Source organism: Lycium barbarum, chromosome 3 (genome assembly GCF_019175385.1).
Source record: "Lycium barbarum isolate Lr01 chromosome 3, ASM1917538v2, whole genome shotgun sequence".
NCBI classification, from domain to species: domain Eukaryota; kingdom Viridiplantae; phylum Streptophyta; class Magnoliopsida; order Solanales; family Solanaceae; genus Lycium; species Lycium barbarum.
Window position 1 is genome coordinate 30,854,144 of NC_083339.1, and position 72,089 is coordinate 30,926,232.

At 40.2% G+C, this 72,089-nt stretch overlaps 1 protein-coding gene and 1 long non-coding RNA gene across 2 annotated transcripts; both read right to left on the reverse strand.

Moving 5' to 3' along the window:
- Nucleotides 1-16,804: 16,804 nt before the first annotated feature.
- LOC132630651 (uncharacterized) lies at nucleotides 16,805-32,995 on the reverse strand. The gene is made up of 4 exons (XM_060346208.1): nucleotides 32,702-32,995; nucleotides 17,641-17,683; nucleotides 17,332-17,598; nucleotides 16,805-17,268 (listed from the first exon to the last, which is right to left on the reverse strand). The coding sequence occupies exons 1-4, from the start codon at nucleotides 32,993-32,995 to the stop codon at nucleotides 16,805-16,807; spliced, it is 1,068 nt and encodes a 355-aa protein (XP_060202191.1).
- Nucleotides 32,996-47,127: 14,132 nt separating this feature from the next.
- Nucleotides 47,128-58,268, reverse strand: LOC132633834 (uncharacterized). Its single transcript, XR_009579855.1, has 2 exons — nucleotides 57,949-58,268; nucleotides 47,128-47,414 (listed from the first exon to the last, which is right to left on the reverse strand). It is a non-coding gene; the product is annotated as an uncharacterized LOC132633834 (long non-coding RNA).
- Nucleotides 58,269-72,089: the final 13,821 nt, after the last annotated feature.

Consider the following 72,089-nt stretch of genomic DNA (forward strand, 5'->3'; position numbering starts at 1 on the left):
TTTTTCACTCTCCACAACTCAAGACTTCTCTAGAAGCTTCCACCCATTTCATATACAAGAACTCATGAAAAATTAATGATCAACTTCATCAAATCCATAAAACTAAGTGTGAGAAATACATCAAAGTTCATCCAAGTCAAGAAATTTCAAGAGAGGAGAACTAGGGTTTTAATGCAAGAAGCGTAATACCACTCAAGACTTATTCCTACACTATCTAATGTAAGTTTTATGGTATTTGCATGTTATTTAGAGTATGGAGAAGTGGAGACACTTGAATTGTAGAAAGATATAGGAAATGGGTCATGAAAGTGTGAATAGTGACATTGTTGAGTAGTAGTTGGAATAAATCATGAAAATGGATATGTTGAGATTGTAAATAGGTTATGAATGACATGTAGAACGATAGTGAACTATGGTAGTGATTATGGATGAATTAAAGTGAAATTGTGAAATGTGGATAATATAAATGAATGATGCTTGTCGTTTATGATATTCTGAATGTTGATATGAACGTTTGGGAGTTGATATAGAACATGGGGAAAAGTAGTATAAACAAAGGAAATGCTGCCCAAATTTCTCTAGTGTTAGTAAGTCCGTCCTTATAATTGTTAGCTAATGTCGATACAAATTCTCTTTAAGGTAGAACGTGTGCATTAAAGGAGAACAAGTAAGCGGTAGATTAGTTAAACGTAAAAGGTATGTAAGGCTTATCCCTTCCTTCAAAGGCATGAATCTTTCAAGCTTTCCATGATCCTCCTATATGATGGAGTTTATGAGTTCGTAAATATACCAAACTACATTCGAGCATGATAATGATGATGATGAGTTAAAGTATATAGATTCGAGAGTCACGGTATGATGATCCGACAACGTTAATGATGTCATTATTGTTAACACTCACCTTATACACTATTTCCTTCAAGGTGAGACAGAGTACTCATAAGTGTTCATAATATAATCGGGGGTTCACGACCTTACGTCACCCCGAGATAGCCATGGTTGCCTTCAAAATCTAATAAGCGCTCCTAATGATAAATGTGAAATGATATTACGTCATGATATGTCTATAAGATGATCAATAATGCTAGCTTATAATATGCCTATGTTATGTATGAAAATGCCGAGCTATGATAAGATTATGATATGTTCATGAGATGTGTAATAATGATGGGTTATGATTGACTATATGATGATACGATTCCACCGTGCCAATATAGCCGGGCATGTCACCGCTAAGGCGGGCTACTATGTTTACACCGAGCCTAGAGGGCTGGGCATGATCACCACGAGTGGGAGGCATATGATGATTACCCGGACGCGGGTTAACGATGAGGATTACGATGTGATGAGATTTGTGATGTGATGATATATGTACCATGATTATGTAAAATAGGATATATGTAAGAAATGTATTTTCCTATGACACTCATGCAGGTTATATCTTTCTCTTATGGCTCACGATCTCTCTATTATATTTATTTCATTCTTGTCTTACATACTCAGTACAATGTTCGTACTGACATCCGTTTTCTTTGGATGCTGTGTTCATGCCCACAGGTAGACAGGGAGGTGAGCTCGACCCAGACTCGTAGGAGCGGTTAGCTGATAGAAAGCACTCTTTTGTTCCGGAGGTGCTGGATTATTATTTTGTGTACATTTGTATATGTTGGGCATGACGGGGTCCTGTCCCGTCCATATGTCTAGTACTCTAGTAGAGGCTCGTAGATACGCAGTGTGGGTTACATGGTTTCACGAGGTTGCCGTTATGTAAATATATATATATTATTTTTATAGCCTAAAGGCTTACGTCTATAAAAGTATTTATGTCTTCAAATGAAAGATGATTTCCTTATAATTTGAGTATGAAAGTGATAAAAGAATGTTAATGAGCGTGATAAGTAATAGAACGGGCGGTGCTCGGTGGTTAGCCCCGGGTACCCGTCACGGCCCCTAGCTGGGTCGTGACACCAACTTCTAAGCAGTATAGGTGATCTGAACCGATATGAAATGGGCGGACTTGGTCAATCTATCAACAATAACCCAAATAAAATCAAACTTACCCAAAGTCTTTGGAAGACCGACCACAAAGTTCATCGTTATCCTCTCACACTTTTACTCTGGAATGGGCATCCTTTGAAGTGTACCCCTAGGTCTCTGGTGCTCGTATTTAACCTGCTGACAATTTAAGCACTGTGAAACAAACTCAACAATATCCCTCTTTATTCTAGCCCACCAATAGTGTTGCCTCAAATCTCGATACAGCTTAGTAGCGCCAGGATGAATAGAGTATCTAGAACTGTGAGCCTCCTCTAAAATCATCCTAATCAAGTCATCAAATCGTGGGACACAGACACGCCCCTTGATCCTTAGAATTCCCTAATCATCAATCATGGCCTCCTTGGCCTCGCCACTCAAAACCTTGTCACTAATCTTGCACAAGATGGCGTCCTCGAATTGTTTTGCCTTAATCTACTCTAGAAACGATGATTTAGCCTTAACACAAGCCAACACTCTACCTGAATTGGACACATCAAGCCTCATGAATATGTTAGCCAGTGTCTGAACCACCCTGGCCAACGGACGCTTTGAAATAATCAAATGTGCCAAACTACCCAGACTAGCTGATTTCCTGCTCAAGGCATCTGCTACCGTATTTGCCTTGCCAGGATGATACAAGATAGTAATATCATAATCCTTAAGCAACTCCATCCATCTCCGCCGCCTAGAATTTTGATCCCTCTGAGTAAACACATGTTGAAGACTGCTATGATCAATAAATACCTTGCAACGGGCACCATAGAGACAGTGCCTCCAAAGCTTCAACGCAAAAACCACAACTACCTACTCCAAGTCATGAGTAGGGTAGTTCTTTACATGAACCTTCAACTGCCTGGAAGCATAAGCAATCACCTTCTTTTCCTACATCAAAAAAGCACCCAAACCAGAATGAGAAGCCTCACAATAAACCATAAAGTCCTTGCCCTCAATAGGCAAAGATAGAATTGGAGCTATCGTCAATAAAGTCTTGAGCTTTTGGAAGCTCTCCTCACACTCGTCGGACCACTTTTAAGGTACCTTTTTCTGAGTTAACCGGGTCAAATGTGAAGTAATAGAAGCAAACCCCTTCACGAACGGATGGTAGTAACCGGCCTAGCACAATCTCTCACTGCCTCAATCTTCTTAGGATCAACCATAATCACTACTTTCGAAACCACATGCCCAAAGAAGGACACAGACTCAAGCCAAAACTCACACTTAAAGAACTTTGCATACAACGCCTTGTCTCTCAGCAACCCAAGAATAACTCGCAAGTGTTTTTTCATGATCTTCCTTACTCTTTGAACAAACCAGAATGTCATCAATAAACACTATCAGGAAAGAGTCTAAGTATGGCTTAAAAATGCCATTCATCAAATCCATAAAGGTAGATGGGGCATTAGTAAGCCCGAAGGAAATAACAAAAAGTTCATAATGCCCATATCTAGTCCGGAAAGCGGTCTTAGGAATATTCTCTATCGGAATTTCAATTGGTGATAAGCCGATCTCAAAATGATTTTTGAGAACACAGAAGCTCCCTGAAGCTAATCAAACAAATCATCAATACGAGGTATGGGTTATTTATTTCGGATGGTGACTTTATTCAATTGGTGGTAATCAATGCACATCCGCATAGTCCCATATTTCTTTTTCACGAAAAGCATAGGAGCACCCCACAAGGAGACACTCAAATGATTAAAACCATTACGAAGAAGATTGTCACGACCCAAACCCCGTGGGCCGCGACTGGTACCCTAACTGGGCACCCATACGTACCTACCTGATCGAACTCGAACCATACAGAGTTTTTTTTTTTTTTCAAAACAGAAGTACAGAAGTAGGCCGATACAAATACGGCGTGCGCGTAACATACATATATATACATATACCTGAACACACAGACATTTACAGATAAGCCGATAGGGCTAACATACAGACGGAACCCGTAACCCACACATCTATCTACAGGCCTCTACAGACATACAGAGTCATATGACGGGACAGGGCCCCGCCGTACCCAGAATATACAAACATACGGAGTACACAGAAGACAGAAGATATATACCAAAAGATATGCTTCCAGTCAAAGGAGCTCTTCAAAAAGCAGAGTCGGAAACCTACGCGGGCGGCGTATCACCTGGTGCGTCTGTACCTGCGGGCATGTAGCGCAGCCCCCGAAGAACGGGGGTCAGTACGGAAAATGTACCGAGTATGTAAAGCAGAAACGTAACAGATATAAACATAGTCCGAACTAGAGTCACAGAAATATAACGGGCAAAATCATAAATCAAACTGACGGACAGAGTTATGATCCAGACAGACATACAGAATCGTGTTACACACAAATGAACAGAATTATAGTTCGGACAGACAAACGGAATCATGATACGGACAGACGAGCAGAATCTGGATCCATACGGACATACAGAAGCAGAAGCCATGCGGACATACAGAAATAGTCGTAACACAGACGGACAGACAGTAGTATGACGGACAGAATTATGCATGCAGAGTAGCACAGAATCATACAAAATCATACAAAGGCGTGTTCTTTATAAATACAGATGGCACACGCATATATTCATACAGATCCCGGCCCTGTCTGGGGGCGCGGTAACAGAACCCGGCCCTCTTAGTACGGGACGCGGTGGACAGACAGAATCAAATCAGATCATATGCCATCCTGGCCGCCATCCCCATACACAGATCATACAGACATACAGATCCCGGCCCGTACGCCGAGGGACGCGGTGAACAATGCAGAGAAATATGCACGATAACAGAACCTGGCCCGGGTCGCAGTGAAAGAATGCATTGAGACAGACACGAATCGATAAATGAGAAACCACCTACCTACAGACTCAACATACAGACTCGATCAATCGGAAGGGTGCCAAACGGCGAGCCAAAATCAGAATATCCAGATAGTATGCATAGCACGCGCTCATATCCTAGTTAGGAAGGCACGACAGATTATCAGAATGGGATGCTCGGATGTTCAGAAATAATATTGTATAAATTACACAAAAATATCCATAATATTCACAAACTAATAGTTCAGAAGTTTTTGGAGAAGATCGGACCAAAACAGAAGTATTTTAAAAATCGTACCGGAAGTATCGGGCCTTGTGGGCCCACCTCGGACCAACCCGAGGCTACATACGTAAATTACTGATGATTGACCTTATGAGGTCACCCATACTCATTCGGAAGTGTTCCGACTCCGTTTGGGGAAGTTTTGTACAAAATCTCACTTTAAGGGCAATTTGCAATAAAATAGTTTCAATTGAATTGAAGGAATTGGAGCGGTTTTCCGTCTCGAATTCCGGGGAACGGAGTCGGACCTAGGGCTCGCGGCCGAGCCTACCACATCCAGAACATGCCTAGGAGCGTATAGAAGTGCTTCACATACCTCGATGGCGCCTTATGCTCGCTCGGCGTCAATCCAAATTTCGTCCAAAATCTGGAAATGGTCAAGTTTACCATTTGGTTAGTTTCATTCTTTCAATACTCTATCTTTACACATAATTGCCTACCGAAATTTCGGCAGCATTTCCTCTGTATATACGACATCCCCGAGACTTAGCTCGGCTCAATTCCTCAACACAACAGCCCAGAGAAAACATCCAAACAACAACAAACATCAATAAACACTAATTCATACACTATGGCATTATTAGCCATCTTTCGACACAACGAGTTATTTTTCGTTTTAAACTTGCATTTCCAACCAAACTTATTATTTTCATATCCATTATCCATCAAAATCATTACGACACACCTCGGAGGCATCCATACCATATTCACATAACATTCATAAGTTACTCAAACATTCAACTTCCTATCAAATCACTACCTTTCCAATCTTTCCTAACTTCCAACATACAAGTTCATAAACACATTTTCATATTCCAAGTTCGTTATCGTCAATCACAATTTCAAGAAACAAACAATTCTTCGTTTTGGCTTAACCATTATCCTTCAATCTACTTCACAAAGCCATAACACAATTAACATACAACCAAAATCAAATTCACATCCCATATTACACGTAGTACCATACGGCCAACATACTATATTTTCCAACTCTCACTAATTCATCCCACTTTCCTTTCTAATACAATTTCCACCATACTACAACTAACTTACACAAGAATTCAAACCATTACAATCATGCAATACATATATATGCATTCGGCCACCACCCATATTTTTTTTTTCAACATACAAAATTTCCATGTTTTTCCTTCATTCACACATACTACAACATACCTATATCATTTTTCACACAACAAAAGCATGGAATCCTTACCTTTCTTCAAGTTCTTCACTTGGGGTTGAAGTTGTTTTCTTGCCAAAATCTTTACATCAACTTGTAGATAATCTTGTGCTTAGTAATAATCTCTCAAGAGAGTAACTTTTTAAACCCAAGAATTGGCTCCAAAAAATTTTCTTTCTTTTCCTTTTCTTTCTCCTCTCACCCGAAACCCTCTCCTTTTGTTCCTTCTTTCTTGCTTTGTATTTTCTTTCTTGAAAGTTCTAAGGATAATGATGGATATATAATGCCACATGGAAAATTAATCCATGGGCTTGGATCATGGTATGGCCGGTTGGGCCATCCCATTTGGGCCTAATTATTTTCCTATCATTTTTTAGCCCAAAATTGTTGTCTAAAGATGGTAATTTATGGAGCAAATTTCCAAAATTCCCTTGGCCACCTTTCGTAATTCCACACCATTAAATTCATAACCTACACATGCATACAAAGTAAGGTCCAATTGTGGCCTTATTCATCACAAGTCAACCCACCTTGAATTTTTCGAATAAACAAAAATGTCGGATGTAACATCCTCCCCCCCTTTAGAAACATTCGTCCTCGAATGTTAAATTGACCTTATGGGGTGTCATACTACTTCGGGAGGATCCTCTTTGTGGTTGTCCTTCACCGACTTTCCGACATGGCTTCTTTACCAACATTGTGAGGTAATTTTCCACATCACAGATTCAGATGCCTTCATAATATATCTTCTCGTACCCCACGCAATCGTCGAACCATAAGCTATATTCTTGTAACTGACGAACGCTTTCCCGCCGTCATGGCCCATATCGTTTCTTGTTATACTCCTGAGATTTCTACCACATCAATATAATCCCACTTCATACCAGACACTTCTCACCAACAGATTCAGAACTGGAACCAGACACGTCGAAGCATATCGGACGGATTCGTAATCGAAAGCAGACATGTTAAACTCTGGCGGATGGATTCATAATCAAAAGAAGAGATACGGAAATATGTCAGACAGATCTAAGATCAGAGTCAGATGTATAGAAAGGTATCGGACGGATTTCGAAATCGGAATCAGGCTTACAGAAAGGTATCATACAGAGCCGCACTTAGAATCAGACATGCGGGGATGTATCAGACAGACATGCGATCGAAATTAGACGTACAGAGGCACACCAGACGGATTTACATCCAGAGTCAGACATACAGAGGTGTGTCAGACAGATTCGTAATCGGGGTTAATCGTATAGAGATATTTCAGACAGGCACACATTCAGAATCAATCATACAAATCGTCTTGGGTGCCGTTTATCGACTTTTTCAAAGATTCTTCTTATTTGCCCTTTTTATCTCTCTTCTTCCCTACTACCCATACACTCTTTCTTTTTACAACCATCGCCATCCCAGACTAACTTATGAGGTAATTGGGCTTTCTCTATCCCCTGACCACATTCGGGTCGTTGCTGACTGTTATCCAGATTCGTTCAATTTTCCGTGCGGTATCGCACCTTTTCTTTTTGCCCATTTAATCCGCGTCGGTCTGTGTGGTGTCTGTAAAGGCGCTAATTACTCCATACATTCTCTTTTCCTTTAGATTACCCCAAATTTTCATTTATATCAGTCATACCTACACTTGTGCAAAACTTTGCATTACTTCCCAGGGGGTCACCCATCCCAGAATTGCTCTGGCCTGAGCACGCTTAACTCCGAAACTTTCATGCATTTCGACGCGTTAGGGCAGATATAATTTCGTCGATCGCCCCGCACGACCTTTGTCACGAAATTTTAGAGCAAATCGGGGTCTTCGCAAATTTTCGGAAAATTTTTGTAGCGGGTCCCACCCCCGGCTAAGTCGTACCACTACCATGTCGCCTTTCTGAATCTTAAACATTCACTTTCATACACATATACATATGATTACAGCTAAACCCACGGATTTAAGTCTTCGTCACACGAATTCCGCCTCCAAAAAATCGGTGGAATCTGATAAAATGTCACCGCAAGGTGTTCTTCGGCCACCGACAGAAGGAACTAAAGTCTGACAAGTATCGCGGGACCTTTTTGTACTTAATCTACATGTTAACCTCCATATTCCTGGAAAAATTTGGGCAGAGTTTCCTCTGCATTTCTTACTATCCAAAACCTGTACACCAGAAATACCAATCATGCCTCACAGGGCCAACTCATATACACATACATACATATCATATCATGTCGTATCGCAGCCACACGGGGCTGATAACTTCAAATGAGAATTATAATGTCGTCGACACTTACCACACGCGCCCAACTCAAACAGCATCGGAGGCACCTTCCTGTTTACTTTCATCCAGGATTTCTAGACTCACACTGACGGTGGGGACATCTCCGTCGCCCTTGCCTTGGGGTCACTAGGTCTCTAATTCCTTTAAATTTCCGTCGTCTTCATAGAACAACGTCTTACAAATATCCTACACACATAGGAAGTTCTAAAAACTCATACACTTATAAATAATCAATATCGAGTCTGACCTGGGGAGCTGCCGTGAGAGGTATGCCCACTATCATCCACGCCTGTCTGCTCCCTACCTACCCGGTCTCCATTATCACCCGCATCCGAATCGGAGGGGTATGGACGATCAGACAAATCCTGGCCCACTGGTGACCCAGGCCAAGAACAGGAGAAATCCATAGCACTCTCCGAGGTGGCCGGGCTATCAAGGTTCCCCCTAATAATAAGAGCTGGTGCATACTTAAAAATCTCCTCCTGCGTCATCCCAGAAGAATGCTCCGACGGGCCTGCCTCATGACTATCCTCCTCCTCGGAGGTAAGAAGCTCCGGAGGGGTCATCGCCAAATCCTCCGAGATATCTGTATCGTAGCCATCCTCCACGGGATCCTCTGCTCCAGGGTTCGAGGTCTCTGGAGGAGTCGTAGATGGGTCCTCCGACGGATCCGTATCGTAGCTATCCTCCGGGGAATCCTCCGAAGGATCCGTCTCGATCGAGTAACTGGGGCCCTGCCTACTCGGCCCTGGTGACAACCTGGGGGCCTTCTTGGCACCCCCATCCTCATCGTCGGAAGCCGTCCTCTTCATTCGTCACCAACCTACAACTACCTGCAAGGAGAGGGTCAGAAACATTTTCCCGAATACCGACACTTCTGCTCCTTTGGAGCCCCGCTGTAGATACAGCATTTCGTAAGGGAGAATCATCCTAACCATACAACTTTAACGCACGATCTAAGAATTCAAAGAAGGGTAACATCCTAAATGCCCTGTAGCTTCCTGTTTATAGATGTGGTGCACAACACATCGATAACCAAGACTCTACTAGACACGGCCTGTAGACATACCGAGGACTAACCGCTCTGATACCACTTTTGTCACGACCCAAACCCCGTGGGCCGCGACTGGTACCCTAACTGGGCACCCATACGTACCTACCTGATCGAACTCGAACCATACAGAGTTTTTTTTTTTTTTTTCAAAACAGAAGTACAGAAGTAGGCCGATACAAATACGGCGTGCGCGTAACATACATATATATACATATACCTGAACACACAGACATTTACAGATAAGCCGATAGGGCTAACATACAGACGGAACCCGTAACCCACACATCTATCTACAGGCCTCTACAGACATACAGAGTCAATATGACGGGACAGGGCCCCGCCGTACCCAGAATATACAAACATACGGAGTACACAGAAGACAGAAGATATATACCAAAAGATATGCTCCCAGTCAAAGGAGCTCTTCAAAAAGCAGAGTCGGAAACCTACGCGGGCGGCGTATCACCTGGTGCGTCTGTACCTGCGGGCATGTAGCGCAGCCCCCGAAGAACGGGGGTCAGTACGGAAAATGTACCGAGTATGTAAAGCAGAAACGTAACAGATATAAACATAGTCCGAACTAGAGTCACAGAAATATAACGGGCAAAATCATAAATCAAACTGACGGACAGAGTTATGATCCAGACAGACATACAGAATTGTGTTACACACAAATGAACAGAATTATAGTTCGGACAGACAAACGGAATCATGATACGGACAGACGAGCAGAATCTAGATCCATACGGACATACAGAAGCAGAAGCCATGCGGACATACAGAAATAGTCGTAACACAGACGGACAGACAGTAGTATGACGGACAGAATTATGCATGCAGAGTAGCACAGAATCATACAAAATCATACAAAGGCGTGTGCTTTATAAATACAGATGGCACACGCATATATTCATACAGATCCCGGCCCTGTCTGGGGGCGCGGTAACAGAACCCGGCCCTCTTAGTACGGGACGCGGTGGACAGACAGAATCAAATCAGATCATATGCCATCCTGGCCGCCATCCCCATACACAGATCATACAGACATACAGATCCCGGCCCGTACGCCGAGGGACGCGGTGAACAATGCAGAGAAATATGCACGATAACAGAACCTGGCCCGGGTCGCAGTGAAAGAATGCATTGAGACAGACACGAATCGATAAATGAGAAACCACCTACCTACAGACTCAACATACAGACTCGATCAATCGGAAGGGTGCCAAACGGCGAGCCAAAATCAGAATATCCAGATAGTATGCATAGCACGCGCTCATATCCTAGTTAGGAAGGCACGACAGATTATCAGAATGGGATGCTCGGATGTTCAGAAATAATATTATATAAATTACACAAAAATATCCATAATATTCACAAACTAATAGTTCAGAAGTTTTTGGAGAAGATCGGACCAAAACAGAAGTATTTTAAAAATCGTACCGGAAGTATCGGGCCTTGTGGGCCCACCTCGGACCAACCCGAGGCTACATACGTAAATTACTGATGATTGACCTTATGAGGTCACCCATACTCATTCGGAAGTGTTCCGACTCCGTTTGGGGAAGTTTTGTACAAAATCTCACTTTAAGGGCAATTTGCAATAAAATAGTTTCAATTGAATTGAAGGAATTGGAGCGGTTTTCCGTCTCGAATTCCGGGGAACGGAGTCGGACCTAGGGCTCGCGGCCGAGCCTACCACATCCAGAACATGCCTAGGAGCGTATAGAAGTGCTTCACATACCTCGATGGCGCCTTATGCTCGCTCGGCGTCAATCCAAATTTCGTCCAAAATCTGGAAATGGTCAAGTTTACCATTTGGTTAGTTTCATTCTTTCAATACTCTATCTTTACACATAATTGCCTACCGAAATTTCGGCAGCATTTCCTCTGTATATACGACATCCCCGAGACTTAGCTCGGCTCAATTCCTCAACACAACAGCCCAGAGAAAACATCCAAACAACAACAAACATCAATAAACACTAATTCATACACTATGGCATTATTAGCCATCTTTCGACACAACGAGTTATTTTTCGTTTTAAACTTGCATTTCCAACCAAACTTATTATTTTCATATCCATTATCCATCAAAATCATTACGACACACCTCGGAGGCATCCATACCATATTCACATAACATTCATAAGTTACTCAAACATTCAACTTCCTATCAAATCACTACCTTTCCAATCTTTCCTAACTTCCAACATACAAGTTCATAAACACATTTTCATATTCCAAGTTCGTTATCGTCAATCACAATTTCAAGACATTATGCTAACGCAACATACTTTCCGACAACGACTTAACAAACAATTCTTCGTTTTGGCTTAACCATTATCCTTCAATCTACTTCACAAAGCCATAACACAATTAACATACAACCAAAATCAAATTCACATCCCATATTACACGTAGTACCATACGGCCAACATACTATATTTTCCAACTCTCACTAATTCATCCCACTTTCCTTTCTAATACAATTTCCACCATACTACAACTAACTTACACAAGAATTCAAACCATTACAATCATGCAATACATATATATGCATTCGGCCACCACCCATATTTTTTTTTTCAACATACAAAATTTCCATGTTTTTCCTTCATTCACACATACTACAACATACCTATATCATTTTTAACACAACAAAAGCATGGAATCCTTACCTTTCTTCAAGTTCTTCACTTGGGGTTGAAGTTGTTTTCTTGCCAAAATCTTTACATCAACTTGTAGATAATCTTGTGCTTAGTAATAATCTCTCAAGAGAGGAACTTTTTAAACCCAAGAATTGGCTCCAAAAATTTTTCTTTCTTTTCCTTTTCTTTCTCCTCTCACCCGAAACCCTCTCCTTTTGTTCCTTCTTTCTTGCTTTGTATTTTCTTTCTTGAAAGTTCTAAGGATAATGATGGATATATAATGCCACATGGAAAATTAATCCATGGGCTTGGATCATGGTATGGCCGGTTGGGCCATCCCATTTGGGCCTAATTTTTTTCCTATCATTTTTGAGCCCAAAATTGTTGTCTAAAGATGGTAATTTATGGAGCAAATTTCCAAAATTCCCTTGGCCACCTTTCGTAATTCCACACCATTAAATTCATAACCTACACATGCATACAAAGTAAGGTCCAATTGTGGCCTTATTCATCACAAGTCAACCCACCTTGAATTTTTCGAATAAACAAAAATGTCGGATGTAACAAAGATCCTGAAGCTGCTCTTTCAATTCTCTCCACTCAGCAAGCGCCATCCGATATGGCAGAATAGAAATGTCGTGACCCAATTTCACTAAGTCATGAGGGAACCTACCTTTCCCACCTAGATAGGGGAACCCTTAACCCAACATTTTATGAAACAATAAATACGTAATAAATAAACCGAAGAAGATAGAATAACGGAAGTCTCTCGATAATAATATAAGGAAGCGAAAATAAGAGAAATACACCCCAGTACCTGGTCTAGTCATACAAGAGCATCTAACTAAAATCTACAAGTATGGAAGTAAAAATAGTACATCAATAGTCTCAATATGTCTCAAAATAGCAAAGTAACACATAATAAAAGAAGAGTCTCTAGGTGGCGAAGCGTCCACATGCTTACCCTAACAAAACTCGAAACAGCAACCTCGAACTCTCAGCCACGGGGGGTAGATGTCGATCCCACCGGATATTTAGCATTCATAAAAGAATACAGCAAGTGCAGGTCAGTACAAACAACAAGTACTGGTAGGTATCATAGGCCGACTAAGACTAGCTAACGTATATAAAGACAACAAAGCAGGATAAACACATAAACCAATGAGTACAAGTCAACAATAAGTCATATCCACGATACAAGTCATCACCTATGTTGTAGCATCTAAACCCAACTGTGCTGAGTCTCAGTATAGCAATTTGAATCATTACTTCACAGTAGTGTCACAACAAACAACAGAAACCAAGATACAAAGAAACGCAATAATGTATGTAGAATGAATGCAATGCATATGCAACTTTATACAACATGTCCCAGATGGAATGACTCCACATCTCGGCGGTCATGACTCATAGGGGACCCGCGAAGTTCATGTACCACTCGCTCTAAAATGTGACATCGGATCATGAGCACACTCTCATGATCCCGGCAAAGACCTCGACATCGGACACTCCATCATTCCCGATAAGAAACCTCGGGCAATGAACACTCATATCTCTTTTACGCTCTCCGATAGAAACCTCGGAGGCTACACTCTCTCACATATCATCATCACTACCAGAACCATGCATATGTCAATGTATCATGGAAATGCGTATGATATATGATAAAATGTGATATCAACAATCAATGTAATCTGAAACAGTACCATACATGGCACACAAGTAACATCAATAGTAAGTCTACACAACAAGCCACAATGAATCACCATTCTCATCTCTGTATCGAACGAGTAAGTACCACAATATCAAATCCATGATATATCACTAGCCACAATTACCAATGTCTCAACATGTCAACGAACCAACAAGTAAATTGATCAAGATGAGTCAACAAAACAACGGGGTAGGGGGGTGGGGGGTAGCCCCGAATCATCTAACAAGGCCCAACCTAAGACAATATCTGTCCCAACTTCGTACCTGAAGGCTTACATGCATTCTTCGACAATATCATCTAAACATACGCTTCGCTAATCGAAGTCTCACCATAAGGTAAATCGTAAGCTACCTAGAAGGCCGAACAACAAAGTCTCCAATAATTACACCTTAGTCTTCCCTTTCCTTTGTGCCTCGAGAGAGTTGAAGTCTAACATATCAGAATTATGGAATTACAATCAAGAAGAACATCATTCAAACCCTACTTCTATTCAAGACCTAAATTCCCAACCTATGGAATAAGGTTTATGAACTAGAAAGGTGAAATTAGGAATTTAAAGGTCTCAACATGAAATTAAAGCTCTAGGTGATCAATTCCCATTAATATCAAGCTAGAAGAACCAACAATTTACTCAAATTCAGATTCTAGGCAAAACCCAAATTTCAATTAGCCACTAATTAGGAAGAAATCTTGCAATTATAGGTTCTAGTCATCAATTCTATGCTTAACGAAGCTAACCCAATCAATAAATCAAGATTTAGAAGCCTAGAAAGAAGAACTCATAAAACCATCTTTTAAATCATCAAACTCTTAATGAACTATCAAGACAAGGGAATCCTAAGGTGATTATGGAATCATGGAATAGCAAAGAAGATAGATGAACTTACCACAAGGAGTTTCTCCCAAGAATCACCTTGAAAAGCTCTCAATATCTCCAAAGTCGAAATAATAAAGAATGAGGGACTTAGGGCTTTTAATACTCAATTAATGAAATAATCAGCCCGATACTGTTTCTGCGACAACGTGACCGCTGCGGCGGTCCCGCCTCGACGATCGCTCAGACCGTTGAGGCGAGCAGCCAACATTAAACTATGCCACTGTAGCGGCAAGTCCACCACGGTAGCGGTGCAGCTGATGCGGTACTGGTGCCGCTATAGCGGGCACCAGAACCAGAAATTCCCCAAAATAATCACCATCTCAACCCGAAATCCCGACTATCACCCAGGGCCATCTGCTCACATATCACCTACATAACTTAAAAATAAGCTACGAACGCACTCATGGCCTCAGAATTCCTAACAGAGGTCTCATTGACCGAGTCAATCCTTGATACCTCAAATCTAACTTTCCAACCCAGGTCCCAAAATTCACCCAAGTGCATTGGGAATCGAACCAAATATACGGATAAGTTCTAAAAGACCATACGGACCTCACAGAATTGATGGAATTTTGAAAAAGGCTCGTTTACCCAAAAGTCAACTTTGAGTCAATTCTTTTTCGCTTTAAGTCCAATTTTCCCAAAAAGTCACCCAAATTATATTCAAACACCTTAGGAACCAGGTCAACGGTCTCCTCGGGTTAAATGTGAGCTACACAAGCTCGAGGAAGGGTCAAAAATATCGAAAAGACTATAACGACTAAACGGGTCGTTACAAGAAATAGGGGGGGGGGGGGGGGGGGGTCCCTGGCTGTAAGTCAATGAAAAAATCAATATCACGATCTTGTGGAATGCCTGGAAAGTCTGCGGGAAACACCTCGACACTCACGTACTACAGGAACTAACTTACGAGAAGGATCGTCAACACTGGTATCACGAATATGTGCCAAATAAGCCAAGCACCCCCTATCAACTAGCTTCTTTGCCCGAATAAAGGAAATAATTTTCTTTGGGGAGGGACTAAGGTTACCTTTCCATGTAAGTCTAGGCACCCCGAGCATAGCTAAGATAACTGTCATGCAGATAAATGTCATTGCATGATAGTCCATAATTGCAAGATAAGGTGCTAACCAACTCATACCCAGAATAACATCAAAATCTACCATGTCGAAAATCACTAAATCAACCCAGGTGCCATACCCCATAAATGTGACAGTACAAAATCGAAAAACTCTATCTACAACCACAGAGTATCTAACTGGAGCAGATACATGTATAGGGGCATCAAGAAAATCACAGACCATATCAAGACCCATAGAAAAATAAGTAGACACACAAGAAAATATGGAACCCGGGTGAAACAATACAGAAGCCTTCCGGTGATAAACTGAGATGTTACCTATAATGATGGCATCGGAGCCCTCTGCCTCCGTCCTGCTAGGAAAAGCACAACAGTGAACTCGTTTGCTAGTAGCATGTGAACCACTACGATCAACCTACCCTGCTTGAGCTTCGCCCCGCCGGGCTGGTGTCTACCTCTATCTGATGCTTGAGCTCTGGAAGCCTGAAACTGAGTACCCTATTTAGCTTGCTTAAGTTTGGGACAATTTCTCTTAAGATGCCCCATCTCACGACACTCGAAACATCCGCGGTCTAGTGTTGAACGTTGAGCAGAAACGGACAAAGCCGAATAACCACCATAATCTGAAGCTCTGGCCTGCGAATCCCCTAGCTGATCAGAATAGTGCTGACTGGCTCCTGACTGGCCCCCAACTGAAGCCTGCATAGTTGATTGAACAGGGCGTCCTGAATAGACCTGGGAACTCTATCCCTTAGAGAAGGAGCCATTGAAAGTACCACCCTTTTGGGCCTTCTTCTCCGCGTACTTATTATAACCATCTCGCCTAACACCCTTGACGGTTCTAACATGATCCACCACTTTTTGAAAGGAAGCACCTGATGCTGCAAGCTGAAGAGCTGACAACTGATGAGCAGTGTTCAACCCTTTTCACAAATCTCCTAACTCTCTCCTCCTCAATAGGCATAAGCTGGAGGGCATAGCGAGACAATGAATGGAACCAAGCCTCATAAGCAGCCACAGAAAGATTACCCTGCTCAATATTATTGAACTCATCATGCCTCCAATCTCTCAAGATGCGAGAAACATACTTGTCTAAGAACTCCTGATAAAACTGAGTCAATGTCAATGGAGACGATCCCACTGGCTTGCACTCTACAAAATCCCTCCACCATAACTTGGCATCACCCAAGAGCTGGAAGGCCACAAACTCAACATCATACTTCTCCATTGCCCCCATCTTATGGAGCCTCTCATGATAGTCCATGATGAACTCATAAGAATCCTTAACCTCAGTGCCAAAGAATTCTGGAGGCTTCATCTTAGTGAACCTCCAAAATAAATCATGCTCATCCCCGATCATCACCATACCTCCCACTGGTCTAGGAAATACCCCAAGTCCTAGAGCCTCATCCAAGCGGGGAGCCAAAGCTACAGCATGCTGTAACTCTAGGGCATGAACTTCGCCTGAAGCTAGATCATCCACTCTAGCACCCGGAGCACCTGGAACGGCTGGTAACACACCTGACTCTTTGAACCCGTTCAGCATGTTCAACACTCGAACCATAACGTCTGACAACACTGGTGGAGGTATAATATCTGGCTGAGCTAGTCCTGCTGTAAACTCAGTTGCCTCATCTGGAATGAGCTAAGGCTTAGGGGACTCAGCGCAATTCTGACCAGTCGCAGGAGCCCAGTCTGAAAGATATCTCTGGAGCACAATCTGAACTCAAATAAAAAGTGCAACAAGGTAGTATCAGTACAAACATTATGTACCAGTAGATATCACAGGCCCACTAAGATTAGTATCGTGCATACGTTCATAAAATCAATAAGATAGGCAGATAGGCACAACAACACATAATCAAATAATTTCATCAGCATAAATCAGCCCACACAGGAATAAGATAAATCAACTAGCAATCAATTACCGAGTTGATATAAGTTCAGTAATCAGCCAACAACAGAAGTAACATGGGTCCGATTGTAATGCAATAAAATAATAAAAGTATCTCAACTGTGTACACACATGCTAAATGGTATTGTTTGCCCAAATAGTCATGACCTGTAGAGGACCCACGGTGTCCATGTACCACTCGCTCCGGAACTGACCTCGGATCACGAGTTCATAACTAGGCCACATCCTCACCCCTATCAAATTTGCCTTTATCTATTTATATCTCTGTATCTGATCACAACGTGATTCTCAATGTATTTCCAGTCCAATAGTCAATATGGAACATGATCAGTCAATAACATCAATATCAATTAATACAAGGCACCATGCCATAAGTCATAACAAGACACAGATAAATTCACTCAACATGGCATGAATATGCAACCATCTCAATCAACAAGAAGAGTATATATTGAATCCTTCCTTTTTAAAACACAATAATTCCATCTCAAGTTTCGGCATTTGATGAAATGACAACAAGCCCACATAATCAGAATTCATACCAACCAAATCATACATTATCCTATCAACTTCATTACATATACGATCAACTAACCAAAGTATAACTCAAGTAAACCGTAACCCCTTGAAAAGCCGAACTGGATCAATGCAATTACTCCACAATAGCTTTCCCATTTTGCAACACTTCAGAACATTCAAAGTCTAAAAATTGTAACCCTAAGTGAGTATTGGATTTATCTACTCAAATAACACTTGGGAAAAGAGATCCGAACCATCATAGCATTTCAATTCATGGGTGTTCTAATCAGTTCATCCCATTCAAACAGTTTTTAGGCTAAGGTTCCTATTTATATTATAACCCTAAGTCTCAATAAGCAATTTCCACCATAAGTAATCAATTCTCATCTTAGAAAGTGATACTCTACACTCCTAGATGAATAAACAATAATAAAATCAATAATCCATTCATTATCAAAGGGTTTACTATTTCTAGGGTTCAAATTTTTCATTCACTGTTAGAGGACCTTAAGCTAGTCATGGAACTTGAGGAAGAATAGGGAATGAACTACGTAGAGATTATACTTTACCTTCAATGATGAGTAATTCCCTAGTCTTAGAAAATCTCCACTTACTGCTCTTGGAAACTGTTTTGGTGTTATGTGGGGAATGGGTTCGAAATATGGAATATAAAACACTGTTTCTGCCTCCCGCCGACCACTGCAACAGTCCATATTGTTCGATATATATATATGTATTATTTTGATAGCCTAAAGGCACATGTATATGAAAGTATTTTGTGTTTTCATATGAAATATGATTTTCCTACGCTAAGAGTATAAAGATGATAAAAAGAGCATTAAATGAGTAAAACGAGCGACAGAACGAGCGGTGCTCGGCGGTTAGCCCAGGGTACCCGTCGCGGCCCCTAGTTGGGTCGTGACAGAAGCAAGCTATCAACTTATATGAAAACCCTAGCTTCAATATCCAAAGAATTCTTGGAGTTTATTAACCCTAGCATGACCTCTAGCACATGGGTATCTGGATCCTTGCCTCTTGATATTTAATCTCCCTTGGATTTTGGCTTGGATTAGTTTATGGAGTTGAAGAGAGGGTTTTTAGAGAGATTTTGGATCTGATTTGGTGAAATGAAATGTCCAAATGAAGTGGAACGAAACATGTAAAGCGGAACTTAAAAATCCCGTCGGGCAGATCTGCGCCCATTTTGACGGGCCGTAAAAATTCCTACGGACCGTCAAAATGGTCCGTAGAACTGCCCAGTCAAATATGGTTCACTGTGACCATTTGACGCTGGGCTGGTGCAATTTGACGGACTGCAGAATATTCTGCGGGGCGTCAAAATTCCTGCGGGCCGTCAAATGGTCCGCAGAAATTTTCTGCTCAGACAGTTTGTCGTAAAACATGCATAACTTATTATTTAGACGTCACATTGATGAACGGTTTGTTGCATTGGAAACTAGAATCGATGAACTTCTATTTGGACAAAATAAACACACCAAAACTCCTCATATTATAGGAGATATGCCTCACCCAGTCTGGACCAAAATCCTATCCAAAAATTTTGCAAAGTTTTACCAAAGTTCCCACAAACTCCATTCCTTTATTTGTTTGTTCTTAAATCCTTCCATAGCTCATTTCATGGGCTTAAACCCCCATAACAATAATATGGGAACATGTAACTCATATATCCTAAGGTAACTCCCGTTTCCACGATTAGGAGAACTAATGCCTAACGAATCTCAACGGACGAAACTACGAGGTGTAACATTGTCCCCCTCTTAGGAACATTCGTCCTCGAATGATAGACTCTTGGGGATTCTACAAAACGTTTGCCAGAGTTTCCCCTATAGTATGACACTACCATCCTGCACAGCAACCCAAAATATATCGCCTCATAGGGCTATAACAACACGACAATAACCATGGCCACACATCACCAAGAAAACATCAAGAAAAGCATTACATACTTGAGGTTAATGGCGTCTCTGCCTGAATCTCTTCTGAAGGTGAAAATAAATGCGAGTACCTGGACTTCATGTCCTCTTCGGCTTGCCAAGTCATTTCCACTTTATTATTATTCCTCCATAAAACATTAACTGAAGCTACTTCTTTGGTTCTGAGCTTTCGTACTTGCCTATCTAAAATTGCAATGGGGACTTCTTCATAAGACAATTGTTTAGTAACTTGGACATCATCTATTGGCACAATTCTAGAAGGATCTCCAATACACTTACAATGCATCGATACATGGAAAACTGGATGGACTGAATCCAAATCCACAGGTAGGTCTAATTCATAAGCCACTTGGCCTGCCTTGCGTACAATCTTATAAGGTCCAATGTACCGGGGACTAAGCTTGCCCTTTTTGACAAATCTCTTGACGCCCTTTAATGGCGACACTTTCAAGAATATCCAATCTTTCACTTGCAATTCTAAGTCTCTTCGACGATTATCTGCATAGGATTTCTGACGACTCTCAGCTGTTAATAATCGATCCTGTATAAGCTTGACTTTCTCTATAGCTTGCTGGACCAAGTCTGGCCCTATCAATTTGGTCTCTCTTACTTCGAACCACCCAATTGGAGATTCTCCCATATAAAGCCTCATACGGGGCCATTTGGATGCTAGAATGATAACTATTATTATATGCAAATTCAATAAGTGGTAAGTGATCATCCTAACCACCTTCAAAATCCAATATACATGCTCGTAACATATCCTCAAGAGTCTGAATGGTACGTTCAGCTTGCCCATCCGTCTGTGGGTGAAATGCCATGCTAAGGCTAACCTGAGTCCCCAAACCTTCTTGGAATGATTTCCAAAAGTTGGTTGTAAACTGAGTCCCCCTATTAGAGATAATAGATACTGGAACACCATGAAGTCACACTATCTCTTTAACATAAAGCTTTGCATAATCTTTTGCTACATATGTAGTTTTAACCGGTAAGAAATGAGCTGACTTCGTGAGTCTATCCACAATCACCCATATAGAGTCATAATTATGTCGAGAACGGGCTAAGCCTTTAATGAAATCCATATTAATTACTTCCTATTTCCAAGTTGGAATTTCTATAGCTTGCAACAATCCACCTGGCTTTTGGTGCTCAATTTTCACTTGCTAACAGTTAAGACATTGAGCTACGAATTCCGCTATATCTTTCTTCATACCATTCCACCAATATATAGATTTAAGATCATGATACATTTTCGTTGCTCCTGGGTGAACAGAATAACCGGAACAATGGGCTTCTCTCAATATTTGGTGGCGTAATCCCGCAACATCAGGAACACATAACCTGCCTCGGCATTGGAGAACTCCATCTACAGAAATCTCAAATGATGACTTCTCCTTCTGAGGGAGTGTATTTCTGTAATGAATTAGCATGGGATCTTCGTATTGACGCTCTTTCACTTCCACTACTAGTGACGAGACCGCTGCATTTTGAATGATAGCTCCCATACTACCTGAGTCCACTATTCGAACTCCTAGGCTAACTAACTGCTAGAGTTCACAAGTTAGCTCCCTTTTCCCTGGCAGAACATCACATAAACTTCCGATGGATCTACAGCTAAGAGCATCAGCTACAATATTCGTTTTTCCGGGATGATACCGGATGTCAACATCATAGTCCTTCAACAATTCCAACCACCGCCGTTGCCGTAGATTCAATTCCTTCTGCTTGAAGATGTACTGAAATCTCTTATGATCTGTATAAATATCAACATGGACGCCATACAAATAATGTCTCCACATCTTCAATGTATGAATTACGGCAGCCAATTCAAGATCATGGGTCGGATAATTTTTCTCATGTTTCCGCAACTCTCTTGAAGCATACGCAATCACCTTACCATGTTACATCAACACACAGCCAAACCCAATGCCTGAAGCATCACAATAGATAACATAACCTTCCGATCCCTCTGGAAGTGTCAGGACTGGGGCAGAAGTTAATCTATCGTTTAGCTCTTCGAAACTACGTTCACATGCATCTGTCCATTGGAATTTAGCTGACTTCTGGGTCAGCTTCGTGAGTGGTGCAGAAATGGAAGAAAAACCCTCTACAAATCTCCTGTAATAACCTGCTAAGCCCAGAAAACTACGGACCTTCGTAGCTGTTGTTGGCCTTGGCTAAGTCTTCACCGCTTCAATCTTTTGGGTATCTACCTGAGTACCATCGACTATAATAATATGCCCCAAAAAGGTCACTGAGTTCAACCAAAATTCACACTTAGAAAATTTGGCAAGTAACTCTTGAGTTTGAAGAACTCCAAGAACGGTATGCAAATGATCTGCATGTTCTGCCTTGGGCCTAGAATATGCCAGGATATCGTCAATGAACACAATCACAAATAAATCTAAGAAGGGCCTGAACACATTGTTCATCAAATCCATAAATATTGTCGGTGCATTAGCTAGCCCGAATGACATTACCCGGAACTCAAAATGTTCATATCTGGTTCTAAGGCTGTCTTAGGAATATCCTTCTCCAGAACTCGCACTTGATGATACCCGAATATGAAATCTATCTTTGAGAACCATTTGGTGCCTTGTAATTGGTCAAACAAGGCATCAATCCTTGGGAGAGGATATTTGTTCTTGATCATCACCTTATTCAGTTTCCGATAGTCAATACACATTCGCAAGGAGCCATCCTTCTTTCGCACAAACAACACGGGTGCTCCCCATGGGGATGAACTAGGCCTAATAAAGCCTTTCTCAAGTAAGTCCTTCAATTGCTCCTTCAATTCTTTCAACTCTGCGGGAGCCATTCTGTAAGGTGGAATAGATATGGGCTTTGTATCTGGTAGCACATCTATAGCAAAATCAATATCCCGTTCATGAGGGAGATCTGGAAGATTTCCTGGGAATACATCCGGAAACTCATTCACCACGGGGATAGACTGAAGAGTTGGCGATTCAACTTCTACATCATGAACCCGAACTAGATGATAAATACAACCTTTGGCGATCATTTTTATTGCCCTGAGATAGGAAATAAACCTACCTTTTGGGGACACAGTATTTCCTTTCCATTCTAAAACTGGTTCTCCCGGAAACTGGAAACGAACTATTTTCATTCTACAATCAATATTAGCATAGCAAGAAGCCAACTAATCCATCCCCATGATAACATCAAAGTCCACCATTTTTAACTCATGTAAATCAACCATAGTACGATGGTCACAAATTACAACTACACAATTTCTATATACCCGGCTAGCTATTACCGGTTCACCAACGGGTGTAGATACCTCAAAAGGTTTGATCGACTCCGATTTGACCCCAAATCGACCCGCAATATATGGAGTAACATATGAAAATGTGGAGCCCGAATCTATCAAAGCATATACATCATGAGAAAATACCGATAATATACTTGTGACAACATCGGGGGAAGACTCAAGATCTTGGCGTCCAGCCAAAGCATAAATACGGTACTGAGGACCACCAGAACTAGGAGCTCTCCCTCTACATCTACCATGGCTGACCGGCGCCTGTGAACCTTTCCCCATAGGGCGTATCGATGATGAAGACCCGGTTGTCGATCCTGAAGGCTGGACTCTACCCCTACCACCAACAGAGGGGCAATCACGCATGATATAGCCTGGCCGACCGCATGTATAGCAAATATCTGAACCTAGTCGACACTGGCCCCAATGTAACTTCCCACACTGGGAAAACCGTGGCACAGGTGGCCTAGCTGACCCGAATCACCCCTGAACTGAGAACCCGAAGCCTTGAAACTCTGACTCGGCCCGGAATAAGTAGATATATCAAATCTCTAGCCTGTAAACCGTGGAGGCACACTAGTCATAGAATGGGCTAAATGCTTAGAAAACTGTTGTCTCTGCCTGCCTCTAAACTCGCTCGTCGGAACCGAAGATCTAGCCCTCTTGCTATACCCTCTGGCATACTCACGCTCACTTCATTGTTGTTGTTGGCTTTCTTCCAAATTCTGGGAATGGGCTTGAATGTGTGAAATATCCATGTTGTCCTGAAGGGACGCAGTCAAGCACCTATCCAACAAATGTGGCCCTAGGCCTCTCACAAATCGGTGCACTCGGTTACCTATATCCGCTACCATAGCCGGAGCATACCTAGCCAAAGAGTTGAAGCGGAGAATATACTCTAAAGCACTCATACTTCCTTGCCTAAGGTTTAAAAACTTATCGACTCTAGCTCGCCGAACCTCTGGGGGCAAGTAGTGTCGGAGGAAGGCATCAACAAATTCTTGACATACCGGGGGAGGTGCATTGACTCCCCGTGAAGCTATCCAAACTGTCTACCAATGTACCGCGCCATCCCTCAATCTATAGGATGCTAACTCCACTGATTCAATGTTCGAAGCATGCATTAACCGAAGTGTCCTCAACATCCCATCAATAATATTCTAGGGGTCCTCATCCGGCTTCGACCCGAAGAATTCCGGAGGGTTCAAGCTAATAAAGTCACGGGACCATGCACTAACAGCCCTATCACCTTGCCCTGTACCTTGTCGCTGAGTCTGGGCGGCAACCAACTGAGTAAGTAAATGAATGGCCTCTTTTACATCTTGGCCCGACGCATCCGGTGGAGGAGCTGGAGGTGCTGGATCTGGGGCTGAGGCTCCCTCATGCTCCTCAAAAATTGGTACTGAGTGAGAGGACTGAGATTGAACCGCATTCTAGGACTCACTTTCCTCTACAACTGTTGGCGGTGCTCTTTCAGCCCGCTTTCCTGTTCTGTCTTGTCCTTTTGGGCTGCCGTAGCTTTTCTCTTTATAGTCATTTCTGAAATACATAATACACGGTTAGGGAAAAATAAATCCTTATATCATGGCTCTATCGCACGATCTTATGAAGAAAGAAGGTCATTCATTCCGAAAATGCTCGCAGCCTCCTCTTTATAAGTATGGCGCGCAACACACCCATAAACAAGACTCTACTAGACACGGCTCGTAGACACACCCTAGGAAAGAATTTCTCTGATACCACTTTTTTCACGACCCAACCTGAGGGCCATGACGGGCACCCGGTGCTAACCCACCCGGGTGCCTCTTATCGTACTCTCATATTCACATCTAGGTGAGCCACATGGCTTACTCATAATTTATATGCATCGATAGTGCTAATCTCGTTGGGCAACAATACATTTATAGCATCATCAATAACAATGCCCATATCCATATACACAAGCCGACGAGGTTATCAAAATGATATACAAAATATGAGCCGACAAGGCTAAGGACATCTAATCATATACAACTATCTACGAGCCTCTAAGAAGAGTAGAGTATGTCACATCATATAGGTGGGACAAGACCCCGCCATGCCTATAGGTATGTACACAAAAGAATAATACAAAAAGTTGTAGCTCCGGATGAAATGGAGCTCCTCTATGCAGTCCCTGAATAAGATATCTATGGATCAAGCCTGTCTCTCTGTCCACTTGCAGGTATGACGCAGCGTCCACAAATAAAAGGACGTCAGTACGAATAATGTAATGAGTATATAAAGCATAATCAACATCATAACAGGAGCATAAGAGATATCATAAGATAGGAAAAATCAGGAGATAGTAGCCATCATCGTAATTACTTATTTGTCTTTCATAGGGACCATCCATTTCTAGTGCGTGCTCGTGTACATACATATATACATATACAAATATCCATATCCGTATCCATATTTGTATCCGTATTCATAAACATATTCATAACCATAGCATACCCGACCATAAAGGTTTGGTGGTTTCACATACCTGGCCATGACAGGGCTCCGTGTCGTACATACCTGGCCCTACCAAGGCTCAGTGTTATCCGTACCTAACTACAGTGGTGTGCGCGTAATAGATATCATACCTGGCCATATAAGCTCGGTGTTACATAATAGTCATATATACTTAGACACGTATACATTAAAGTCCATAAGTATCATCAACATCATTGCCATCATCATTTTCGTTACATCTATCATTATAGGATCAACTATCATATGAAGGAAGTACTAGTATCGTGAAAGTATCTAGAATCATGAGCTTTGGTACTCTTAGAGGTAGAGACATTTATTAATCATTATGGAACTCATGAAAAGATATATATACATATATAGCAAGGGAACCATGCCTAATGAAAGAAGGGATAGCCTTACATACCTCTTCGACTTCTTAACTATTTAGCGTTCACCGTTGAAGCTTGAATAATCTACATTTAGAAGGATTCATACCATGGTTAAGCCTTAATGATACTCTTCAATTCAAACTAGGATAATTCATGTTCTAATGAAAATTAGGCAGCATTTCCCCTATTTCGTCAACTTTCACTATATCACAAAACAACTCCCAAACAACCACAACAATATCCACAATATCATAATCAAGTATTCACATTCGATTTAGCCTTCAAAATTCATCCTTGTGTTCAACTTATGCTAGCAACTTCATCCTCCATTTTAGCACATTTTCATATATTGCTTCTTCATCACCATTATTACTTTTCATAGCAAGATTATATCCATATCATACTAAGAATCGTAACTCAAGTTAGCTTACTACTCAAAAACATCATAAAAACTACATTTGGAAGTCATTTTCCACTTTTTCCTTCCACCCAAGTTGTTCAATAACTAAACATTCTTGATAATATGTAATAAGAATGAAAACTAACCTTTTATCTCATAAGAATGAGATTTGGAGCAAGCTATCAACTTATATGAAAACCCTAGCTTCAATATCCAAAGAATTCTTGGAGTTTATTAACCCTAGCAAGACCTCTAGCACATGGGTATCTAGATCCTTGCCTCTTGATATTTAATCTCCCTTGGATTTTGGCTTGGATTAGTTTATGGAGTTGAAGAGAGGGTTTTTAGAGAGATTTTGGATCTGATTTGGTGAAATGAAATGTCCAAATGAAGTGGAACGAAATATATAAAGCGGAACTTAAAAATCCCGTCGGGCAGTTCTGCGCCCATTTTGACGGGCCATAAAAATTCCTACGGACAGTCAAAATGGTCCGTAGAACTGCCCAGTCAAATATGGTTCACCATGACCATTTGACACTGGGCTGGTACAATTTGACGGACCGCAGAATTTTCTGCGGGGCGTCAAAATTCCTGCGGACCGTCAAATGGTCCGCAGAAATTTTCTGCTCAGACAGTCTGTCGTAAAACATGCATAACGTTTTACTCATATGTCACATTGACGAACGGTTTGTTGCGTTGGAAACTAGACTCGATGAAATTCAATGTGGACAAAAGAAACACGCCAAAACTCCTCATATTCTAGGAGATATGCTTCACCCAATCTGGACCAAAATCCTGTCTGAAAATTTTGCAAAGTTTTACCAAAGTTCCCACAAACTCCATTCCTTTATTTATTTGTTCTTAAATCCTTCCATAGCTCATTTCATGGGCTTAAACCCCATAACCATTATATGGGAACATGTAATCTCATATACCCTAAGGTAACTCCCATTTCCACGATTAGGACAACTAACGCCTAACGAATCTCAACGGACGAAACTACGAGGTGTAACACTGCACCAGCCATATTATGGCCATCCTATACATTTAGCCTTACAGGCTTCCCCTAAGAGCCACCTAGGCAGAGAGCTCCTGAGAGTTCGTTCTCCAGACCAGTGGACAGGGCTGCTTCATCCGGGTCTTCAGCTTCTGTGTATCGGCATTCGTCTCCTATTACCTGTTTTTCTTATGGCGAGGTTGGGCATGTTGCTAGGAGATGTCCCAGGCCCAGGCGGTATTATCAGCCACCGAGGACTCCTATATCATCTGGTGGTCGAGGTGGGACTTCTCAGAGGGGCGGCGCTCAGTCAGGCCGCAGTGCTTCTCATGGTTCTAGAGGTGGTGTAGCGGGTTGTATTTTTTTCGATTCATATTTGCACTTGCCTCTGTTAAAAAGGAAAGTGTCTCGGGGAAGTACGGTTGTCAATCGTACTGGGAAAAAGGAAAAAATATACTTCTACGTGGATGGTCCTCTAAATGGACTTATTTTAGAGTCGCCACTTAATTTTTAGGAAATTAGGAAAACCGGTTTGAAAAGGGCTCATTTAAAGCAGTTAAGTTTTAAAAGAATCCTAATCTAACCAAAGTTTGGGTAAGGGTTCTGGTGATCCCCCGGAGAAGGTGTTAGGCTCCCCAGTATTAAGGATCCGTAAAATACGGTTGACCTACGGGTTCTAATAGTACGTCTATGTAGATATAAAATGGTTGTGATAAAAATAATTTTGTTTTATATTTTCACAAATAGAAATTAGTCATTCATGCAAAAATACCACGTTTCAAGAATCAAAAGTGGTAAAATTTTACCCAAAACGGAGCCTTTAGGGTGTCGGAATAGAACACTTAGGCTAATACCCGAAGGCTCTTAGCCTAAGTAGGACTCCACGTAAGTTCACCCAAAAAGCCGAGTTCTTCATCTCCCAATTGCCAGAATTTTGCCCAAGTGTTTAAAAATGTTTCAAAGATAGATTTGCCATTTTGAAATAATCCTTATGCCGCATTGTCCAAATCCATTTTTTGTATGCTCTCAATAAACAAATCTTTCTATGACAGTGGGCTTGGGGCCCAAAAAATTAGACTTTAAGATTTCTCGTGAAAAGGAGGAGGGCCCATAGTCAACCGCTACTCGATCTTTTTCTAAAGAAAAGTCAATTGTTTTCATATTAAGTACCATTCTTTACCACACAAGGTTTGGAACGAAATGAGTTTGAAAAACGACATGTTTTGTGTGACTTTCCTAAGATATTAAGCATTTTCCTAAGTTCTACATCCATATGGGTTTCAATATTTACAAGTGTTTACAATTACATACACATATGACATTTAAATGTAAAGTAATGGAGAAAGGAAAAGAATTGGGCCGATGGGCCTACCATGGCCATCAGCGTCCATTTTTACCCATGGATGGGCCTAGCTTCCCTTTCCATTCTTTAGCAGACTCGATCAAAAAGAGTGTTGAGCCTTTGGCCCAACGAATTTTATGCAGTATGAAAACCCCCAGAACCATAGGATTTTCATGCAAGCAAGAGGAAGGGGACATACATTAGCAAATATCCAAAATATTCTAAGTGCAAGGACATAGGACATTAATGTATAACAAAAAAAAATGAAGCAATTATTGCAGAATATTTAAACAGATGAAACACATATTAATATCTATGAACTAAGGTAGGAAACCTAATTCAGGATTCACAGACTTATAAGCCCAACAACACAAGGCCCACACGTGACAATAGGAAGATGGAAAAAGGAAACAAAGCCCGAATGCTTAAGTGACATGAAACAAATCACAAGATTTATTTATAGAGCAAGTATACACTTTTTCCTCTCTGGTACAACTATAGGGATGCCCAAACAGCACCACAAAGAAATCTTTCACTTCCTTGATCCTAATGACATACAACATCCAAGGGATTTCATGAATCCCAGGCATGGTAGGCATTAGGGAAAGATTTAAGCTTAATGCTCAAGTGCTAACTTGCTTCCCTATAATTGTACTAAAACAAATAATATTGTAACGACCCGTTTAGTCGTTATAGTGTTTTGAGCCATTTAACCTTATTGACCCTTTCCTCAAGTCCCGTTAGTATGATCTATGACTTAATGAATTCATTGGGTTGATTTCCGCAAGATTCGAGTGTAATTGAGTCATTGATAGAGAAACTAGTTAAGTTGACGAGTTAGAGTTGACCACAGTCAACGCCGGGTTAGGATGACCTCGTGTCAATGATTTGAAAGTTCCAAAATGTTATTATGATGATTTTTAACTTGTCCACAAGTTTTGGTGAGAGGTTCCAAAGAGTTTCAGATGCGTTTGGGTTTTGTCGCGCTCATATTCGATGTTTTAGCCGGAGGTTTGCGGATAGAAATGGCTCCATATTGATAATCCACCCTTTTATTGACTGATGTCTAAACCATTAGATTCGTATCGAAATTATGAAGATATAGGAAAATGAATCGACGCGTTGGGCCTCCGGATGAGAGAGTAATGACCATTTTAGTGTGGACCTGTCCAACAGAACCACTATAGCGACCAAGAGGCCGCTATAGTGGGACCGCTGCAGCGGTGTAGAGACCTCCACAGCGGCTAGCAGGGCCAGAAACCTTTATTTTAATTCCCCAACCTCGAACCCTTAACCCCAAGACCCCAAGGTTAGTTTTCAAGAGAAAAAGTGGCAAAATTCATCCCATTCATTGATGAAAGAATCTTGAAGGATAAGTTCCCATCTTTATTTGTTCCTTTTCCTTTCTTCTTCAAGTTCCATGATTATTTTAAGGTCCATCAATGGTGGGTGAAAATCCAAGAACGTTAGAATTAGTAAGCCCTTAAATAATTGGTGGGTTGTTGATATTATTGTTGATTAATCATCTAAGAGTATAGATTCTCACTTTCTAGGAGGAGAATCTGATTTCTTATGGTTGGAATTTCTTGTTGAGACTTGGGGTTCTATTAAAAATGGAAGCTTTTTCCTAAAATCTGTTTTAAGGGTAAAATTGATTAAAAACCCATGAATTGAAGTTTAATGATTGTAGAGATAGAAGTTGTGATCAATTCACCATTGAATGATGGTTTCATCCAATTGAAAAGGGTAGAAGTAAGTGGGTCTTCTTCCCCAAATTATTGTTCTTGTTTAAATATATGGTTTGTTGCTTACTTCGCATCATATTGTTAGACTTTGACCATTATGAGGCGCTTAGAAAATAGAAGCTTGTGTGGAGTAGTTCGTGGCTCCTGTTCTGCATTCGAGGTAGGTTACGGCTTACTTTATTTAGAATTTGATTAGCAAAACGTATGTATTGTATAGAATTGACGGGAGAAAGCATGACTAGGTCTTCGGACATGGTGTTTTGGTTGGATATTAGCTAGGTTTGTATGACTTCTGATTTTATGGGCTCGTTGCTGTTACTTTATGTACTAAAACATGAGGTGTAGTTATATTCATACGGTGGCGATTCCGGATGGATTTCTATTCAGTTGATTGTTGTTGATGGTGGCTTATCGCCCTATTATTGTGATCAGACTTATTACCTAAATTGTCGTGTTGTACCCAGTTCTCTCTTATTGTGACATATATTATCAGAGAAAGGAAGGATAATGAGTTTAGGCTTGAATTGTGATATAAAATTGTGACAGTACGCAAATGAAAACTTGATGTATGATTGTTGTTGATGATAATATATTGAAAAGTGGAGCTTATTGGTGATACAAGACTTAGTTGTGAGGCGTACTTGCTACATGTGGAAGTAAAGAGGGACATAGACTATTATGTTGGTTGAGATAATTGTATGATTCATTTCATGGATGAGTTGATCCAAGTCTTGATATGACTTGTGGCTTTGTAACGTGCACCTTCACTGTTGCTTTATTGGCTTGTATTGATTTACCACGTTTACACTCATTTATACATTCATACACTCATGCGTGATGGAAATGGTTCGGAAAACTTGTGGCCTGACGCCTTGTGTTTGACATTGATATTGCTGATTGTTCATAGTCCATACATACTAATGAACTGAAATACATTGAGACATACATTATGATGTTAAATAGTGCTGAAGTTTATATAATCTTCTTGATGAACCTATGATACAAATTGATGACAATTGTGGTGAGAATCTAATATGATCTTCTTGATGAAAATAATATACTACTTGATAATTGCTCATTAAGAGGGATGTAACAGTGTTTCTTGTATAATCGAGTGGCTCCGGGTCCGAGGCTCTTTCTGGAACAGAGGGTGTATAAGCTCGAGTCCGAGGTAAATTTCGGGTGGAGGGAAATAAGTGACTCGGGTCCGAGGAGTGTTCCGGAATGAGTGATACATGATGTGGATCCGTGGCCGAGGTTCTTTCTGGGGCAGAGGATTTATGGCTCGGGTCCGAGGAGTGTTCCGGAACGAGTGGTACATGGACCCCATAGGTCCCCTGCAGGTTATGACTACTGAGCAATGACATCAGTTAGCATGTATGTACAGTTCGAGTGATTGGCCAGTGCATTGCATTGCACATTATCATAGCTTATATTGCACATCATTACATTTTATTCTGCATTATTATATAGCTCGTTTAGTTCTGCTTTTGGTGTGTTTGCTGAAACGGCTGTTGTGGTATTGACATGATCATTGACTGAGTTAAATTATGGATTAGTGACTCCACCTAGGGAAGGAACTCGGACTTGTGATTATCTGGTGAGATTATTGAAACTTGATAGACTGGTGGGTTAGAAGCTTTATCTTAGGTGGTGACTCTGTTATGGGATATTTTGTGACTTGGATTTGAGTATTTTGTTTATCTTGTTGATTTTACCTGGCAACAGCGGACATGTTCTTCTTTTAGACTTATCCTTAGTGGGTCGATGTGACTGCTTTTAGGATGCTGGATCATTGATGCTATGGTGTCCAGTGCATCAGCAAATTCGTTATGAGCTCTTGGCGTATATGGAAACTCAATCTTTTTGAACTTCTTGCACAATTTCTGTGCCAAGTTCACATATGGTAAGATCTTTTCGATTTTAGTGGCCCATTCACCTTGTACTTGATGAATCAACAAGTCGGAATCTCTGATGACTAACAGCTCATCGATGTCCATGTCCAGCACCATTCTGAGGCCTAGTATGCAGGCTTCATACTTGGCCATGTTGTTGGTACAGCGGAATCTGAGCTTGGCGACCATGGGATAGTGTTGCCCGTTCTCTGATATCAGGACCGCTCCGATTCCAAAACCTTTGTAATTCACTACTCCGTCAAAGAACAATTTCCAGCAGGTAAAAGATTCTGCCGCTCCTTCTTCGATAGCCAATACCCCTTCATCCGGGAAATGGGTATGAAGTGGTTCAACTTCTTCATCCACTGGGCTTGCGGCTAGCAAATCAGCCAAAGCCTATCCTTTGATGGCCTTCTGTGCTATGTATACAATGTCAAATTCACTTAACAGCATCTGCCACTTGGCCAACTTCCTGATGGGCATGGGCTGACGGAATATATACCTTAAAGGATCCATCTTTGATATGAGGTGAGTGGTATATGAGGACATGTAATGCCTTAATTTCTGAGCTACCCAGCTTAGGAGCACAACAAGTCTTTTTCGGTGCAAGTACATTTGCACCAGCATTCTTGAGGCCGAAAGGCATTACCCTGTAGTGGTACACTCTATATGGGGTGATGAAATCTGTTGTTTTCGCGTCCCCTCTATCCATCAAGATCTGATGGTAGCCGGCGAAACAATCTACAAACGACTGTAACTCGTGCTTGGAACAATTGTCTATGAGTATGTGGATATTAGGGAGCGGAAAATTCTCCTTTGGGCTAGCCTTGTTTAGATCTCGATAATCCACGCAGATTCTTATCTTTCCATCTTTCTTGGGTACCGGGACTATATTAGATAGCCATGTGGGGTAGGATGTTACCTTCATTACTCTAGACTCAATTTGTTTCTCCACCTCATCCTTGATTCGGATATTGAGATCTGGCTTGAATTGTCGGATTGTTTGCTTTACTGGAGCAAGCCCTTCATTGACGGGTACTATGCTTGTACTTAACCTGACATGTCGGCGTATGACCATGCGAAAACATCCCCGTACTACCTTAGCAAGCTTATCAATTCCTCTTTGAGGGGGGATCTAGGTGTGCACTTATCCTCGTCTCTTTGACATTCTATTCATCACCTAGATTTATGGTTTCCATTTCGTCCAAGTTTGGTTTCTGCTTGTTCTCCAATTGTTCCACTTCTTTTGCGAGACCCTCAGGTAGCATTGTGGTCTCGGCGTATTCCTCATATTCTTCCTCACTTATGCTGTACGACTTATTCGTTTCGCAACATGTCATGACATTTAAGGTTGCTTTATCATTTTTATTACTGAAAAGAAAAAGAAAAAATTAAGGCGAGGAGGTTAGTATAAAACATGCATGCAGCAGTTTTAACAAACCGAGGCTTTCATTGATTTAACATATTAGAAGTACAAACAGTGGTCCTGGCTTAGATCAAACCATTTACGTTTTTGAAAATATTACGAGGTATGCAAGTGACAAAGAGGGTGAGTGTAACACCTCGTAGCTTCGAGTGAAAGTTCGACTCATAAGATGACAATATAATGGAACCAATATGAGGGTTATAGGAAGTGTCTTGAAAACTAATTAAGTCATAAGAAATGTCTTTGGGCAAAGCAAAGTTGAAAACCACTCTACAGGGCATGTTTGCCAATGAGTTTGTGGAAGGTCTTACTTCCTATGATCATAACCCCTTTAAATATTTAGAATTTGGGAAACCTTCCTTGATGAAAGTTGTAGATCTTTGAAATAGCTTTCCAACGATAGGTCGCCCAGCCCAAACGGAGCTACGTACAAAAAGTTATGCCCATTTTACTGAAGCCTGTCTTCGCTGGGAAATGGGTGACTTCGACGGGAAGATCGACGGTTCGTCCTTTGAACCGTCGATTGCGCATTGTTCACTGGAAATTGGATCAATTCGACAGAGCAGATCGACGTTTCGTCGATCTGATCGACGGTTCGTCCGTTGAACCGTCGATTGTGCATTGTTCACTGGAAATTTGGCCAATTCAACGGAGGAGATCGACGTTTCGTCGATCTGATCGACGAAACGTCGAATGAGCCGTCGATTGGAAGTACGTTTTCGGCTGATCTAACTTCGGGAGGCCATAACCCTATTATAGGTTGGGAATTTTAGAAAATGTATAACATGAAAGTTGTAGATATTTGAAATAGCTTTTCAACGGTATATTATGGGCCTCGAGGAGACATCTGGTTAGGGAGATATGAACGTTTTAAGACAGAAAGGTCATGCTGGACAGTGGACTTGATCCAACCCGAACTCAAGTTGGGTCAGACCCATTTCCACTTAATATTTAAGGGAAATGTCCAACCCTAGCAGCCTCCTTCCCTCATATTTTCAAATTTTAGAGAGAGAGAAAGGATAGTTAGAGAGAGAAAGGAGAGGATCCAACAAGTTGAAGGCCTCAAATCCCAAGGCTCGTGAAGGATAAAGTGTAGTACAAGTTCTTGCCGTCGTTCTAAGCTACAAATCAAACTTTGGAAGTTGATTTCGTGGTGGATGCTCACAAAAGGTAATATTCCTACTCTCAAATCATTTATAGTTGAGAATTGATGAATTCTTGGGAGAATAACAAATGGGTTTGATAAAGGAAATTATATGAATTATGCTAGAGTTTTGGATTGTTGATTTGGGATTGTTGTATTCATGTGGGTGATGAAGAATGACGTTATTACACCTAATTGAGATTGTAGAATCACCCAGAAGTAATAGAATGGGAATTGGGTGAAGAAACACCATTAATGGAGATTGTGAAGCTTTATGCCCACTAAGTGTTTGATAAAATGCTTAGATGACCAAATCATGAATACTTTGACTTGTATTGCTATAGATCAAAGTTGAAAGGGGCGACGAACATTGTATTACGCTCAAAGGCTGGAATTAAGGTATGTGAGGCTAACTATCTACGTTAGGGAATGTTCATAATTCTCCCTACGCCTCATTCTTCATACTTGTTAGCAATTTGACTCAGAATATAGTTTAGCCCTAGTTTCATGATATGATATAGAACTGTTATCTTCTAAGGTTGCAGTTACAAAATTCGTTCATGGTTGTCACTTTGAACATCATGAACTCAACACGTAATCTTTGTAGACTTATGCATTATTATCACATGAGTCTCAGTCAGTGTATAGCCAGTTATTTACAAGAGTCCCATAATCAGAAACAGTTATCATGCTATCAGATATAGCCAGTCTCAGTTTTGTGAATTGTTAATGTTGAACACCTGTATCTGTACTTTTGGGCCCTAGGCCACAGTTTATGCATACGTATTGCTTGGGCCAGAGGCCACAGTTTTTGTGCACATTATTTGGGCCCGAGGCCACAGTTATAATTACAGTTTTACAGGTGATTCTTCATCCAGAACAGGGAGTACTTCAGCTTCTTACTTTCCTGTTTAGTTCAGTTTCAGTTTCAGTTTCAGTTCCAGTATTTTATTGCTTCAGTTGCTTTACATACCAGTACAATTCAAATGTACTGATGTCCCTTTTTATTGCTTGGGGACCTGCATCTCGCGATGCAGGTAACGATACACAGGTTGACGACTCAGCTAATTAGGAGTGCACATATCAGCTATTGGTGAGCCCCACATTCATTCGGGGCGTTGTCAGCTATCCAGTTATTTCAGTTTATAGACAACTCTATTATTCAGTACTCTTAGAGGCTTCATAGACACAGTTCAGACAGTCAGATATTTATTATGTTAGCCTTGTTGGCAGTCGTTCAGTTGTTTGGTTTAGCCATGTTGGCTAATTTCATATATGTTCAGATTGCTTAAGTATTTCCGCATTATGATATTTCAGTGAGACTTTCAGTTGATCAGCATGTGTTAATTTTATTCTATAAATTAGTTATGTTTTGGTATCACATGTTGATTCAGCAGCCATTTGGTTCGCTCGGTCACATGCAGTCAGGCACCGGGTGCCGTGTTACGTCCAGGCCCAGGTTCGGGGCGTGACAAAGCTTGGTATCAAAGCCCTAGGTTCAAGTGTCTTAGGGAGTCTATGAAGCCGTGTCCAGCGGGGTCTCTTTTATATGTGTGAGGGCCCCACACATATAAATAGTTGACCACCAAGACATTCAGGATTTGTCTCATTTCTTTCTACTCTAGATTGTGCCATAAAGCTTAGAGCGATAAGTAACTTCTCTTCCTATCGAATTACGTACGTTTCGAATACGCAGGAGACGAACAGGTAATTCAAGGTCCAAGTAAGGATGTTTACCCATAGGGGGTACAATTGAGCAGTACTTACTGGTAACGAATGAGACTTCAAGTGCTATTAAAAGTGGAATACAATGTAAGATGCCCGAGAAGGGGTGTAGTAGAAAGAATAGTATGTTGAATGATAATGATGTTCTTGAGAAAGGAGAATGGGATACCACAGGGAGAGGATATTAGAGAATTTAGAAAAGGAGCTAAGTCTGCAGAAAACATAAATCATGAAGGATCTCAAGAAAGTGGTGGCAGACAGTTTTCTACCGAAGGTCATCAGGACCCACTCCATCTGCAGTTAAAGATTGAAAGGGAAAATAAACAGGAAAGAGTAACAGGTACAGTTTGAGTTGGACATATGAGGTAAGTTCATCATTTTTATACTGTTGTTGAAATTGGAAGCCCTGTATGGCTATGATTTGATATGACATATATATATATATATGTTGGCCTTGTAAGGCATTGTTGGTATTTCCTGCGTGCAGGTTTTGGGATAGTAAGAAATACAGAGGAAACTCTGCCAAAATTTTCCTAGAAATAGAAGGAGAATGAGATATAAGTTCGTAGTATGTCTTGAAAGGTCGTGTCAACAGTAATGATAGGATTTGACCAAGTTGCAAGTCTGACTTCGAGAAATAAAGTTAACTGTAAAATTGATAGTAATAGTAATTATGAGGTCAATATCGATATGGTAAAAAGTAATGCTAGGATAATTTGGAAGGACTTGTGATACTAAGAGATGATATGGAAAAGGTTGGCCAATCTTAATGGAGTATTATATTGAGGTATCGACTGAATTGATAAGCAGGGATAAATTACGACGAGTTTATATTTAAAAGAAGTAATAGTTGTGACGAATATGAATGATTTTAGTTTGTTTAAGTTTTAGTCAGATCAGAGTTAGAGAGTACGACAGCTGTAAGTTAATTCAGAAGTAATTATTATTATGAGATAAGGAGATGTGACAGTCCTCTCTTAAGCTATGTGAGTAAGTGTTTATTCCAGATGGGTATAGTCTGATATGACTTTGAAATGTATAGAAAGTTTGGGTATCTTTCGTATAAGATAGATAAAGGTTTCTTAAGTGTGATCCATAGTTCAGAAAAGATAGTATACAGCCATAGAATAGAGTCAGATGATGAGGGAGAGTTAGAAATAACTTAGGTTATTCAGAGCAGAATAAGAAAATATGAAGCTAGCAGGTGATTAACAGAAAAATAGTAAGTAAGTTTTGAGTAGATACAATGCATTAGCAATTTTAGCAGAACTATTAGAAATATGATTTGATTTCCTATTCAAATGAACACCTTGAGTGGGTGACAGTTCAGATACATCCGAATATGTGTGTTAGAAACCAAGGGCTTAAGTTAAGTTTAGAGTAGAGTGATTAGTGGAAGAAGAAATCAACTAAGTCGTAAGACAGCAAACTACAGAAGAATAACCTTTAAGAGTTGTAAAAAAAAAAAGGGTTTGTCCTAAGATTTACAGTGTGAGCAGAGTTAAGTCGTTAAGATGGAGTATGCCAGTTATGAATACAGGAGCAACCCGTTCATGTAAGTAAATTTAGTTTTTCCCCATGAGAAATTGCTCAGATGTGAGTAAAAAAAAAAATCGTCAGTGTTGTAGAGTACAAAGGAATTACAGAAGATAAGGAAGGTTAATTGGATCTCATCAAAAGAGAAGAATTTGTAAGTATAAGACGTTAGCCTTGGTCTAAGGGGGAGATGCATAAATCGCTAGTAAGTCCAGTGAGATAATTGAAGACCCGAAGGGTTAGTATGAGATATGAAGAACCTTAATTCAGTTAGGTTGGCATAATGAGATAGTCTCCATAGGGAATATGCCTAACCCGAAATGAGTAGAATGATTGTCGGACGAATCGTGTCAAGTTCAATTACTATCGATTAGGCGATCCCAGAAAAGTTATAAGATCATGCCTAGTTATGTGTCAAAAGGGTAGTGCCATTGCACAAGACTCTAATATTTAAGGGGCTAGTGAAAGACTTAGCACACAACAGTACTATGAGTATTTTACAGTACTATGAGTATTTTAGGAAGTATCTCAGAAAAAAAAAAATCAAGTATAGGAAGTACAGCTCATGATTTAGGCAGACAAGAGAACTAAGGTGAAAGAAGTTCACCGCTTATCCAAGCTAGGGAATTCGACTTCCAGACTCTGAAGCAGGTGGAGTTATTGCCCGGAACATGGCATTCTTTCTTAGTCATTAAAGTTAGAGAGAAGCAGTTTGGTGATTCCTACTTGTTAAAGATGAAAGAGGGGATTCACGAATATAAAGCCTTAGCTTTTGCACAAAGGGGAGATAACGGTACCTTGAGATACCAAGGCAGATTATGCGTTCCAGATGTAGATGGGCTCAGAGAGCTAATTATGTCAGAAGCTCACCATTCTAGGTCTACCTCGTTCAGATAGGAGGAATGATTTAATTTGAGTGATTGTGGACAGACTTACGAAGTCAGCGCACTTCTTGCCAGTTAAGACCACAGATTGAACAGAAGATTATGCGAAGTCATATGTTAATGAAATTGTCGGATTGTATGGGACCCTAGTGTCCATTATTTCAGACTATAGTGCTCAGTTCACAGCGAACATCTGAAAATCCTTTCAGAAAGGATTGGGTACGAAGGTGAACCTTAGTACATCTTTTCATCCTCAAACAAATGGTGAGACAGATACGTTATTCAGATCTCATGTTATAATGTTCATATTAGTTCAATACTCTGATATTTATGTCAGCTTAGTACTCAGATATCAGTCCAGTACTCACGTATTCATGCCAGTCCCGTACTCAGTTAATCCAGTATTCAGTCAGCTCAGTATTCAGTTAATGTTACTCAGTTAATCCAGTATTCAGTCAGCTCAGTATCCAGTTAATGTTACTCAGTTAATCCAGTATTCAGTCAGCTCAATATTCAGTTAGTGTGTTAGTTTCGTATTCAGTTAATCCAGTATTCAGTCAGCTTAGTATTCAGTTAGTTCAGTAGAAATTCAGTTCAATGTCTCAGCAATTCAGTAATCATGTATTCATTCGGTTCAATAACCATGTGTCCTTGATTTCAATGGTAATTGGGATGACCACCTGCCTCTTATTGAGTTTACTTACAAAAACAATTGCCATGCTAGTATTGGGATGGCACCGTTTGAAACCCTTTTTGAGCGAAGGTGCAGATCACCGATTGGTTAGTCTAAAGTTGGGAAACAGAGTTGTTAGGACCAAATTTGGTCTATCAGGCTATAAAGAAGGCCAAGTTGATTTAGAAGCGTTTGAAGACGGCTCAGAGTCGCCAAAGGTCCTATTCGGACATGCAGCGTAGAGACTTAGAGCTCCAAGTTGATGATTAAGTGTATCTGAAAGTTTCGCCTATGAAATGCGTTATGAGATTTGGTAAGAAGGAGAAAGCATAGTCCCTCCATATGGACCATACAGAATCCAACGAAAGGTTGGTCAATTGGCTTATAAGCTTGAGTTGCCATAAGATTTGGCTGCTGTACACCCAGTGTTTCATGTATCCATGTTGAGGAAGTGTGTAGGAGACCCATCGTTAGTTGTTCCTGCTAATACTATAACAGTTAAGGATGGCCTCACCTATGAGGAGATCCCCGTAGACATTCTTGATCGCCAAGTTCGCAAGTTGAGAACTAAGGAAGTAGCCTCAGTGAAAGTCCTGTGGAGGAGTCAGAAAGCTGAGGAAGCTACATGGGAGGCGGGGGAGGATATGAAATCCATGTACCCGCACTTGTTTCAGCCTACAAAAGAGATTTATGATGAAGCACCAAGATTTTGAGGTATGTAAGCTTTCTTTTCATGCTTTTGGGTCATGTGTGGCCAATTTATAATGCTATTGTGATGTAGACTTGAGAGGCAATGATATTATGGGTTGCTGTAACAGGTTGGTAGTGCCTTATTACAGGGGAAACTCTGGCTAAATTTTTGTAGAATCCCGAATGCTTATCATTCGAGGACGAATGATCCCAAGGGGGAGATATTGTAACACCTCGTAGCTTCGAGTGAAAGTTCGACTCATAAGATGACAATATAATGGAACCAATATGAGGGTTATAGGAAGTGTCTTGAAAACTAATTAAGTCATAAGAAATGTCTTTGGGCAAAGCAAAGTTGAAAACCACTCTACAGGGCATGTTTGCCAATGAGTTTGTGGAAGGTCTTACTTCCTATGATCATAGCCCCTTTAAATATTTAGAATTTGGGAAACCTTCCTTGATGAAAGTTGTAGATCTTTGAAATAGCTTTCCAACGATAGGTCGCCCAGCCCAAACGGAGCTACGTACAAAAAGTTATGCCCATTTTACTGAAGCCTGTCTTCGCTGGGAAATGGGTGACTTCGACGGGAAGATCGACGTTTCGTCGATCTGATCGACGGTTCGTCCTTTGAACCGTCGATTGCGCATTGTTCACTGGAAATTGGATCAATTCGACGGAGCAGATCGACGTTTCGTCGATCTGATCGACGGTTCGTCCTTTGAACCGTCGATTGTGCATTGTTCACTGGAAATTTGGCCAATTCAACGGAGGAGATCGACGTTTCGTCGATCTGATCGACGAAACGTCGAATGAGCCGTCGATTGGAAGTACGTTTTCGGCTGATCTAACTTCGGGAGGCCATAACCCTATTATAAGTTGGGAATTTGGGAAAATGTATAACATGAAAGTTGTAGATAATTGAAATAGCTTTCCAACGGTATATTATGGGCCTCGAGGAGACATCTGGTTAGGGAGATATGAACGTTTTAAGACAGAAAGGTCATGCTGGACAGTGGACTTGGTCCAACCCGAACTCAAGTTGGGTCAGACCCATTTCCACTTAATATTTAAGGGAAATGTCCAACCCTAGCAGCCTTCTTCCCTCATATTTTCAGATTTTAGAGAGAGAGAAAGGATAGTTAGAGAGAGAAAGGAGAGGATCCAACAAGTTGAAGGCCTCAAATCCCAAGGCTCGTGAAGGATAAAGTGTAGTACAAGTTCTTGCCGTCATTCTAAGCTACAAATCAAACTTTGGAAGTTGATTTCGTGGTGGATGCTCACAAAAGGTAATATTCCTACTCTCAAATCATTTATAGTTGAGAATTGATGAATTCTTGGGAGAATAACAAATGGGTTTGATAAAGGAAATTATATGAATTATGCTAGAGTTTTGGGTTGTTGATTTGGGATTGTTGTATTCATGTGGGTGATGAAGAATGACGTTATTACACCTAATTGAGATTGTAGAATCACCCAGAAGTAATAGAATGGGAATTGGGTGAAGAAACACCATTAATGGAGATTGTGAAGCTTTATGCCCACTAAGTGTTTGATAAAATGCTTAGATGACCAAATCATGAATACTTTGACTTGTATTGCTATAGATCAAAGTTGAAAGGGGCGACGAACATTGTATTACGCTCAAAGGCTGGAATTAAGGTATGTGAGGCTAACTATCTACGTTAGGGAATGTTCATAATTCTCCCTACGCCTCATTCTTCATACTTGTTAGCAATTTGACTCAGAATATAGTTTAGCCCTAGTTTCATGATATGATATAGAACTGTTATCTTCTAAGGTTGCAGTTACAAAATTCGTTCATGGTTGTCACTTTGAACATCATGAACTCAACACGTAATCTTTGTAGACTTATGCATTATTATCACATGAGTCTCAGTCAGTGTATAGCCAGTTATTTACAAGAGTCCCATAATCAGAAACAGTTATCATGCTATCAGATATAGCCAGTCTCAGTTTTGTGAATTGTTAATGTTGAACACCTGTATCTGTACTTTTGGGCCCTAGGCCACAGTTTATGCATACGTATTGCTTGGGCCAGAGGCCACAGTTTTTGTGCACATTATTTGGGCCCGAGGCCACAGTTATAATTACAGTTTTACAGGTGATTCTTCATCCAGAACAGGGAGTACTTCAGCTTCTTACTTTCCTGTTTAGTTCAGTTTCAGTTTCAGTTTCAGTTCCAGTATTTTATTGCTTCAGTTGCTTTACATACCAGTACAATTCAAATGTACTGATGTCCCTTTTTATTGCTTGGGGACCTGCATCTCGCGATGCAGGTAACGATACACAGGTTGACGACTCAGCTAATTAGGAGTGCACATATCAGCTATTGGTGAGCCCCACATTCATTCGGGGCGTTGTCAGCTATCCAGTTATTTCAGTTTATAGACAACTCTATTATTCAGTACTCTTAGAGGCTTCATAGACACAGTTCAGACAGTCAGATATTTATTATGTTAGCCTTGTTGGCAGTCGTTCAGTTGTTTGGTTTAGCCATGTTGGCTAATTTCATATATGTTCAGATTGCTTAAGTATTTCCGCATTATGATATTTCAGTGAGACTTTCAGTTGATCAGCATGTGTTAATTTTATTCTATAAATTAGTTATGTTTTGGTATCACATGTTGATTCAGCAGCCAGTTGGTTCGCTCGGTCACATGCAGTCAGGCACCGGGTGCCGTGTTACGTCCAGGCCCAGGTTCGGGGCGTGACAGTGAGTAATCGGGCCTCAACTGACTCTCCCCATTTTCAAAAATAAATTCATCTTTCTCTACCGAAGAGCCAGTAACGGTGTAGAGGTCCAGTTGAACAGTCGCTCGCCTGGTTCTGCCCCTCTGATGCTGGGTGTTTCAGCACATTCCTCCAGAATCACGTAGCAATCTTCCTCTTGGAATAACATCATTATCCCCTCTTTAATGTCGACATCCTTAAGCACAGGCATTTTGTGGGGGAATGACTGGTACAGATTTGGGATGGGTTTGCAGAGATCTGTAACCTCTTGTCTCTTTCTGGTAAGCATTTCCTCCTCTGTGGGGACATAACCAAGCCCGAAGCGAAAATTATTTTGAAGGATAGGAACATGCTCAGTGATGCGCAACAGACTCTTCCCTAAACCTATTTCGAGTTCGAACCCATTCAGAAGCATACTGCAAGTGGTCATTTAATAAACTGCCGGTATAGGAGTTTTCACGGAATCGATCTTGTGGGCCGCTCCCACTAACTCCACGACATAGAAGTCTGTTCCCTTAGGCGTGGCTTCAATAATGGGTACGGAATTGTCTGGATAATTGTGCATGCTGGCCTCTCCATAGATCACCACTTCTTCTCCTTTCCAGACAAATTTTACAAATTAGTGGAGTGAGGATGGTATGCCCTTCCATGTGGATCCATGGTCTTCCTAGAAGCAAATTGTAATTGGCCGGTATTTCCATGACTTGGAATTCTGTGGTGAACTCAACAGGTCCCATTTGAATATCTAGATCAATTACTCCAGTGGCATCACAACGTCCTCCATCAAATGCTCTTATGTTAGTGTGGCTTTGGCCAAACTTTCCAAGGTCGTATCCTAGCTGAGTCAGAGTGGATTCGGGGAAAATGTTGAGTCCTGCCCCATTGTCAATTAACACCCGGATTACCACTTTGTTGCGACACATGATAGTGACATGCAATGCTTTGTTGTGGTTTATGCCTTCCTTGGGCAACTCTTTTTCTGTGAAGGCAATTTGGTGTTCTTCCATAACATAGGCGATCATTTCGACCAGATTTTCACTATTTGTTCCAGCCGGGACGTGAGCTTCCTCCAACACCTTCAATAGAGCGAGACGGTGTTGGGGTGAACTTCGCAGCAATGCTAGCACTGATATTTAGGCTGGGGTTTTCTTCAAATGCTCGATAATGGAGTATTCCTTCGGCTGCATTCGGCGCCAAAAGTCTTCAGCTTCGCCTTCAGTGATGGTCCTTTTCTGATTACCCACCCTTCGGCTTTTCGGGCTAGTAGTTCTAGAAACATAGGCTATATCTTCTCTTTTCTTTTTGCCACCTGCGGTGCCAGATGCACCTGCTCTGTTTAGTACACTAACAATCCTGCCGGTCTTGACGCCATCTTCAATAGCATCCCCAACGGCGACTAAATCTGCAAAGGAACTCCCTTTCATAGTTATCATTTTGTCAAAACAATCAGCTTTTTGGTATCGTATGAATGCGGCTAGCAGCTCAGCTTCAGTCATAGGTTGTTGCACACGCGCCGCTTCATCTCTCCCGCGACTGGCATATTCTCTGTATGTTTCAGTCGATTTCTGATGAATTTTCTCCAATGAGAAGCGATCAGGCACATTTTCCACATTAAAGCGGAATCTTTCCATGAATGAACTTGCCATTTCTTCCCATGTTTTCCATTGGCTAATGTCTTGAGAGATAAACCATTCCATGGCTGTTTCTGATAGACTTCAACTAAACAACCTCATGAGCAAGGCTTCATTTCCAACATTTCCAACAAACTGGTCAAAGTAAGCCCTCAAGTGAGCTCTGGGAATGCCTGACCCATTAAAGTGATCAAATTTGGAAATTTTGAAGCCTTCAGGCAGACCCAGGTCCGGATGTATGCATAAGTAAGAGTATCTCAACCCCTCTTTCTTTTTAGAGCCATGTTCCAGTTCAACAATTTTCTTCTCCATCTCCCTCTTGATTTTATCTATTCTTGGTTCAAAGAACATCTTCATGTTCTCCAGCTCTGGCGAGGAGTCAATATGGGTGACATAGTATTGAAAGGTGACATTTAGCTGCACGGGGTGAATCACAGGAACTCCTATCGCCTGAGGGGCTTGATAAGCAGTTGTGTTTGTAGCGTGAGCAGGTGTTTGAAAAACTGGATTTTGGTGGGATGAATTCCACACATGGGTGGTATTTCGGTGTAGTGGAGTTTGAAAAGTAGCCCCAGTATGGGTTTACGGGAAATGGTTAGGAATTGGTAAATATAGATTTAGAAAAGTGGGTGGAGGTCTCCTAACCTCGGTATTAGTAGCATTTTCTTTCTCGGCCCTCAAGCGGTCCGCTTCTTCTCTGGCTTCGGCCAATTGCCTCATCAGCAGGTTAACAGCCTCTTCCAAAAGGCATTCCAGTTATGCCAGTTGTTGGGGTACCTTCGATTAAAGCAGTTATGTTCGGTGGTGGAGTTTCAAGCATGCTTTCTTCTTGAGGGTTTAAGGACGCTGCCGCAGCTTTTGATCGAGTAACTCGTGCTAGTGAATCGACCCCTGTCATTAAGAAAAAACAACTCAAAAGCTCCCAAGTTAGCGTTAGATTTAAGCACGAAATGCAAAATATCACGTTGTTTGCAGTTTATAGCATATAGATTCATATATTTTATTACAACTCTTAATTGATTCACATTCTAAGGGTATTTTGATCTTTTTATATTTCTTGGGATTATTGATTTTTCGATAAGTGGTCTTTATGGTTGATTTGCTTCTACCCATACTGTACTAAGGGGAGTTATATTTTTATTATAATAGGACCGAGTCTTAAATAGACTGCCTACGTATCCCACCAAAGGGAAATCAGGTCCATCCGTAGTTCAGGCATACACAGAAAAGGTTTTTCCCTATGCTACCTAAAACTTAGTTTTTCTACCCTGAACCGGCCTTAAATAGGCTTCCCACGTATCCCCAATAGGACATCATGTTGCCGTAGTTCCGTTTACATAAAAAAGGAAAGGAATACTCTATCTTATTGAAAACGGTAAAAGGATACTTATGTTTTTCTACCCAACCATACTAAGCAGGTCTTCATTATCTTCATCTTCTATCCTTGTCTTCCCGCGACAATCCAAACATGACCTTCATTCACGAGGCGTTCCAGCTCGATTTTGAAATTCACACATTCTTCAATGTCGTGGCTAGGGCGACCATGGTGATGCACGCAAATCCCTTCTTTCAGAGATCCTGGGAGACCCTGATAGGTTTGTGGCACTGCTCTTATCTTCTTCACGCTACATAGTAGGGAGTGGATCCTGGCATATGATTCTTTGAATTTGGAGAAGTCGCTCTGTCACGATATATTTTAGCCTAGGTCATGCGGGCCCTTACCTTTCCCACCTCCGTAGGCGAACCCTTAGCTCAACATTCACGATAATGTAACATAGCGGAAGAAAGTAAAATAATATAAGTCTCACAATAATATATAATAATAACAAGTGCGGAAGTAAATGAAATCCACCACAGTAATTGGTCTGGTCATACAAGAGCAATTAAATCCGAATACTAAAGGTCTGAATAATAATACATAAGTAGTCTCAAAGCATGTCTCTGAATGGAAAGCAAGACATAAGTAATTAAAGAGTCTTCGAGGTCAGCGGACGCCATGATCACCCTGGAAAACTCAAGTGGGAGCTGAAGAGTCAAACAACCACGAGTCAGAGAAGTAGATTCGACCTGATACTCTGCATTCATAAAAGAAAGCAGCAAGTGCAGGTCAGTACAAACAATACTATTGGTAGGCATCATCGGCCGACCAAGCATAGATAACACAATTTAGAAATTAAGTAGATATCAAGGAATCCAACAAGTATAAAATAATAAGATCACAACCAAGTGTTCGTCATCGCCTACGTAAAGCCTCTAAACCAGACTACACCAAGTCCGAAATATATATATATATATCCAATCCAATCATCACAGTCAATCACCACGAATCGAAATCAAGCCAATGCAATGCGATGAAATATAATGTAATAATGGAATGGATGAGATGTAATGCCATGAAAATGAGGTGTACACATGTACTCTGGACAAAAATATCAACGTCTCGGTAGCAAACACAGTGTGACTCGTGAAGTCGTGTCATCCGTCCCGAATCTTTGCCCAACAAACAGATGGGACCCTGGCTAATTGCTCACAGGGGGAGTCTCCCAGCACCACCCTAGGGGACCTGTGGAGCCGATGCACTAACAACGATTCTAAAATAACATCGGAATCGACCATGCAACAACGATGCCGGAATATATCATCGGTCATCGGCCTTCTCATAATCACTCAAGTAAAAGAGTCGCTCAATCAATGATATCGGATAATTACTGGCTATCGGCCATGCATCATGAATATGAGGGAATGTATGCAATGCATATATCAACGGTTTCGGAATTGAACCTCGGACATCAGCCTTCTCACAATCACTCATGTAAAAGAGTTGATCAGACATCAGGTTTATACAATCAACGATTTCAAAATGGATCTTCGGACATCGGTCTTTTATAATCACTCAAATATGAAGTTTATCAAATATCAATTCGCTCATCAATGATACCGGATCATCACTGGGTATCGACCATGTATCATGAATGTGTGAGAATGCGTGCAATATGTACATGAAGTATCAACAATCAAGTTCAATATCACAAGTACCACGAAGGGGTATGCCAACAATGTGTCATATCACAATACCAACAATGGTATGCCAACAATACATCGATATCACTAGTACCAACAACAGGTATGTCAACAAGGTATCATATGCAACTATCAACAATGAAATACCAATCATATCTCAGTCATAACAGTAACGCATATTCCAATATCTACTACTACTCGTGGCGACAAACCACCAAAATGGAACAATAAACACATATAACATGGTGGCTAGTCTCAACACACAGCAGGGCCCAACCTAAGGAAATATCCAACCCAACTTCATACTCTAAGGTTTGCATGCTGTGCCCGACATTATATTCTAAATATGTGATTCGCTATGCATAGTCTATAAGTCATAACCTACCTGGACTGCCGAATCGCAATACCAATAAGTCACTCTATCGCTTTGCCCTTCCTCTGAAGCTCAGAACCAAAGCAGTCTAAGCATAACCGAATTCTAAATTAGAAATCATGGAGAATGATACTAATATTGCTATGATATCAATTATGCCCATTTTAACTCTAAAAATTGGGGAAACAAGCCAACAAGGGCGAAACGGGAAATTTGTGGGCAAAATACAAGATAATTACCGGATATGATATCAATTAGGTCGATTGATTGTTTTCAAGCGCCTGTTGGCCATGGAGGTTCAGACTCTGGTCAACAGTTTCATTCAGCTTGATATTTCAGCTCTGGGCAGGATTTTGGCTAATACAGAGGCGAGGTCGTCTTTATTGGATCGGATCAGGACTCATCAGTTGAGGATGCTCAGTTGAGCAAGATTAGAGATAGAATTTTTATGGGTGAGGCCAAGGAGGTCGTGATTGATTCTGAGGGCGTTTTGACGATCAGAGGGCGCGTGTGCATTCCTCGTGTTGGTGATTTGATTCAGTTGATCTTGTCTGAGGCTCATAGCTCTCGCTATTCCATTCATCCGAGGGAGACTAAGATGTACCATGACTTGAGACGGCACTATTGGTGGCGTCGGATGAATAGAGATATGGTTGATTTTGTGACTAAGTGTGGAAATTATCAGTAGGTAAAGTATGAGCACCAGCGACGCGGTAGGGTGCTTCAGAGGTTGCCTATTCCCGAGTGAAAGTGGGAGAGGATTACCATGGATTTTGTTACGGGTCTTCCGAAGACCCTTGGCAAGTTTGACTCTATTTGGGTGATAGTTGATCGGTTGACTAAGTCCGCTCAATTTGTTTCAGTTCAGGTTTCCTATACCGTGGAGAAGTTATCCAAGATATACATTCGGGATATTGTGAGGTTTCATGGGGTTCCTATTTCTATTGTATCTGATCGGGTTACTATTTTCACTTCCCGTTTCTGGAGGGCGTTTCATGAAGAGTTGGGTACCCGATTGGATCTTAGTATAGCTTTTCATCCCCAGACCAACGGCCAGTTCGAGCGGACTATTCAAGTGGTCGAGGACATGTTGAGAGCATGTTTTATTGATTTTGGTGGTCATTGGGATCAGCACTTACCATTGGTAGAGTTTACGTACAATAACAGTTATCATTCGAGTATTGGCATAGCGCCTTTTGAGGCTTTATATGGTAGGAGATGTAGATCTCTGATTAGTTGATTTGATGGATTTGACTCTCGTCCTTGGACAGTGTTGTTAAAGGCGAGCGTCTTCTCGCCTTTGGCGAGAGGCGTGGCGAGGCGAGGCTCCATCGCCTTTTATGGCCATGGCGAGCAGGCCTTCAAAAGGCGAGAAAGGCGCTAATGGCGCCATGTCGAGGCACCCAGTTATGGCGAGGCGAGCAGTCCATTTAAAAAAAAAAACAATTAAAAGAAGTGGAGGACTTAAATGAAGTGGAGGACTTAAATAAAAATAGCAGCTAGGGTTTTTTGTTTGCCTCCTCCTCTCTTCTCCTTCAAGGTTTCAGGTACGTCTCTTTCTCCTTCTTTTTCTTCAGTTCTTCTTCTTTCTTATTTTCGACTTCTGCTTCTTCTTATGTTCTTCTTCTTTTTTTCCGGCGACAACTGCCCTATTTCCGTCCACCTCTGTTTTGTTTTTTCCTTCTTCTTTTTCTATTTTTTTACCCTCTGTTTTTTTCTCCTCTGTTTTTTTTTCTCTGTTTGGACCAGTGAGGCAGTGATTGTTTTGGTCCTATTTTTTCTGTTCAATAATTGTTTAAATTTTGTTATACAGTTATAAACAGTAGGTTCAAATTCAATGGACCTTTAGTATTGCACTATTGCTTTAATTTTAGTGTTGCTTGTCTTGTCACTTATGAATTATTGAGTCATTGACTCATTCGAGTTCTAGACTTTTAGTATCTACTATCTACTTTTAATTTTTGAATTGAAATATTTGCTAATATGTTATTGCTAGTGAGATTTTGATTATTTACATATGCAATTAAATATTTTAATTTTTTGGTATTTATTGGCGCCGCACTTCAAAAAGGCGAGCGCCTCGCCTCGCGCCGCGCCTTAAGGCGAGGCAAGCCCTTGTCGCCTTTTGTCGCCGCGCGCCGTCCAAAATACTGGCCTTGGAGCATGGATCTATGGAGAGGGTCCCTTAATAGAGTGAGAGTTATTCAGGCCAAACTTTAGGCAGCTCAGAGTCTACAGAACATGTACCCGGACCGGATGGTCTGGGATTTGGAGTTTGCTATAAGTGACCAGGTTCTATTAAAGGTTTCACCCATGAAGGGTGTTATGAGGTTCAGTAAGAGGGGCAAGTTGAGCCCCAGGTATGTTGGTCCATTTGTGATTGTTGATCGTATGGGTGATGTAGCTTAGGAGTTGGCATTGCCGCTAGGCTTGGCAGGAGTTCATCCGATTTTTCATATTTCGATGCTAAAGAAGTACCATGCTGACGGTACCTACATTGTTCTTTGGGATTCTATATTGCTTGATGAGCATTTGACCTATGAGGAAGAGCCTATTGCGATCTTAGATAGGCAGGTTCGAAACTTGAGGTCGAAAGAGATTGCTTCTGTGAAGGTGCAATGGAAGCACCATCCTGTTGAGGAGGCTACTTGGGAGATCGAGTTCGACATGCGTAGCCGATATCCTCAGTTGTTTGCTGATTCAGGTATTCCTGCTTCTTTTCTATGGTTCAATTGGTATATGATGTAACGATCCGTTTGGTTATTATAGTCTTTTTGACATTTTTGCCCTTTCCCGAGCATTGATTAGCTCATTTTGACATGAGGGGACAGTTGGCATGCTTCCCGAGATGTCTAGATCGGATTCGGGCAATTGTTTGGTGAATTTGGGCTTATGGTGAAAAATAGTTGACCCAAAGTTGACTTTTGGGTAAACGGACCTTTTTCGGAAATCCGTCAGTTTTAAGAGGCCCGGATGGTCGTTTAGAACTTGTGTGTGCATTTAGTTCGGTTCCTAATGCACTCGGATGCATTTTGGGACTTGGGTTAGGAAATTTAAATTAAGGTATCGGGGGTTCACTCGGTCAACGAGACCTCCTTTGGAAATTTCGAGGCCACGAGTGCGTTCACAGCGTGTTTTTATATGTGTCTATGTGTATGGTATGTGAGCAAATGGCCTCAAGAATTAGTCAGAAAATCAGGTTGAATTGTGAACTTGGGTGACTTTTCTGGTGTCTAGTGCCTGCTTTGGCGGCACCAGCACCGCGTCAGCAGTACCGCTGGAGCGGTCCAAGCATTTTAGTGCTGAAGCGGCTCCGCTGGAGCTGTCCCAGTGTCACTAAAGCGGGTGACGGGCAGTGTGTATGATTAATGAAGTATTAAAAGCCGTTAGATCCTCATTTATTTCCATTTCGAAATTAGAGCTTTCGGGGACTGTTCTTAGAGATATTTCGGGAATACTCTTAGAGGTAAGTCTTACTAATCCCTCTTCTATCTCTTTAATCCTAATCCTCATAGATTCTCCCTTTCCTTTAATAATCCCTCAGTAATGGAAGATGAAAGTGGGTTTTGATGAACTTTTTCTCTAGGCTTATTAATGATGAAATGGATGGTGTTTATGCCAGATTTTGATGAATCTAAGCTTGTTAATCATATATCTTCCATTTCTAGTGTTGAATCAAAGAGTTAGGGTTTATACCCAAATTGGAAGTTTTGCTTCAAATTCGAAATTGAATAAATCTATGAGTTAATTTAGCAATTAGTGGTCGGGCTATGATCACCTAGTGCTTAATTTGATATTTTGCTTCTAAATTTCCCAATTGCCCTTGTGGGCCCCGTTTCCCCAATTTCTAGGGTTAGATTGACCTAAATTGAATGGTAGCGATATTAGTATCATTCTATATGATTTCGAATCTAGAATTCGAATATGCCTGGACTATTTTGGTTTTGAGGCTCAGCGGAAAGGCAAGGCAAAGGAGTGAGTTGTTGGTGGTTGCGGTTCGGCCATCCAGGTAGGTTATGGCTTACCTTTGGTGAGACTTCGTATAGCGAAGCATATATTTAGATTATATTGTTAGAGATAGCATGTGATCCTTCGGGTATGAAGTTGGGTTGGATATTATCATAGGTTAGGCCCTGTTGTGTGTTCGGGCTCGCCACCCCGTTGTGTTGTGATTTGATTGATCTATTGTGTTTCCTTGATGCCATGAGTTGTTGATAGATATTAGGTTCTGTTTTATCATCTTGAGTACGATGTTGTTGGCATACCCACTATTGGTACTTGTGACTCGGATATATTATTGGCATACCGATTATTGGTACTTGTGATATTGAGCATGATTATTGATGATGATACATGCATCGCGTGCACTCTGATTTTTTCATGAAACACTGTAGAGATACTAATGATATCTGATCAAACACTTTGATGAGCTAGGCTCGATTTTACTTGAGTGATATGAGAGGCCGATATCCGATGTTAGTTCCGGAATCATTGATTGAGTAAGTGCATAGACTCCGTAAGTCCCCCAGAGTGGTGCTGCTGAGAACCCCCCATGGTTAAAGATCTGGGGTGCCGTCTGTCTGTTGGGCAAAGATCCGGGATGGGTGGCACTTAGACTTCGCGAGTTACACTGGGTTGTGCTATCGAGATGTCGATATTTCCGTCCGGAGTACATGTGTATACAACATTTGCATGGCATTAAATTGCATTCATACACTGTTTCATTGCATTGCATTATGGCTTGATTTGAGATGTTTTGGTGTTGTACTTGTGATGTTGGATTCAGACTTGATACATTCAGACTTGATACATTTGGGATTAGATGCTTTACTTAGGCGATGACGCGTACTTGGATTCGATTACATTTGATTTATACCTATTGGTTTGTCTGCCTATCTGCTTTATTATCTGAATTATGTTAGCTATGCTTAGTCGGCCGATGATGCCTACCAGTACTGTTGTTTTGTACCGACCTACACTTGCTGTATTCCTTTATGAATGTAAAGTATCAGGTCGGATCCGCTTTTGTTACACGTGGCTGATAGTTGCTTCAGCATTATCTTCGAGTTTCCAGGGTGAGCATGGCCATTCGCTGCCTTGAAGACTTCTCTATCTTTATGTCCTATTCTATTCAGAGACATAGACCCTAGGGGTATTATTATTATTCCGCACTATTCTATATATATATATATATATATATATATATATAACATGGGACTTACATTTATTCTATTCCATTGCTTGATTTAATTACTTATGTCTTAATTATTGTTGGGTTAAGGGTTCGCTTACCGAGGTGGGAGAGGTAAGTGCCCGTACGGCTTATGCCAAAATGGGTCGTGACATGAAACATTAGCCTAATGACAGGCTTTAAAAACTTAAACATGTTTTGACAGAACAAACGTTTTGATAAGCACTTCAGTTAAGTTAGCTTATGTCAATAACATATTTCATTGTAAAGAGAATGAAAAGTCTTTTTGGGAAAAGTCAGTATATCTCAAGGTTATACAAATTAGTTTAGGCTCTCAATTTTCAGCAAAAAACAAGGAGGATCCACAAATCATTTGGAAAACAGTGATCACTTTTAAACAAAGAGAAGGATCTGTCTGGTTTAAGTTTATATACCATTCAAACATAACCACCAACTGATCACTTCAAAAACAACTGAACATAAAAGTTACAAACACATATTTCAAAGTAAAAATAAAAACTTAACCAAAATGTACCTAGTTAATGAAAAAAGAAATCATTTAGGCATACTAAAAAAAAAAAAAAAACTTTGAACTAAAGGGAGTATGAATTAATTCAATAAGATTAGAATGGATGACCTTTTGGTTTTGGGAAATGTATACAACTTAGATCAAACATGGAACAAAGTTTTAAAGTAGTTACCCTAAATATCATTAAAGAGTGCATGGTCTGGATTGAAAATTTAGGTTAGCTAATGTTACACCTCGTAGTTTTGTACGTTGAGATTTGTAGGTATTAATTGTTCAAATTGTACACACTGGGGCTATTTTCCAGGACATATGAGATTATGCACCTATCTTATGGTTGTGAGGGTTTAAGTTCATGTAATAGGTCATGGAAGGATTGGAGGACAAGTGAATTAAGGAATTATACATGTTCATTCTTCATATATGAGAGCTTGGTATCATGTTTAGTAAGTATCGGGAAGGTTGGATGTTAAGCAAATTGAAGAAATTAAGTTTATTGAAACTTTGGGAAAATTTGGCAGAATTCCGAACACAAAATTTTGGGTCAAATTTAAAGAGGTGTATCTCCTAGAATACAAGGAGTTACGGAACCCATAACCTATGCATTCATAAGTTCAGCGAGTCTACGTTCCAATGCGATTGGCAGAACCAAATTCGCACATCTAAGGTGGGAGTTATGAGCCGTCGAAGCACATCGACGACCCGTCAATAGTGAGTCGGTGGAGAATTTTTTGGAATGTTATTTATTGATCCATTTCATTTTATCCTTCATTATTTCACACACCAACATACCCTAAATTTCCTAATACTCCCCTCAAAACTTTTCCCAATTCACTCCATCATCCAAGTAGGATTTGAGCCCGTAAAATGCGAGACTAGTTAGCACATCATAGTAGCTCGTGTTTCTATTATGTTGGTGGTCTTGGGGCCTTAAAGAAAATTGTTGTGGTTGAGGTTATGGACTATATGAGGTATGTTTTCCATCAAAGCTTTGATATTAAATGGTTCTTGAAGGATTTTAATAGTTTTAGGTTAAGGAAATTGTGATATAAAGATTACAAGTTGGCATGATGGTGTTGTTAGCTTGGGGTCTGATTTGAAGGAAGTTTTAGGATGGATTTACTTATGCTTTGACTAGTAGTTCTTGATTATTTTGTTGATTGATGTTGGTATTGATGTCTAGGCTTGATTTGGAGTTGGTTTGGAATGGAAACTATAGGGGAAATGCTGCCCGAATTCCATTAACTTAAGAACTAGTTTAAGCTTGGATTATGAGTTTTCCCTTAACCTAATTATATGGTAAATGATATTGAATTTAGATTTGTGAACTCAGGAAGATAGAAATTGAGTAATAAGGAGACAACGAGGTATGTTAAGACTGTTCCTTCTTTTCTTGGTATGATTCCATCTAAGGTAAGAGCGTAATAACCTTGTGACCAGAAATTGTCTAAGTATAGCTTGTCATATTGTTACATGATTTCCGAGTGTTCTGTTATTCTTTCTGAGGGACTATATTCCCTCCAATGTCCTTGAGTTCATAGAGAGACAGAAGAGACATGTTACAGTATCGGTATTCTTTTGCGCATACATGATATACATATATTTTATTTAGCCTGGCCACTTGGTCAGTGAGACTTTTCTTTAGCCTGGCCTCTTGGTCAGTGAGACTTTTATTTAGCCTAGCCACTTGGTTAGTGAGACTTTTCTTTAGCCTGGCCGACGAGTCAGTGAGACTTTTATTTAGCCTGGCCACTTGGTCAGTGAGACATATGATATCATGGTATTGCATTTCATTACATGATATACATATATTTTATTTAGCCTGGCCACTTGGTCAGTGAGACTTTTCTTTAGCCTGGCCTCTTGGTCAGTGAGACTTTTATTTAGCCTAGCCACTTGGTTAGTGAGACTTTTCTTTAGCCTGGCCGACGAGTCAGTGAGACTTTTATTTAGCCTGGCCACTTGGTCAGTGAGACATATGATATCATGGTATTGCATTTCATTTGAGATAGATCAGAAGGACATTCTGAGAATTCTTTGGCCTCTAGATTGTATTGTTTTCAGTTCAGTTTCAATTATCGTTTGCCTTACATACTCGATACAATATTTTGTATTGACGTCCTTTTTGCCGGGGGCACTGCATACATGCCTACAGGTACAGATCGACAGACTGATAGACCTCCCTAGTAGGCAGAATCTGATATCAGCTGATTGGTGAGCTCCCTTTTTGTTCGGATTTGTCCGGTCCTTGGAGTCTCTCTTTTTTATTACAGATTGTGTGGTACAGTCATGCATTCCCTAGAGGCTTGTAGATGAGTCCTGTATATAGTGTGTCTGTATGACAGCCTCGTCGGCTTGTATATGTCTGTTCGGATACTGTTGGCTTTGTACCACCATGGCAGCCTCGTAGGCTGGTTCAGTTGTATATGCATATTTTGTGTGTGTGTGTGTGCCCAGTTCAGACGAAATAGTCAGTATACATATATATTGTCTCGCCGGCTTGTTGGTATTATCTGTGTGCAGGTGGGCCTTACCGGCTTAAGTTGGGAGTTATTCCCCAGAGTTTCAAATTTAGACTGGTTCGCTCGGGCCTAGTTTGGCGTCGAGTGCCGGTCACGCCACTCCAGATTTGGGGCGTGACAACTAATTTCTTAAGAATGGGGTCTATATCCCCTAAACATGAGAGAATTTACAACTCTATTCAATTTCAGTTTAACTTTAACCATCCTATGTTTGACATACAACCCTTAACAACTCCTAATAACAAGACATGAAATATGCTTAAGCAAACAAACAACAATAGGTTAGAAGGAAAACTCATTTCTCCATAAACTGGTAGCCTTAAACCACATCAACTAAAAAAAAAAATGGAAAAAACACTTAGTTAAAACATAGTTACTCTTAGTGGAATGTGTCTTGACCTTAGTCAAATTTTGGTTCTTGAGCCAACAAAAATGATGCAGAAAAAACACATGAGCTGTATTTCTAATTATGAACACAAGCACACATCAACAATGATCTATTTTTTACTCTATTGACATATTAACTACTCTAGTTTTAAAGTTGAAGGAAATTCATGTCTTAATCTAGAAAATGAGCTATTCTCCTTCCTTTTACATTACTGTAAGGGTGGCTATAACCTTCCTTTTAATGGAAATCTAGAAACAAGAGACTGCTATTCCACAGTTACCTTTTAACAACGAAAATGCACATCCTTGATTACTATAAAAAGAAAGCAGCTAGCAATCCCCTATTTTCTATTTAAGAAGAGACTGTAACATTCAGATATCAACACCGTTAATCATTTTCCATATTTTTTCTGAAACGAACAACAAAGAAGTATACATCGAGACTAAAACAATCACAAAATAAAGACTACCTGAATCTAACAAGGATCAGGCAGAGAAAACAAATATCAATGACTTAATTTCTAAACATATGAAAACTAAACCTAACAGCAAGAAAAATGCTAAAATCAAGATGAGGAAGGTGATTTACCTTTTTGCCGAGTAGCGACAGGGACCACGAGAGTTGAGTCGATTACTTTTCACAAATGATGATGAGCTGACTCAAACTCAAAAACTTTTTAACTTGTTCCGATACTCGGAGAACTCAACTTAGATGTGGGAAAACTCTTGTTTTGATCCAAGTATTCAAAGTTTCCGAACTTTGTGGTGTTAAAACCTTATACGAGAATGAAGAATTGGGGTTCTATTTATAGAACCCCAAATGACTAGGTTTTTCCTTACAAGCAATGTGGGACAAGTTGGATTGTCATGGAATCCAATTTTAATGAAATTCTGAAATCATTTTGTATTTCTTTGAAATCCGAATCTTTTGAAAGAAAAGGCATGTTACCGTTGATTATGAAGAAGATGACAATGAAGAATTAATAACTTGTTTTTTGTTCTAATTGACATAATTTATACTTAAAGTTATACGTAAAATATACATAATATATATTAGGGTATTTTTCCAATGAAATGACAAAATCCAAAAGTGGTTTTAGAAGGTATTTTTGATTTTCTAAATAATCTTTTTACTCTATTTGCGATTCAAGAAGTTTGACTAGTTAATTTGAACTTTTGGAGGGCAAATATTGGGTGTCAACACAAGGTCTATTGGAAAACATGAACGATGAAGGCATAAGGGATTTTGAAGAATTAAGGAAGGAGGTAACTATTGATACCTAATTTTTGACCTCCCAGAATCTATTTCAATCTCTCAGAGTCCCCGGATAACAAATAAAATGAGCTGGGCATCTTGAAAGATTTAAATTTTTTTTATAAATTGTCCAAGTCAATATTTCACTCCTTTAAATTGATAAAAAAAAAAAGGGGATAAATTAATGGGTACTTTTATGATATTTTATGAAATGCTTGTTAATTCTTTTTTTAAATAAAGAGAGAAAGAGAGAGAGAGAGAGAGAGAGAGAGAGAGAGAGAGAGAGAGGGTCTTTTGTTTTGAAGGGTTTTCATTTATTTAGTTGTTTAAAATTTTCAAGAAATCAAAATTTGGTAAATCTTTATTCCTTTTAATCCATGAAGTTTGAGTAATTTAAGTAATTAACCATTTAATCCTTTAAATCTCTAATTTTTATATATAATTGCATGATTTGTCAAAAATATGCATAATTTCCCATAAATGTTTTAATTAGGATAATTAATTAATTAACTGATAATTATTTCAAATTGATCCTTTTTATATATAAATATTTTTGCATGGCCATAATTAAAATAATCAGTTCATGATTTACAGAAATTAGGGTCATTTTTGTAAAATTAGCCTCTTAATGGTTTTATTTAAAATAACTAGTTCAATTTAATTTCAAAATTTGCTAATTAGGCCAAACAAGGCCATAATTGAAATGATCGGTCAGATTAGAATTAATTAAGGCCATGTTCGTAATTTTAGACCCATTAACAATTTTGTCAATTTTTAAAACTATTTCAATAAAATGATTATTTCCTAGTTTTTCCTATAATTAAATTTCATCAATTTTGATATTTATCTAACTATTTCTTTTATGAGTACCAAATATACATGTATATACACCAAGAGTGTGTGTATATATATATATATATATATATATATATATATATATATATATACACCCATATATATACACACACACACACAAGGTATATATATGTGAGTGTATGCACATATGTATAAGGCCCTTCTCATGTTTTAAATTCGGATAGAGTCTAGCCCAAAGCCAGGCTGAGACCCGGCCCAATTGCATTTGAATGGATAAGATGGGGGTAGACCCCTCTTTTATTTCATTTGTCCTCTTTTGTAAATAACCCCCCCCCCCCCCCCCCCCACACACACACACACCTCCCCGTCTCTCTCTCTTTTTCCTCTTTAGTGTAACCCTAGCACCGCCTCGATTTTTTCATCGTCTCTCTCCACCAAAAATGGCAAGGTTGCAGAGAATACAGCTATTACATGCTTGTTATGGTAAAAGCATTAAATGTTCCACCCGATTTCGTGATATTTTGCCCAAACACGGTAATGAATCTTTGTTTTTATTACTCATTTTCCAGATTTTTCAATCACACTCTTGATTTTCTTTTGCTTTTAGGTTATATTTTTATTATTCTTTGCAAATTCCTATTGTTTCATGGCTTTTGGTTCAGATCAACCCAAGAAGGGTTAGATCTGACCGCATATGGGTTATACCTTTAGATATGGGACATTGCTTTTTTTTTTTATTATTGATTATTTGGTATTGGAAAAGGGTTTATCCCACATCGTTCATTGTTAGTCTTGATTGAATTTTTGGGGTTCTATAAATAGAACCCCGCTCTCACAAAAACGGAGGTCGGACCACAAGGAGAAAAAATAGTGAGATAGAAAAATAGAGAAAAAATTCGAAACTTGAAGAAGTTGGAAAATTTCGATTTTTCAAAAGTTTCTTAGTAAATTTTTTTTATACCTTAACTGAAATAGTTGGATTTTTCTCAGTTCTAAAACATTTTCTTGCTATATTTTTCACGTGGCTGAGTTGTTGAGGTCGGAAGCAAAAAGCTCCCAAATCCATTCTTCTCCTGGCGGCACACATAAATGGTAACCCTTGAGTCCTTCTTACTTTTTTAAATTTGGTTTAGCCTAAGTGTGTTTGCATTAGTTAGATTGCTTGTGGTTAAATGTTTGCTAATGATAGTTCTATTGTTAAAGGCTGTCCTATTTAGTTGTGTGTTCGACTTATGATTTGTTTAAGGCAAAAATAGCAAAATTAGTATGAATGTTGTGTTGAATCTCATTAGAAAGTAGGTTGATTGGACTTCTTGTTGGCTTGTCTGTTTATGTGACTCTAATGTGCTATGTCTACTGTGAAATGGTGTGGTTGAGGTACCTTGAATATTCTTTTTTTTCATTTCCTTCCTTCATAAATGGCCTTACTCACATAGAATAGAGCAAAGAATATGATTAATTAACATTAGTTGTCTTATCTAACTAGTGAAGTAAATTTGTTATGAAAGTTGACTAATATGCCATACACTCTTGAATCTGTATTGATATTCATTCATGAATAGATCCTAGTTTAATAGATGATCCTAATTGTTCAAATTTAACAAGTTTTAAGTATTAAGAGAAGGGTGAAATGAAGCAGTTTGGTCATGATTTGTCCAGTCTTGAACAGTTTGGAGATTGAGGCTTTTGTTTTGAAACATGAGTTTTGTTTTCTTTTCTTTGTGCATGAATGAAGAATATGGTGATAATAACTCATGGTCCTTGATTGTCTAGGCTTAAAAGATGACAACAAATAGGAAAGATTTTATAAGTCTAGTCTGAGTGAAAGAAGAGGAAAAGAAAAAAAAAAGGGAAAACTGTAGTTGAAACATCAAGAAAATGTTTGGCTTTGATACATGAACTGTCCAGTCTTCTTTTTGGTATATACTCAAGGGTAATAAAGAGGATCATAAGTGTAGATGTGGGGGTTGAAACCACTTGACTAAATGGGGAAGTCTTTTAAAGGCATCTTAGGAGAAAATTGAGAAATTAGTGGCTTACATCAACTTAAGGTAATAATATAGTGTCTTAGGGGGTATATTGGACCCCTTCTTTGTGAAACTTTAGATAATATATCATGTTTCTAACTTTGAGATATGTTCTTGAGCCTATTAGTCTAAAGTCTAAGTAGAAGATAACAACTGAACTTAGTCATATTGGATAGATGTGTTTTCCCCTTTGCGCAGTATTAAAAACCAGCTAAGGATGTGTTATACTTGTCCAGTTTGAAGAAATGAAAACTAGGAGTAGGCCGTTAATTATGAACATGTCTAAATCATGTGCTTCATTTTTTAAAATCAGCCTGGTTCTTTCTGCAATAGAATAGAATCAGGAGAAAAGGTGTCAAAGGATTTCAAATGTTGAACTTTAAGTGTGGAATCTTCTGTGCATCCATGGGACTTTTGGCACTTCTATTTGTTTAAGATGTGTGTGAACATGTAGTTGCTGTGCCTAAGGTTGTATATTCTACATAGGACCATTGGGACTTGAAAGTCTCTTGGCATTTTTCCTACAATTGATCCTCGCATAGGTTCCATTTTTGCTTGTCTCTTAATCGCTAACTGGATTATGCTGAGAGTAATACAGCACCACACTTGTGTTTGTTAAGGTTAATAAAGTCATGGCTCTTATGGCACTCCCTTAGCGCAGTTGGACCTATCTATGCTTTGTTCCTATTGGTATCATAAATAATTAAGGAGATCAAACATTCTTCCCTTGTGTGCTACACACTAATAGATGGTTGTTTCAACAAAAAGAACTCTGATTTCACCTATTTGGATTTGTCCATATCATGTCTGTTAGAATTATAGTTTGGTCTCTTTTATTTATTTCCTGTATTCTCTGTGAGAATCACCTAGACTTTAAAATATGATTCCTAAATAATGGCAAGAACCTTTACTTGGGCTGTGCATAGGTAATCTAGGCTCATTTGAAGATTTCGTCCAAATAATTCAACTTGTACTCTGTGAATGCGAAATCTTTTGCCCTTCTCTGTTGTGTTGTACCATGTCTTGAAGCTGGTTCACCCTATATTCATGTGCCTTTACACTTTGCCATGTCTACTTGGATCAATATTGTCAGGAACTATACTACTTCTATGTGATTGTCTATGTTGGGATTACTTGGTTTAGTTCAGTCTTGGCAATATTATGCCCATGGTGATTACTTGCTTTTTCCATGTTTAAATCATACTTGGTACCTTGGTCTTGGTTCATAGGATTGATCTTCCTGCAGGGTCTATCCATCTCTTCTTTTCTTGTTCTCATCTGTTCTTGATAAGTTATAATTGTTCCATAACTATGTATATTGGACTTATCCTGTTTATTCCAAGCCATGTGTGTGTATGTGGATCTGTGTCTTCCATGTTGATTGTTGGTTGAGAGAGGCAGTTTAGGTGGGAGGGGCGCTTAGTTTGAGCCTTCCCCTGGTGACCAACCATGCCGGAGGTTAATGAAACCTCTTAAAACTTGTGCGGCATTAGGAATTGGGGGGGGGGGGGGGATGACTTGGCCTTCCCATCACCTAAGTTTGGGGTTTGAGTTCAAAGACATGGAAATACATACACACATTATGTGAACTTGTGAATAAATAAGATGTATTGCTTGTATGTGTTTATACTTGTGTGTAGATTAGGACTTGTAAATGAATATATATATATATATATATATATATATATATATATATATATATATATATATATATATATATATATATATATATATATATATATATATATATATGTGTGTGTGTGTGTGTGTGTGTGTGTGTGTGTGCGCGCGCGCGCGTATAGTATATGTATGATAAGAACAGTAAAAATATAAAGTAACCAGGGTCTTTGCTCCTTTACCCGCTCTATCGTATGGCCACTTGAGCCAAGGTCCAGCTACCCTATTGGGTCAAAAGCCCAATAGAGAAATTCTTTCAAGTTCATTGAGTCTAAAAAGAGAAGAAAGGGAAGCTAATATATTGAAGGCTCAGTCATGTGTGAAAATGACACGAAGACCCAACCATGGGTGAAAACAGTTACTAGGGGTTTGGTACACCCCTAGTTTACCACTCTTATATATATTTGTGCCTTTTTTATTTGCTTAAAGTGTTTCCTATATTGTATTCATATTTGCAAAATACCCACAAACATTATTGGAATCATTTATGCGGAGAATTAGGCATCTTAGGCAAAACGGTGCACATGCCGTTTAGATTGACTCTAGCTCCTCAAAAATTCTTTTGAAAAAACTGGAAAAAATACATATTGATTTTGAAAATTGAAAATGGAAAGTAACTGCGTTTGTCTTAATAAATAACAAACTAAAGAGGTTTTGGAAAGACAAGATAGTGTACCATATTGTTCAAAATTAAGACGATGAGCAAATATTAGACAAGAAATCCTTTTCAATTATTGAAATACATTTTCTGGGTTTTGAGTTGATAAAAAAATGTGATATTTTGGGGCAGAGCCCACCTAAGTCCTTTCTTAAAGAAAACCTGACATTTAAAAAAAAAACAAAATTGGGCCAGAGCCCATTCAATTTGGTCTTTTAAAAAACAAATCGACATAAGTTATTATTTGGGCTAAAGAATCCACTTGACTCTTTTTAGGATAAATTTGTAGCTAAGAAAACATGGTTGTGGCCCATGTTTAATAGCTAAAATAAGGTATTGTTTGGCCTAGAACCCATGCAGTTTTGTCTTTTAAAAAGAAACCAATAATATAAACCATTCTTTTGGTTAAGGCCCATTTGATTCTTTTAAATCTTTGGTTAGAAAATTCTGGGCTAAGTCCCACGATTTAAATAAATGAAGTAAAGTGTTTTTGGGCCTGAAAAACTAAACGGACTTCAAAGTCAAAATTTTGCTTTTGAAATAAATCTGGGACTTTATTCAAAATAAATATATGTAGCGAGCACATTTTTAAGGGGAGTATATGCATAAGTTATTGGACCACAAATTCAGTTCATTTTCTTAAGGATAAAATGTGCAAAAAAAAAATATAAAGAATCTCTTTTCTTGTAAAAAAAAAATGGGCCAATTTTTACGCCCATAATTATAAAAAAAAAAAATTAGGTAAGGATGTTCTAGAAATGTATTAAATGGATTAACCCGGCCCACGTGTGAGTAAAGCATGAATAAAACCTATTCATCCAGACTATAATAAATAAATAAACTTTCTATCCTTTTCTGTAGAAAAACTACTATCCTTATATATAAAAGGAACTAATTATACTCGGATATTATAAATCCAAACCTAAATACCCTATATGTAAAGGGAATATATTCGATTCTTTTCAAAAGAATAAAATGATTATATGCAACACGACAGACTTTTTGCGGGAAATAAACACTAAGTAAACAGTTCAGGCAAATACTCGCACATTGAAATTCGAAGGTTAACCGTATAGTGTGAATCCTTAATACTAGGGTGCGTAACACCTTCCCTAGGGGATCACCAAAACCCTTACCTAGAACTTTGGATTATGAAGGATATTTTCACGGTGTATGAATAAACGCTTCGAAACCGGTTTTCCTAAATTCCTAAAAATTAGGTGGCGACTCTTTTAAAACAAATTCCGAAAGAGCACTAATGATTTTGAAGTAGCATTTTCCGAGTGCTAACCCCGCCTACGAAAATGCGAACCGTTACAGATGGCGACTCTGCTGGGGACTTAAAGATTCTAACCATAAAGATTCCAATATAATGTGGGTATATTTGCTTTAACTTTTTATGTGTTTACTTTCCCGCAATTATCAACTGTCATTGCATGCATATCATAACTCCGCCACTCCTGGCATTTATTTTACACTTTGTTCCAAAGGCGACTTCGCGAAGCACGGGGTCGTACCTTCACTATAAAACCAAAATACTTCTTTTGGAATCGTTATGAGGCAGGGTTGGTTCGTGGTCATCCAACAGCCCTAACGGTTCGGCCCCAGTTGTCCGCTCGGGTTCCCGATCTTTTGTGAAAAATTCACTCCAGTAAAACTTGGATAGAGCTAAGCCAAATATCTACCGAACTAGAGCATTCATACCTAGACGAGCTTTGGGTATCTCAGATCTACCTAAAGCTCATTAAGAGAGACCACCTTGTGTTCGGACGGTCTATGACCCGAAGAGCACCGCATCTCATTTATATGCTATGTTGAAGCATGTTTAGATGCCTATGTGATGAACCATTGACACCGTGGGGATGGGAGAATCCTAATTGTGTCCTATTTTGTAGATGGAAGGTCGCATCCATTTTGACATAGTTGTCGAGGCTCCGAATTTATTAAGAGTTTGGTGGGCATGGTTAGGTGATACTCACAAAAAGACAATTATCTACACTTTATGTCACCTACCAGCTATCATGATGATGAAGGGTCGTCCGGAACTAACAGAGGTGTTAGCCGGACATTGGGACGATAAGGAAATGTTGTTCCGCTTCGGTGAAATTGCGATGACTCCGAGTTTGGAGGAAATTAGGCAGGCCATAGACAATAATGGAACCTATCTATAGAAACGACACAAACAGATCACCACCTGTCATTTCCACAGAGGCCTACAATCGGCCAAATCATGAAGTTTCTTGCACTAACTGAGGTACCCTAGGCTCGGGGACCCACTGTAGCCTTTATAGATCTATATCAAAGGTTCGGAGATGTTAACGAGTGTACTCTGTATCAGAGGAAGTTCAAGAGTAGAGAAGAGTGAGAAGCTATTAGACCCTTGGCGTTCGCCATAGCCTTGCTAGGCACTATGGTATTTCCACAAGGCGAATCATTGACCCTAGACACCCGAGGGATCTACTGGCAGACATTTTTCGGGCTTTAGAAAAATGCCAGAATGGCTTCGAATATGTTACACCTCGGAAAATTTTTCCGTTTGTACGTAAGTGAACGAACTAGTGATAAGTATGAGTGCATGATGTCCATGAGCAAGAAACGACGTTTGATGACCTTAGGTGAGATTTCGAAGGTATCCGATGTGAGATGAGAAAGTTGGCTAAATTAAGATGGGATATAAGGTGAGCAATGCATGTGCATGGACGTGGGTGATTAAAATGAGAAGTCTAAGAAATATGGAAAGTTGCAGAATTGCAACTGCCCAGTGGTCGTAAAGTGCTAGGACGGACCGTAAACTGGTATACGATCCGTAAACTAGCAGGTCGTAAACTACCATGCAAGGCTTCAACTTTCTGCCAGCCGAGAAATGGTAAAATACGACCTGGAGGATGGACCGTAAAGTGATTTACGGCCCGTAAACCATGGTCGTAAATCACCATGCATGCATCCAAAGTTCCTGGTTCTGGAAATGGTTAAAGACGACCATGAGGGACGGTCCGTAAAGTGGAATACGGACCGTAAAACACCATGGACGACCACTGTTCACCCAACACAGATTTTTGCAATTCATTAAATAAGGGAACCAACACTTATTTTATTTCATTACAACATTACACCACTTCTCTCTAAAACCTCTCTCTACATTTATTATACAGGTTTTCAAGGATATTTGAGGATCAACAACATAAAACAAGGTGAATTAAGAATAAGAACATCATCAAAGATCATCCAAGTCAAGAAATCCAAATGGAGAAAAACTAGGGTTTTTGCTCAAAGTGGAGTATTATGAACCAAAGCTTGTTCCTACAACTTCTAAGGTAAGATTCATGATTTTTACATGATGTTTAAGCTATTGAAGAGTTGAAATACATGGATTGTAGAAAATATGGTCAAGTAGGTCATGAATGATGAATAGTGACATTTTGAGGAATAGTTTGAATTGAATCATGAATGTTGTTGTGTTGTGATATGAATGTATTATAAATGGTACTAAGATCATGAACTAGACACTTTAGACGAATAGACGAAGTTGGATGTTATGACCATGAATATGGGTGAATTAGAGGCAAATTAAGGAATCTAGATAATGTGGATAATGTGAATGACTAATGGCCATTGTAATGATATTAATGAAGGTATAGACGCTAGCATTGGAATGAAGCGTGCAAGTGTAGAATAGTCCGACGAAAAGGTATGTAAGGCTAACCCTTCTTTCATAAGGCATGGTTCCTTGGCCAAACTCTTAAATCCTCTATATGAGTATGTTGTATCCAAATGAGTGACACTCCGAGCTCATAAGCTCACGATCCTCGATATGTGCTACGATTGTACTACGCACCCCATATGACGGGTAAGCATAAGATATAGATGTAGCGAAAATGATAATGATAGTGATGACGATGATAATAATAATGATGTTAAAGGTGCCTACGGGCTATTATACTTACATGTGCCTATGAAGGGCTATAATGACACCCCGAGCTTATAACGCCAGGTAGGATATATGTATATGAATATGTATAAATTATGTATACGATTACGAAACGCGCGCACACCTCTGCAGATGGTACGGATAACCCTGAAGCCTTGGTAGGGCCAGGTATGAGTAACCTTGAGCCTTGGTTGGCCAAGTATGTATGAAACACCGATCTTATGAGGTCGGGTATGCTATGTAAATGCTATGTATATGAAATGACTATGTATATAATATGAATATGAATGTGATAAGACTATGTATAAGAATACGAATAAGGACATGTATACGAATATGAGCACAAGGATGGTACAAGTACTATTATGGAATACGGATGATGACGTAGGTGTACAAAGACGTATGAAAAAAATGGAAAGTGCTACGAAAGGCAGGTAAGTGCTATGACGATGATATTATTGTCTCCCCCTCCCATGCTATTTCATATGTTGTTCATGATGCTTATTTATTGATGTTGCTCATTCTTTACATACTCAGTACATTCTTCGTACTGACGCCCTTTTGTTTGTGGACGCTACGCTGCGTCATGCCCGCAGGTGCATAGGGATACAGACTTGATCCATAGCTGCCTATTCGGAGATTACATAGAGAGCTCCATTTCCTTCGGAGCCATATCTTTTGGGTACTCATTCTTTTGTGTAGATAATTATGGGCATAGCGGGTCCTGTCCTGCTAATGTGATATGTTATACTCTTAGAGGCTCGTAGACATGTGTGTGTGTGGGTAGATGTGTTTGGCCTTGTCGGCCTATGTTTTGTATATCATTTTGTCGGCCACGTTGGCCCGTGTACATTGACGTGGCGTAGATGCCTATGATGATATAAATGTGCTATTGTCCAAATGGGACTAGTTGACAAATGAATGGAAATGCATGTATAATTATGTGGCTCACCTAGATGTAAGCATAAGAGTAAGCTAAGAGGGTGCCCGGGTAGGCTAACACCGGGTGCTTGTCACGGCCCCGAGTCGGGTCATGACAGAATACTTCCAAGGATGTAGCATGTTGTTACAATGGTGAATTATCAAACACATCAACATGGCTAAGGAAGTCTGGTATCTGAGCAATCACAACAGGATAGACCATCTGAAAAATTATTGCCCGAACCTTGGTTACATGTCCAAGGGGCGTGGACCAGCTTCTTTGAGGAATTGACCGAAGATAGAATACAGTGGATGTTTCCCGACTTTATAACATAAATTGTGGTGGTTCGAGGCAAGAATTGTCTTTTTGTGCCATTAGCATGGGTTTGAGGAATCCGTCCTTATTATCCATCTTGGGATTTGAGGCAATTTAGTAAGAGGTAAGTGGTACCTCAGGTAGGAAATCCTGAGCAGTTCATCATTGAGCACACAGAGCAGAAGATCAAGAGCGCTGGGGTAATCCTCAGAGAATGGAATGGTCGCGTGAGTTGGGGTCCGAACACTTTAGCCCTAGATAGGTTCGAAGCAAGATGTGATCCAGGGTATCATGAATGGATACAAGGACACTCGGCCCATGCATCCATCCCAAGGCCCGCACCTCCTCACAATGCCCATGAAGAGGAGCGTCTGAAAGAATGTATGGAATCTGAAAGAATGTATGGAAAGAACGGATGAGCACTTAGCCATGATTTTCGAGGAAACAGATCCGGTGATAATCAGGATGGAGATGTACCAAGCACAGCTTCGGATTCAGACCACCCTTCGGAGGGTGAAGAAAGACAAGACAAGCTAAGCCTCGACGTCAGCCATTTGTGGATAACCCTGCTGATTTACTGTTTTATATTGAGCCCCTTGTCGGCTTCATCATCTTTGTAATCCCTTCGGGAAAGTTTTTTATTACTATTTATAAACTAATGATGATTTTTCAGGGCAATGGTTCACCTTCACAGTTGGCACCTGCATGCTTCAATCAAAAAGGTTTTAGGAATGCGAATAGTAAAAATATCTGCCAAATTATATGAATGCTTGCTACGTGCTTCACATGACTATTTGTTAAGTGTGTTATCATATATTAAGGGTTGAATAAATTTGATCCAATGATCTAAACCTACACACTATAAGAAAAACCAAAAGATTAAAACTTATCCAAATTTATCTCCATAAAAGGTTGACTTACAATGGCAAACCAAGGAGAACAAGAGACGCAGACTCTGGGAGAGACAACAGAAATGTTGAGAGACAAGGTGCTACAAATGGAGAAGCACCTCCAAGATATATGGAGAAAAATTGAGGAAGTGGACAAATTGCTAGAAATGGTTGGGAACCTGCCAGAAGGCATACCCCAGGAACAATATTATAGGAATGTCTCGGAAGGAGTAAGGGATTTGGTGTTGAATTATATACCTTTAGAGAGGAGGCCTATGACGCCAAGAGGATGGGCTCCAGGATGAATGAATGAAAGCCAAGGAGATAGGTTAGACCCATGGATGACAAAAGCAGACCCGCCAGAGGAGTCGGGACCCTAACAGGAAGCCTCTAGTGTACCGCCGCCCGAGTTGGTGTACGCATATAAAAGGTGTCCGTTCCACCGTAACCAAGCTGGTCATACCCTGAATGAGTGTCTGGAGTTGAGAATAAGAATTTGCAGCCTAATTGATGATAGGATCATAGGGACTTTGTGGGGGCCACACACCCTAGTAGTTCATGACCTTATTATCCCTGCAGAAGGAGTCACTGCTAGTACTCAGATCTGGCAATATGATTTCATGATCTTCAAGCAATCGTATGCTCGCATATTCTTGACTCTGGCTAGTCTAAGGAAGATTAGACCCGTGAAGCCTGCCCACGAGCCCGCACCCTTAGGGCCCAATAGAAATAAGTTTTGCCTATATCATACAGGAGCTATGGGGCACGACATAGAAAAATGCCACGCATTCAAGCTTTAACTTGAACACAAGATCAGAATAGGAGAGATCTTAGTCATCTTACCACCACAGTACAGAGATGGAAGGAAAATGAGAGAGCGGGTTCGTAAGGACAACAACTCGCGAAACTATATTTGTTGGTAGATATTAGGTGTCCCCATTTTTGCAAATAAAAAGTTACCCCCTCCCTGATAAATATTATAAGTAACCGCGCCGACTTGACGTCTCTATGGAGGGATACACGGGAAGCCCTAGCTGGGCCTGGTCAGGGGATGTCTTTAGCTAGGTTTAGTTTAAAGGATATCTAGGAAATATATATATCCTTCTTTTGTAAAATGAACTATGATAGGGTCTGACTTCCCCTAGTGGGATACGTAGGCAGTCTACGTAAGACTCGGCCCCTACATAATATAAATTACAATTTCCCCCATTTGTTTAATTTTTATGACCAGGACGGGTTTGCTAAAGTAAGTCAGCCATAAAGCACATTGAACAAAGCTCCACCCAAACATCAAAATCCCATAAACATCTAAACCTTTAGAACAAAGGATAAAAAGTGTTCAAACTTAATATACGACTTTGTGTGCTATGTGCGCCTTTAAATATCAATGTGTGATATCTTGCCTTTATATCTTGATAAGTAACCGACTTTTTCTACCGTTGAGTTATTCTTGCCTTATAGAACGAGGCCGATTAGCGTAATACTGAAAGCTGTCATACTTTACAAGATCCAAGGCCGCGTTAGCATCCTTCGCAGACAAAGAAAAAAAGAAGATGACTGGTACCCCCGATTACGGGAATGAGCTCGCTCTCCGTGACGGAGATGCCCAGGACCCATAAGTTGTATCATCTCAAGAAGATGTGATTGCGACACTACTGACTGCCGTTACAGCTTTCCAAGAGAAGGTAGCCAGGAATGAGGCAACAAATACAGACAAAGATGCCTCGACAGAGGAAAGAAGGCCTCCACCTCAGTTCTTTTTGCTGAGTTCACCAATGCCCGATCATTTCCCTCTATACCTACTAGGAACCATCCCACTTCCACTAAGTTCCACCAACCCAAACCACGGTGGTCCTTCCTACCGCACTCATCCACCAACAAAATACACTCAAATATCAGGGACCACCCACTTAGATCCTTCTTACCAGGTTCCTCAGCCTGTTTTCATTAATCTGGCGAGCCAATTACGTGCTCCAGCTCCACCAACTGGGAAGACCACCACTACCCCGCTCAACCATACCACCTACTAGGTCTCATTCTTTACTCCCAATATCCCCAGCGAATGCTTCCGGGGCATAAAAAGCTAGATCATTATGAAGAAATGGAAAGGGCCTAGAGAGCTGAACAGGATAAGCGGGAAAAAGATATGGAGATAAAGATGGAGGAATTACTTGAGAAATCCAACAGGTCTGCAAGAAAGGCTACAGGCCTAAGATATGATGACCTGTGTATGCATCCGGAT

Bases quoted from the DNA above. Each gene is read 5' to 3' on its own strand.
- LOC132630651 (XM_060346208.1), bottom strand. From the start codon at position 32,995: ATGGTGCTGGACATGGACATCGATGAGCTGTTAGTCATCAGAGATTCC. The intron at 17,599-17,640 runs GTCAGAATTGCG...AGCTCATTCCAG, and splicing joins AGACTGGGCTCCTGCGACTG to ATGAGGCAACTGAGTTTACA. The intron at 17,269-17,331 runs GTATGGTGATGA...TGAAGCCTCCAG, and splicing joins ATTTCCTAGACCAGTGGGAG to AATTCTTTGGCACTGAGGTT.